Source organism: Vipera berus (genome assembly GCF_964194415.1).
Source record: "Vipera berus genome assembly, chromosome: 1".
NCBI lineage: Eukaryota > Metazoa > Chordata > Lepidosauria > Squamata > Viperidae > Vipera > Vipera berus.
In genome coordinates, this window is record NC_138202.1 from 82,722,311 (window position 1) to 82,794,399 (window position 72,089).

Consider the following 72,089-nt stretch of genomic DNA (forward strand, 5'->3'; position numbering starts at 1 on the left):
TCCCAATCCCCTGTCCTTGCCAGTGAATCAAGCTGCCAAAAGCTTTCCCCATTTTTCATTTTTCAGAGTAATTTAATTCACCTTGAATCAGAACACATATTGAATGCCTATTAGCAAACCTGGACCAAGGACAGAATTTATAAGGAGGATTTTTTTTCTCCTAAAAAACCTCTGCCAGATATCTTAGAAATTTAAAGCCATCTGGTTTCAGAGTAAACTTACAGCTGATGAACTGGTTAAGAATAAATTAGATACACATGCTAACTGTTGTGTTGGTAGAACTGTTGACATTTATCTAGTAAAAATGAACAGAAAAGGGGAAAGCCACTATTCAAAATAAATACCAAGACACTGTGGTTATTGAAAATAAGTTGGGATGCTTTAGGATAGAAGTTCTTAACATTAAAGGTACCACTCGTACAGTTTCCCAAAATTGTAAAATATACATTAGTTATATTAGCTGTTATAAATATTCTTAGTAAGTCCCAATCCCACCAACATCATTCAAATCATGTCATCACAATTTTTTATAGGATAATAGACTTGGTACATATTTTTGTATTGGCCTCCAAAACCTAATTCTGTGCATGTTGGCTTTTGTCCAGCAAGTATTCACGCTGAAACTGCAGTTATCTGCAGGAGGCTAACATCATTTGAACAATGGCAGGGAATGTGCTTATCAGGAACAACTCTTGGGAGTACTGCCAATGCTGAAGCAGGACTATTTTTATTTCTTATGTCTAGTTCTTGTAAAATAGAAAATGTCTGAGGATGAAAAAAAGATGTGAAATACCACAGTATCATTAAGTATTCTTGACCAAGTACTTTTTCCCTTTTGTTGTCATTCATGCATATACTGGAACCTAGTAAAAAAGCCATTAAATATCTTACTGAATGGACAGATTTCTATAGATTCACCTGATCCCTGGTTGACATTTATATGAGATATTCAAAAGTGCAGTTGGCATGCAGCATATTAGAAAATTGGGAACAAATATTTTTTTGTAATATTTGTAATAGGTTGTCCACATCCAAGTTTGCAAACCATCCCCTCTGCACACACACATAATATTATTTTTTTAATAATTCTAACATCAAAAAAGAGAAAATCAGACATAAAGAATATATAACAGTTGAAATGGAATGCAAAAATTGCAAATAAAAGTTTGATATGCATCACAAAAGTGTATCTCTTTGTAAACATGGAGGGGTGTGAAAGTTAAACTGATAACTCTGGAGAAGGACAGGACAATCAATTGTCCTGATGACATTGTTCCAAATTAAGGGAAACAAATTTAAAGTTGTTTAGAATCTTTATATAGTCATCCAACTCACACAACACAAGGTGGGTAGCATAGAAGAAAATAAAATCAAAAGAAACCATATATACCAATAACCCAAGCAAAACAATGACATAACAATAAAAAAAAAACTAGAATAATGTGGCTGCATAAGTCTGCACACCTTTTTATAAATAGGGATGTGGCTGTGTTCAGAATTAATCAATCACATTCAGACTGATGATAAATAGTAGTATATTCCTGCTATCAATTAAAGTGATTCTGATCAAGCCCGTATAAAATTCAATTGTTCTAGTAGGATTTTTCTGACATTTATACAACTGTCTCTTACAAGAAAAGCCATGGTCTGCAGAGACCTTATAAAGTAGGCATGTCAAGCATCAGGGCCACGCGCCAGTTGCGTCATGCCGCAACTGCACCCACCCCATTGACAACAATAGGGGAAAAGTTGTGATACATCATGCAACATCACGTGACTTCACAGGTTTGACATGCCTGTTACAAAGCATCAAAGGGATCTCATTGTTGGAAGGTGTCAGCCAGGAGAAGGGTACAAAAATAAATAAATAAAAAATCCAATGCATTGGATATACCATGGAACACAGTGAAGAAAGTCATCCACAAGTGTGTGTGTGTGGGGGGGAAATGTCACCATAGTGACATTGCAAGGAACTGGATGTCCTTCCAAAATGGATGGGAAAAACAAGAAGAAAACTAATCCAAGAGGCTGTCAAGAGGCATACAGCAATATCAAAGCAGTTGCAGGGTTTTCTTGCAAGTACTGATTATGTACTACATGTGATAACAATCTCTTGTTTTCTTCATATGTCTGGACTGTGGGTGAGGTGGCAAGACAGAAGCTTTTTCTTACAAAGAAAAAGATCCAAGCCGGGCTACATTTTGCAAAGACCTACATCAAGTCTGAGAAAAGCTTGTGGGAAAATGTTTTATGGTCTGGTGAGATCAAGGGACATAATTCCAACACAGTTTGGTGCAAAAATAATACTGCACATCGCCAAAAGTACACCATACATGCAGTGAAGCATGGTGGTGGCAGTGTTATGCTCTGAGGCTGTTTTTGTTCAGGTGGGACTCGGGCTTTAGTCAAGGTGGAGGGAATTATGAACAGTTCTAAATATCAGTCAAGTTTGGCACAAAACCTTCAGGCCTCTGCTAAAATGCTGAATATAAATAGGAATTTCACTTTTCAGCATGACAACAACCCAAAGCAGACCTCCAAATCAACAATAGAATACCAAAATTTTGGAATGTCCCAGCCAGAGCCCAGACCTGAATCCAACTGAAAATCTGTGAGGTGACCTGAAGAAAGATGTGCATAGGACATGTCCTCATAATCTAACAATCTGGAGCACTTTTGCAAGGAAGATGTGTGTTTTATTGTTATTTTTCCCCTTCAGATTCAGATTTGTTTTTAAATTGAATTGTACAATTTATACTGTATGCTAAATTCACAAAAAAATCAAAACTGATTTATCTAACAGGGGTGTGTAGACTTTCTATATCCACTATATATGTGGAAATAATCTATAATACGCACCATATTTACCATGGCTATAGCTCTTTATCATAATCACATGTATCATTAATGTTTTGAATAAAAAATCAGAATGATCACATTTCACTAACACCTCTGAAGCATGAAGCAGATATTATATAATATGGCTTCCTCTGAGCAGTAGCTTTTACCAAATCATCCAGTTTTAAACTGTATGGTAAACAGAATTTCTTTCCTTTCAACAGTGATTACCCTTTCACCAATCTTGACTATTTTAGGAAAGTCTTATAATTATTGAAATTAATTAGTTAGCAAAGCAATCAATGTACAGCTCTGAAGAATAGAAATATGTTAAAAATCAAAGGCTGAAGGTTTTTGAATGGAGGAAATGATAGCTGAGAAATCATAGCACTTGTTAGAACAAGCAAAATATGGAATTTTTCTTATCATTAAGCATCTTTTGTGCAAGTATGAAAAAGGTAATTACTCTTCTTCATTAGAACATCTCTTTAACTTGGTTAAAAAAACCTTTAAGTGCTAATTAGATATGAACCCATCAAAACTAAATTAGGAACAATTAGCACTCATATTCATTACCAAAGGAAAGGAAAACGTATTTGTCGACATTAAGACATTATGTGGGGCGTTTTATTTGGGATGGAAAGTTGTATCAAAGCAATTGGTCTGTTTAGATCAGCAGTCACTAACAACCCCTTTGGGGAAAAAAAAACCCTATGATTTCCTTTCATGGTTAAGAACATCAAGGTTCAGATAAAAAGGAGATACACTGATAAACACTAGATTCTATGCACTTTCCTGAAAAAGTCATCTTGATACCACTTTGTATGTCATAACTGAAGAGTCAATTTGAGCAAATATTTTGGCTAAGATCAGAAACAGATAAATGCCAGAAGATGAATAGATGGATGGATTGATAGGATGATGAGAGAGAGAGGGAGAGAGAGGGAGAGGGAGAGGGAGAGGGAGAGGGAGAGAGAGAGGGAGAGGGAGAGGGAGGGAGGGAGGGAGGGAGAGAGAGAGAGAGAGAGAGAGAGAGAGAGAGAGAGAGAGAGAGAGAGAGAGAGAGAGAGAGAGAGAGAGAGATGATAGTTTCAAGTTAGATATTTGAGTTTTAAGAATATATTTCACAGAATAACCATAATTTCTCTACAGAGGAAATATTATTGATTTTTACTATTCTCAGTACTTAGAGAGTATAGAAATAATATGAACAGAGCAGGGCCTAACCTTATTGCCTGAGTAAAAGGACAGAATGCCAATGTTCCACTACTATCTTTGCAATATTATATTAAGAAGCTGAGTGGACTGGAAATTAAATCTGTTCAATGCTAAAGACAGAAGACTAAATGAACCTAAGGGAACAGGCAAACTGTATGACAAACTTCTTAATTTTGGTGTGATGGGAGGGTTGGGAGGGGGTTGATTTGAGCTACCAGTAGAGAGTATTTGAAATATTTTTAGCAACTATAGGAATATACAGATATAATGAACATTCAGATAATAAGCACTGGTACAATACAGAAAACAAGAATGTTTTTCCCTTTTAGCCTACACTTTTCTTACCCTTTTTCCCTTTTCTAATTTTCTCACTATTTTCATTTTCATTTGTATTGTTGAAAAGGTAGAAGATCCAACTGTTATTGATGTAGCTTTTAGCATCCATTTATCACAAATCATTCTTTGTTGATAAAGTTTGATTTACTTCCATCTGTAATCTGTGGTTTTTTTCAAATTAATCAGTTTGCATATCTTAAAATTACCTACTGCTTGTAAAGATTTTTTTTTAAAAGGTATTGTATTAGAGAATACTACACACTTGGGAATAGCACAGCATGTTCTGAGAACTATTGTCTGCCACTCATCCACTCACATTAAACATTTATCTAAATGTACATGATGGATTGGGTATCATTTAGACTGAAAGGAATTGAACATAAATGGCATTTATTTCACAGTCTTGGAAAATGTGATACTTCAGAAATGTTTATAAATATAAATAAAAACATTCTATACTTGTTATTCACTTTGCCATTTATCCAACTTCCACCCAGTCTTTGATCACAATGACTTTGAAGCAAGCTAGAAAAGCATGCAACAATTAAGAGAGCTTTAATCACTGTTATAAACCTCCTGAGAGTAGGTACTGTAATAAAATTGGCATATTAAGGATATGAAAAAAATAATTGCAGGTACAACTAAACATGATTAATGATCAGACAACAGCCTAAACATGAAAAGAATATTAAGCAGTCTAAGATACAGGTCAGAGCAAGATCATTTTTCTACTGGCTGATTTATCCAGTAATTCCAATTAATTCCATTAATGAAATACAGGGTTAGAACATAATGACGTAATACGGCTAGTGGATACTGACTTAACAGGGCAGATTAAAGGACCAATTGGCAAGAAGAAGACATTGTGCATTTATTATTATAATATCCAAATTGACCAAATATTTAGGCCACAGGCCAATACTTAGCGAAGTGTAATCTCATTTCCTTAATTCTGCTCTGTTGGGGTATAGATGGAACACAGAAAGAAATGATCATTTTAGGTGACGTGATATGTCGCTGCCACCTTGAAAAGATAGGGCATTTTTTTTCTTACCTTCAAATGATTTACAGTCCTCTCTGGTCATTCTATTTCTTGCTTTCTACTTCAACAGAGGAAGATATTTCTCCTCTCTGGTTTATGAATTGGTGGATGCAGAAAAAGCTGCATCTGGTTTGTGAGGTTGGCCAGATCAATGAAATTATGAAAAAAGTAGCAAAGAACAGGAAAATGCTTTCATAGTTCCTGTACTTTAGGCCAGCAGAGAGACACTGACATAGCAACCTGTTAGAGATGTCATTATCTGCATCTGATGACATCATTAACTATGTGCCAAACAGTGTTATTATTAGTCTGTGGAGATTCTTAGTCATCCAGATCATGATTGTTCCAAAGGTGCTTTTTCAGGAGGCGACTGGACTTTCTTGGTTTTTTTGAAGACATTTTGCTTCTTATCCAAGAAGTTTCTTCAACTCTGACTGGATGGTGGGATCCTTCCATTCTAGTCAGAGCTGAAGAAGCTTCTTGGATGAAGAAGATAAATGTCTTCAAAGAAAAAAAAAGAAAGTCCAGATGCCTCCTAAAAAAGCACCTCTGGGAGTGTCATTATTATCACTCTGGCATGACTTTGCCACCAATTATGTCATCTTCTTTAATTGGTATCAGGGAGGGGACATTGTTCTTTCTAATATTATCTTTCAATTAAATCTGCTTTTCTGTTGGCCAAAAATTGGTTTGGGTGTACTTCTTACCCTACACATTTAGCCAAGCTCCTACAAAAGGAAATTGTATATTGAAATTGTCAGAAATTTCAATCGAGTGTGTTAAGAACACAAAAGACTGGTGCCACTTTGTGCAGTTAACTTTCCTCTGGTTGTTTCAGGATGACAGAAGGCGATGTGATAGAAGTGATGTGAAAAGATGTCACTGGAACCATAATATACTGTATTTTAATTTCTTTTGCTGATTGAAAGATTTGGCATGTACCTTCTGTCAGAAACTTCTTTGCAGATAACCTCATCTGTTACTTTCAGATTATGGATGATGTTTTATACTTGTCATTTTCAGACAGGACTGTTCAACTGATAACTATTCAGAAAAAGGTTTTATTTTATAGGACCGGAATTAGAAGAGCAGGGAAGGGAAAAGTTTTCTTTCTTGCTGTAAGAAACTTCTTTAGACCTACTTCACTTAAAACTTGATTGTAAGGGAGATTATGAATTACATTTGAAATTAGTACACTTTTTTTAAAAAAAAATCTATATAAAATATCAAATGTTTATTTCCTAGAATGAATTCCTTATTTTTCTCAGGTCAAATATTCATTCTAAATTTAATGTACATTCTGCTCACAGTGGTGATCTTTAAAAGGCATCTGTGTTTGCTGTTTCTAGAGGGTTGCATGATCTATTCATTATATGGCTGTATCAGAACTGTCAAGAATCCAATCAGGAAACAGGAACTGAAATATACACATGTTGACAGTAAAGGTAAAAGTAAAGTTTCCCTCGCAAATGCGTGCTAGTCGTTTCCAACTCTACGGACCGGAGCTCTTCCCCGTTTCAAAGCCGAAGAGCCAGCGTTTGTCCGAGGACGTCTCTGTGGTCATGTGGCCGGCATGACTAGATGCCAAAGGCGCATGGAACGCTCTTACCTTCCCACTGGAGTGGTCCCTATTTTTCTACTTGCATTTTATGTGCTTTCAAACTGCTAGGTTGGCAGAAGCTGGGACGAGTAACAGGCACTCACTCTGTTATGCGGCACTCAGGATTCGACCCGCCAAACTGCCAACCTTCTGATCGACAAGCTCAGCATCCTAACCCACTGAGCCACCGCATCCCTTATATTAACAGTACTGTGGGGTTTTTTTTTTAAAAAAGGAAAATGCATTCTATAAGAAAGAAATTGCAATTAGTACTTAGGCCTATATAATGTGATATGGATTTGCCTCTATGAAATGAATTGGGAAATGTTTCCTGCCAACATTATGAACCACATACATCTAATCTACAGATGTGCTAAAGATGATGCATGGTTTGGAGGAGGCAAATGGCATCTTCTTTGTATCAGTGGCCGAGATATTTGGTGAATAGTCTATTGATAGTTCAGGCTGGACATCTTCAGCTAGAGCAGTGGTGCTATCACAGCAATATCAAAGCTGATCAGTCTGAATGTACAGGTAAAAGTCTCCTTTCAGACTTCTGTCACAGTACAAACTCTGTGTGGAAAACTCTGAGAAAGGTTCTAAAGCAATGTAAGGTATAATAACAAGATTGTTTTGCTCTGTAATGCTTCAAAAGGGACCTTCATTTGAAATTTCACCAAAGCAGGACACTTCTCTGAACAGCCCTAATAGCAGAATTGGAGCCCAATGCATCAGAAGATCTCAGTTTCTATAGCTGCTAATAGAATCTTCTTCTCTGTTTATGTAGTCTTTTCTCCCCATTCTCTCCAAACCATTCCAATTTGCCCTTTCTAAGTCCAGACCCTTTGTGCATAAATTAAATAGCAAATATTTTGGGAGTTCAGAGAAGAGGTGTTCAATAACATCTTGGACTTGGAGTCAGATGAATTTCAAATGATTCTTGAGTAACTTTACAGTTCAGCATTCCCTTATATGCCTTTCCAATCTTATGAGTATTGTGCAGACTGAAAAGATGAACTATGCATCTTTGGAGCTTTTAGTTATATATCCTACTTGTAAAAACAGTTATTCTAGTGTGACCCGACAAATGGGTAAATATCAAGATCCTGCTATTTTTTCCCCCAATGAAAATCACACTTTGCTACTGTTCTAATATACTTCAAGAATATTAGGGCAGGCAAGCATTCATGAACCTTCACTATGAGAACCTTGAAAAACTACAGGGCTCTCTATAGCCATATGTTAAATTTAAATTTACTGACAAAGAATTAAGAGGAGACTAGTATAGCTATTTTGAGCTATTTAGCTCTGATCAGCTAGCCATAACTTTCTGAAATTCAAACCCAGGCCACTTTCATGTTAGGCAGATGTATTAACCTCTAGGCCATGGGCTGTCCTCACTTTGTTGGCTGTACCAGGGAGGAGATTAAGTGTTTTCCAGTGAGACCATCTATCAGGGCAAATATGGAGAGGGGAGGTAGACCAGGTGGCCCTGATAGATGAATCTCACTGGAAAACACTTAATCTCCCCCCGGTACATTGTTAACACATTTAAGTATTTTAATTAGTATTATTCACTTTGGTGTATTCCTAATCAAGGAGAGAACCAACCTAGAACTAAGGAGAAATTTCCTGACAGAACAATTAATCAGTGGAATGACTTGATTCCAGAAGCTGTAGAGGTTTTTAAGAAGAGTTTGAACAACCATGTAGCTGAAATTAGGTATTAGGGTTTCCTGTTTGAGCAGGAGGTTGGACTAGAAGAATCCCAAGGTCCCTTCCAACAGTTATTCTGTTGTTCAATCTGAGGTGTGTTAATTATTCTGTACTTTATAGGAACACTATCTCCTCAGATAACTTGTATAATCATATTTCAACTCAATACATAATTTCAATATAAAAAGTAGAAAATGCAGTTTTTATTTTGTCTGGTTAGAGTAGGCAGTGTGCTTACTTTAGCTAATGTGACACAATAAAGTAAGAAGCCTGCTTTATCCATTTTTCAATCATCCTCCAGAGATTTTGATTCAGGCCTTTGATTAGAAACCAGATGCTGCCCATCATTTCCTGCCAGAATCATTATCAGTGTTGAAATGTTTTTATGTCTTTCTTTAATTATTTGCTCAATCCTCGCTTTAAGGTATAATTTGACATGCCAGATTGTTCTAATCAAAAGCATCACCACTCACTGCCAAAATGAAAGGAGAAAGGGGGTGAAAGATGATAAGTGTAGAGAAAAGACACTCATTTGGAACTCCTAACACTTATGTAGATAGATTGTAGATATAATAATCAGCTGTTGAAGTGAAGGAGAAACAAATATTGTTCTAACAGAAATGGAAAAGTATGTGATTAACATGGCATGCTACCCCAGAGAAGAAAGAAGATAGAGGTCCTTATGTATACAATAACTTATAGGACATTCTTCCCAGAAAGGAGAGAAAAGAATATATATCAATCTAATGTGTTTCTTCATGTCAATCAAGATGGAGTATTATTTGATTTTCACTTCCTTTGAAAACCATTTAATCTCGTTAGAGGTTCAAGCTTCCTTTTTCTCATGAAGCAATGAAACAATACAATATACAGACTGAGGAAGACTGTGAATACATAGATGTGCCAGCCCAGTATTGGAATATGGTGTAAAATGTCCTTAAACCATGGAATGTTTATGTCATTGGACATATTAGTTCACTTTAATTTATCAGGACATAATATAATACTCATGGACAGTAAAAAATAAATTTAAAATTGGAGGAGGGTTGTATATTAGGCAGGCATCTGATTAAATGTTTTACATTTGGAGATAACATTTTTTGGGAAGGGGAAAGAGATGTAACTGGTCAATGTGGAACTTTCTGTGACAGAGTGTTTTTATTATCTCAGCTATAATAGAATGCTCTCCTTATTCCAATCCTATAGGTTTTGCATTAAAATAACAATTGGTGCTATCATAAATCATATTAAATTATACAAATACATATAATAAATATATAATTGCAAATTAATTTCATGCAACACGATGATAGTGTTTTAGTTTTAAGCTGAACGAGTACTTGATTATAGACCCACACTCTCCTTTCCTTCCTCCATCTCCCTCCTTCCCTCTCTTTCTCTTTCATTATTATTATTAGCCTCAATCAATCCCCGGAAGAGTGAAAGAAAATATGTATATCAAACTAACTTGCTAGCTTTTTCTTCTATTTCAATTCTCCTACCTTTAAATCCCAATATATAGAATTCTGCTTAGAAATTAAATAATATTTACCTATTCAAGAACTCTTCAGGTATTAAGCTGAGAAAAGTATTTAATTAGCACATGGTTGCACTTTCTTGAATTTGGCTGATCTCAAAAAAAAAACAAAAAACAAAACCTAAAAGCTTCCTGGAACAATAGAACAATAGAAAGTTCCTGGATGGACTGGGAAATTAAAAAAAGTATTTGTGCACATAGCATTGACAAATCAGTCCTGTATCTTTGGCATTGAGATTCATCTGGAATGTTTTTAAATCACAGGGATCTTTTTTTTAATAATAATGTATTACTAGTAGGATCTAAAAGTAGGATCTATGTATTTGCTTCAGTGTAAGTAAGCAGTTATGAAGTTGGATAAAATCTGATCTACCACAATGAGAATGACACAGAAGAATGTAACTTTCACCGAAAAGAGAAAACATAATCACCAGCACACAACAAGCCCCTATAAACTTTGATGCTCAAGAAAAAATATGTTTTATAAAAGTTTATATATCTTGATCAGGCCTAATATTTGGGAACAACTTACCGGTACTCATAAGTGCTTCTAGCACTACATTAATGTTATACTACATACTGTGGATCTACTGTATGTAGGCTGATACTTTGAAGTCCAGTTTTTCATGATTAAATATGTTATCAACTATATTACAGAAAATAAAGTGGAAAGTAGTCACAGGCAGTTAGTTACTTATTTTCTAATGAAAAACAACTAAAAGTGAATGTCTAAAACAGACATGTTAAACTTGCGATGTCACGTGATGTTGCGCAACGTATCGGAGCTTTTTCTCCATTGCTGGCAATGGGGTGAGTGCGGTTTCCATGTGACACATCCGGCCTGTGGGCTGGCAGTTTGACACCCCTGGTCTAAAACCTCTCCTCATCTAGAATGTGACAGAGAGAGAGAGAGAGACAGAGAGAGAGAATTCACTTGTTGAGCTACTCTAAAAATCATGGCCTTAACTAGTTGATTAAACTCTTCCAGTTTCCTCAGATGGCTGTCTGAAAGTGAGCAGACGTTACTCAGTTTCTGAAGGTTTTTATTGTTAGATGCAAGACATTTGGTCAGAAAATGATTTTTTTTAAAATTATCATTTGGTCATTAACTGTGATAGTCAGTAAATGAGAAGTGGCAGAACAGATAATTTAAAATACATCATCGTTCTTGACAGATTATTGTTATGGTGTTAAATTGAAGGGAGATCTCCATGTAAGTCACCTTGAACTCCTAGAATGAGAAAGAGTATACAATGTTATTATTTCAGAGATGAAATTTCAAACATTTCACATACCTTGAATACAGGCCTTTGATTGACAGATGCAAAGATAGCAAATGTTTCTATAACTTTAACAGATGTGTCAGAGAAAATTTCAGTGGGTTAAATTGCCTTTCATGGATGAAAAGCACTGCATCTGCCAACATGCACAAAACAAAATGTTTTTTTTCTGCTAATAATTAAAAAAAAAGGTAGAACTGAAAAAATTCTTCCATTTAACACTTGCCGCACTGGCAAAATAAACACCCTCTATCAGTTGCTCTTAACAATATATTTTTTAAAAGTCATTTGTTTTACATTCCCATTCTTGCCTAATTGTTCTTCACCCATCCACCTGATGTCGACACAGAGGTAAATTTTATTTGTTATTTTATTGTAAAATGATGCTCATCTAATTGTCTGGAATCGCATGTAGATGGATGCTTCAGAAAAGAATGTTTTTATTTTCAATTAACTTTACTTTCAATGACATAGACATACTGACAAATCTGACCAAATACAAATAGTCCTCAACTAACTAATGCTTGTTTAACAACTAAAGCTATGGCAACCTCAGAAAGCATGCTTTACAGCCCACAAAAAACTTTTGGTCTCTGTAAAATATCATGCTGCCCCCCCCTCAATCACATGACTATCAACATCCAGCCAGAGAATCCAAATAAAACTCCAGGTTCATTCTGTTTCCAAAAATCTTACTGTTTATTGAATACACTGCACGGTTTTGTTGAAGCAAAACTAACTCTGAGGTCCCAACACCAGTTCATAGACTTAATCATAATCATAATCATAATAATAGTAAAGTTGGAAGGGATCTTGGGGGTCATCTAGTCCAACCCCCTGCTCAGGCAGGAAACCCTATACCATTTCAGACAAATGGCTGTCCAGTCTCTTCTTAAAAACTTCCAGTGTTGGAGCATTCACAGCTTCTGGAGGCAGGTTGTTCCACTGGTTAGTTTCTCCTTAGTTCTAGGTTGCTTCTCTCCTTGATTAGTTTCCATCTGTTGCTTCGGGACATTAATCACTAATTTTCCCAGCTAAACCCCCAAAGTCTTACATAATTCATATCAACAAGGTCACTTTGTTGTGGGAACTGTCTGCTTCAAATTCATACCTGTTCTGGTCTCCTTGACAAGGCTTCAGGCTCCTGCAGCCTTCAGCTGAATTGAAGAGGTTTTGTTTCTCCATTTAACCCACTTGAAAATAACATCTCTCTCTCCATACCTTAATCTAAAGGCAAGATGAAACACAGAGGCATGTAGCTGCCAAAGTTTCATCCTTGACAATGACTGTATTTTGGACACTTGGCAACTGGCTTTCATTTATGCCCATTTGCAGTGTCCTGTGATCATATAACTATAATTTGCAATGTTTTAACCAGGAGAATAGATTTGCTTGATGACCATGTAATTTGCTTAATAATTGTCATAATAATGATTGTAAAATCAGTCACTCACAGTCATGCATTGATCCATGACTGGGATAACTTAAGAACAAAATTCCAGTCCCAACAGTGGTCAAATCAAAATCTACCTGTACTACTACCTATAGTTTTGCAATATATTATTTCATCTTATTCTTTTCACCTATTCTTATCCTTTTGAAAGTCCTTGATCAACTGAATTCATTATGACTCTAATATGAAAGAAAGGCACTGTTAGAAAACAGAAGAAGCAAATATGCCAAAATAGTAGAGGGAAGATAGTAGAGCCTTGGTGGAGCAGTGGGCTAATGCCTCCTTAAGTAACACCAGCTGCCTGCAATTAGTGCAGGTTCGCATCCCACCAGGCTCAAGATTGATTCAGCCTTCCATCCTTCGGAGGTAGGTAAAATGAGGACCCAGATTGTTGGGGGCAATTAAGCTGACTTTGTAATAATGCCGCTTGGGGGGTGTATGAAAGCCCTAATAAGCAGGCATATACATAGAATGAAGGCTACTGCTAAGCTTGTAAGCCGCCCTGAGTCTTCGGAGAAGGGCGGGATATAAATGGAATAAAAATAAAAATAAAAATAAAATAAGAAAATAGTGTTACTCAGTGAAAAAATATTAATATCTTGTGCTAATTGAATTAAGAGGGAAAAAAGTATCCTTTTATATCCGGTCATTTTAGAAAGACACATTTCCTTTACATTTCTAATCTGTGATTGCTCAAGATATAAAGTGCTCTTTTCCATATGTTTAATTGGACATCACAATTACGGTACCGGTTTATTTTTTTGTGAGTATAACTCATCCAATTGCCCTTCTTTTTATGTATTTTAACTCTTTAACTGATGAACACGTAACATTAATTACATCTGAGTTTTATTTGTAGAATCACCTCATCTGACAAACTTCTTGTGGTCAAATGAAGAAAGTATTTTGGGGATAAAGATTTTAGAAAGGTAGGAACGGGCAATTTTTAGATAAAATGCTAAGAAAAGGTTAATAACATCTCATTTAAACAACACACTAAAAAATAAAAATGTCAGTATTGAAATCTGAAGAATAGTGTATATGCTTGCTTGCTTTTTATTATTTCTATCCTCTAACACATTCATGCAATGTATTAAAATGTTCTGTGTCAGTCGTAGGTAATTAGGACCTGATTAATCAAATTTGCAGCACCTCATTTTGATGATAATGTTCTGCTGAAATGGATCTTACCTTTGACTAATGGATGATAGAGTTGATAACTGGGGACATTTTAATCACAGAACTCCAGTGATGGATGGCTAGCCCAGCTAATTGAATTATTTGACTGTACATTGTGGTTTTTCTTTTTCTTTTTTTGGATTTGGACATTTTAGCTTCATAGGTAGGAGGCATATTACTGTTAAATAATACTGAAATAATGCTGAAATAGATTATTTGTTTGGACTGTAATGGAAATTATGCTGCTCCTTCCCACCTATACTCATCTTTGCCTATAATAATCCTGTATGGTCTCAATGGGGGAAAAAAGTGTACTATAATTTTTAAAGCTATACTTAAGCAATTGCTTAAGGACTTTTGATGAACAGCAGTTCATCATTCTTAATAGTAGCAGCAATCTTCTTATCTTTCTCATCTTGGTCATACCTTTTCTTTTTAGTGTTTCCCTTTTCCATTCACACAGAATTATCTGCCTCTAATTCACAGAAAGATCTCAGATTCAGCAGTCTTCCTTCAGTGTATTGGGAAGAAAGAACTGCTGTGCAATTTATTCCATTTCTTATGATTGACACAAAATCTGCTCCAGAATGTTGGAGTCTATAAAACACCACACAAGACTTCCTTCCTTCCTCCCTCCCTCCCTCCCTCTTACAGGAGCCTATACTGATTAAAATACAGCCAACAGAATTTCGTTTACATCCAACAGGCAATACTTTTTGCAATGGCTTTCAGACCTTCCTCAGAGATTTTGTGCATCTGATCTTAAATGTAATAAGGATCAAAAAGAGTATCATTGCCATCATCATCAATTCTTCATAAACATTATAATATTTTATCCCTGCTCTTTCACTCACATTATAAATTCCCCCTCTCTGCACCTCAAGAAGTTTGAAGATGTCATACTGGAAGTGAAGGACCTTAGGAGTTCCCCTCAGTACTTATTAAAGACTCTAAACATCACAGAACTATGGGGCAACTTGAAAGTGATTTTGTGTTGATTGCATTATTTTGCTTTCAAAAGAGTGGTAAGGAAATAGAATAAAATTATGGGAGGGGGGACAGAATAGACAAATATTTCTACTTCTTCATTTGCATATTATTATCTGAAGAATTGGCAGCACTTTTAGTATACTGGAGTATCCCATTAACATGGATTGCTCTATAAATTATGAGGTGTGTGTGGGGGGGGTTTCTTTGCTCTGATTTTGTTTTGCTAACGATTTAGAATGTCCTCAATAGATTTATTGATCATTCCTTTTTTAAAAATTAACAAATGGACAAATATAGTACACGGAACAGAGAAGGTTATATAGAAGAAAATACTAAGTTGTTTTATTTATGCATGTGTGCTTGGCTCAAATCCATAATTTCTTTTCTTTTTAAAAAACTAACATAAGTTAACTATAGATAGGTGTATAAAGGCTTGACAAAACTTTTATAAAAAAATCAGCAACTGCTATGTTTCTAATGCAAGCCCTAGTTATAGTGAAATAAAGATTAAATTTTTGTGCCTTTTTTATACTTGCATGATGTAAACTATTCGTTTTTGGGATGGGAAAGTGTCTTCTACAAGATCCAAACTCATGAATTGTCCAGTTTGGGGAAGATCCCTTTAAGAAGGATTTAGAAAACTGGAATAAGTGCGCCAAACAACAGTGAGAATTATTAGGGAATTTAAAGCAAAGTATTACAAGGAGAGATTGTGTTTGTATGTTCAACCTTGAAATGGGAAGTCTGGATTTGTATAAGGTGCGGATGAAGAATATAATAGCACTTCTGAAATAGGATATCTTTTAAAGTAGATATTCAGTAGGATATTTAAACGATATCCCACAGAAGAAGGTACAACTTCTTAAAGTCTGGCACAGAGAATAATGGATTTAAGTTATAAGAAGACAGATTCTTAATGAATGTTAGAGAATAAAAATTCTAATACTAAGAGCAGTTGAACAGTTCAACCAATTACCCAGAGAAACAGAAGACTCTCTTTTATTGAATGTTTTGAAGCACAAGTTAGTCATCTATTAGTTAAGGATATTTAATTTGGATTCCTGGACCCCCCCCAAAAAAGTTGGGGTCAATGACCTAAGCATTCTGTTATGATTCTATGATATGATTTCGCTACCACACTTCTATATTTTGATGATGATAGAAATAACATGTTCTGCAGAGACATTCTTTTAAAAGTATCTGTTCCTTCAAGAAAAATAGTTAGATCGGACCTTTAGGAAATTTAAATACTGAATAAGTAATAGTCATCTGTTTGAGAAACCACTAATAAAATAATCTTTTTTTCATTAATATTTCATCTTTCAAGCATGGTGTTGAAACAAAAATATTCTACATCAGGGTTCAGTCCAAACCGGGAATAAACAAAATGGAGACTGTTTTAGAAAGAAGGTTGTAGTTTATTGAAGAACAGAGCCAGGCAGAAGCATGGCTCTGGGAAAACTGACCACATGTAGCTGGGAGTGGTCGGTTTTTAAACCTTCTTGGGCTTTTGTGTTTGGAGTTGTTCCTGTGGCATGAACTTTGACCTGAGCTTTTGAGCATGTCCTTTTGGTATTCTTATGGTGGTGGGTTAATCCTATTATGTCCTAAATATCATGTCCTGCTTCTCTGTGGCTATGGCTGATGGCTTACTACCTGTAAGGAGGAGGAGAAGCCGACCATTTAACACTTCGGTGAGAGGATGCTGGTGGCTTCCTTGTGCCGAGCAGAGTGGAGCTGGACCGAGTGAATTTGAGCCGGAATCTGGGCTCTGCTCATGCTTGTTTGCTCTATTGTGAGCCCCGGGTTATGGCTGTGGGGAAGAGGGCTTCGATGTCGTGTTTCCACCCCCTCTGCCACTCAGCAAGTTTGGCTCTGTGAGCGCGGTGGACCTGGTGGTGCTGTGGTGGCTGTGGGGTCTGCCGCTGCTGCTGTTCCTTCTTCTTGCCACCGCGGAGGTCGCAGCTGTCCCTGTCGTCATGCTTGAACCTGTTGGCTTGGGTCCGTTGGCATTGTCATTGGGCTGTCCCCCCCTTCTGGACTTGTCATCTTTATTTCATTATGACTTTTGTGTTGCCACCGTTGATTATTTCATTATCATCATGATTGTAGCTTTGGGACCTGCCACTGGCCAACTGAACTTATCATCGATTCCATCTACTGCCACCCTCCATTGCCTGATGTCACTGTTACCGTTTCACTTTATATGCCATCATATACCTCTGGAGAACTTTACTCACTGTGAGATTCCCCCCTCTCACAGGAGCGTCCATCTGTTTTAAAGAAGATCTTTCTTGATGATGGGTTATGGGACCCTGAGAGATGGCATGCTGCAAAGAGGAGTTTGAGGGGTTTTTTATTGAGATTTTTAAACAAAAGTTTAAGGAGATCTGGGAGGGGGGAGGCCCAAAGGATCCAGAATGAACTTGGGGGAGTTCAATCCAGACAGAAGTCCAGACCATCAGATGGCCGCGGGGCAGGAGTAGGGGTTTGGGGGGGACTCAGCTCCGAGTGAAGAGGGTCTTCCCATCCCAATGGTGATTGGGAGGGGCAGAGAGTGTGGGAGCAGAGGGCTTTATCACAACTGGGGAACGGGCCACCGCTGTCTTCAAGCAGTTGCCTGTTCCCACCCTCATGGCTCTTCTTGCTCCCCCGGGGGCATAGGATTGCAGGACCCTAGGCTCAGGTTGGTTTATTTCAATGCCAGGTCTGTGGTGAACAAGGCTCCCCTCATACACGATCTTATTGAGGAGGAGAAGGCAGACCTGGCCTGCATCATGGAAACCTGGTTGGGCCAAGAGGGGGGTGTCCCCCTCTCAGAACTATGTCCAATGGGCTTCTGGGTGGTTCACCAGCCGGGGGCCCAGGGCAGGGGTGGGAGGGTGGCAGTTATTATTAGGGAGAGTCTTTGTCCACAAGTGGCCACTGTCCCTCAGATAGGTGGGTGTGAGTCTCTCCTTTTGAAGTTGGGTCCTAGAGTTCAGTTGTGCCTATTAATTACGTAACTGTCTCCCAGCTGCGTGTCATCGGCCCTGCCCAAGCTCCTCTACATCTTGCCCAGGTTGGTGATTGAGTTCCCCAGGCTTATAGTTCTGGGGGATTTCAATCTGCCTTCCATGGGTGAGGCACCTGAGTTGGCTCGGGAGTTCATGGCTTCCATGACAGCCATGGACCTGACTCAAATAATTCAGGACCTGACCCATAATGGAGGGCACACACTTGACCTGGTTTTTATCTCTGGGCAGTGGATTAATGATCTGGGTAGGGGGGATTTAACTATCCATCCCCTGTCATGGTCCGATCATTTCCTTCTCCGGCTAGACTTTCAGTATGCCACCCCCCCGCCGCTGCGAGGTGGAACTGACCAGGTGGTTCCACCCCAGGTGCTTGATGGACCCTGAGAGGTTCCAGACAGAGCTTGGGACATTTCCTGCTTCCCTTGCCCATGACTCTGCCGAGGCCCTAGTGGTAGCCTGGGAGAGGGCTGCTGCTAGGGCCTTGGATCAAGTTGTGCCTTTGCAGCCTCTGACCCAGCGCAGATCCCAGGTGGCCCCCTGGTATACCGACGGACTCCGAGAGATGAAGCACCGGAAAAGATGCCTAGAGAGCTATTGGAGGTCCAGCAGATCCGAATCTGACCAAACACAGCTAAGAACTTGTCTTAAGTCTTACCTAGTGGCGATGGAAGTGGCAAATCGTGTTTACTTTTCTGCTCTCATTGCATCCACAGATAATCGTCCAGCCACCCTGTTTAGAATGACCCGCTCACTGCTTAACCAGCGACCGAGGGATGACCCCTTGCAGGGTAGGGCTGAATAATTTGTTCAGTATCTGTAGGACAAAATCGCTCAGATCTGGACTGGTTGTACTCCGACTGGGCAGAATCCGACGCAGTGGAGAGGGCAGGTCTTGGTCATACTATTTGGGGTGAGTTTGACCCTGTGACTTTGGATGATGTGGACAGGATTATGCATAGGCTGAGCACTGCGACTTATTTATTGGACCCATGTCCCTCCTAAGTGGTTTCGGCCACCGGGGAGGTGACAGGGGACTGGCTCCAGGCAGTTGTCAATGCTTCATTGACAGAGGGTGTCTTTCCCTCCGCCTTAAAAGAAGCGGTGGTAAGGCCCCTCCTCAAGAAGCCTCCTCTGGACCCGGCCTCATTGAATAACTATCATCCTGTCTCCAACCTTCGCTTTGTAGCGAAGGTTGTCGAGAGTGTTGTGGTGCGTCAGCTTCTGCAATTCCTGGATGAAGTGGACTATCTGGACCCATACCAGTCCAGTTTCAGACCTGGTTACAGCATGGAAATGGCATTGGTCACACTGGTAGATGATCTCTGGTGGGCCCGGGACAGGGGTTGCTCCTCTGTCCTGGTCCTACTTGATCTCTCAGCGGCTTTTGATACCATCGACCATGTTATCCTGCTGCGATGGCTCAAGGGGTTGGGAGTGGGAGGCACTGTTTTATGGTGGTTCTCCTCCTACCTCTTGGGCCATTCACAGTTTGTAGTGGCAGGGGGGCAGAGATCTACCCCAAGGCCCCTTTCTTGTGGGGTACCTTAGGGGTCGGTTCTCTCCCCCCTCCTGTTCAACATCTATATGAAGCCGCTGGGTGAGATCATCCTTGGCTTTGGGGTGAGGTATCACCAATATGCTGATGATACCCAGTTGTTTATCTCCACCCCGAGCCAACCCAGTGATGCCCTTGACGTGATGTCCTGGTGCCTGGACGTGGTGCGGGTCTGGATGGGAAGGAACAGGCTCAGGCTGAACCCCTCCAAGACTGAGTGGCTGTGGATATTGGCATCTCGTACTGTCCAGCAGGTTCCATCTCTTCTTAAGGGGGGGAGTTATTGCCCCCCTCAGAAAGGGCCCGCAACCTGGGTGTCCTCCTGGATTCACAGCTTAATTTGGAAGATCATGTAACTGCTGTGACCACGGGCACTTTTGCACAGGTTCGCCTGGTACGTCAGTTGTGCCCCTTTTTGGACCGAGATGCCCTATGCACGGTCACCCATGCCCTTATCACCTCTCGCCTTGATTACTGCAATGCTCTCTTCATGGGGCTGCCCTTGAAGTGCACCCGGAGGCTTCAGCTGGTGCAAAATGCAGCCGCGCAGATGCTTAAGGGAGTATCTCGATACTCCCGTGTTATACCACTCCTGCGCGAGCTGCATTGGCTTCCGGTTGCCCTCCGGGTGCGATTCAAGGTGCTGATAATCACCTTTAAAGCCCTACATGGCTTAGGCCCAGGGTACTTGCGAGACCACCTGCTGCCAATGTCAACCTCCCATCACCCGGTTCACTCCCACAGAGTCGGCCTCCTCAGGGTGCCGTTGGCCAGGCAATACCGGCTGGCGACCCCCAGGGGGAGAGCCTTCTCTGTGGGTGCACCGACCCTCTGGAACGAACTGCCCCCGGAGCTGCGGATGGCCCCTGACCTTCGGTCCTTTCGCCGTGACCTAAAAACCTGCTTATTCCAACAAGCGGGCCTGGACTGATCATGGTTTTTAAATTTGGTTTTTTATTGGTTTAAATTGTTCTTATTTCTTATATTGTTTAATCCTCTTTTAATTTTTGTATCTATATCTTTTAACTTTTAATTGTTGTGAGCCGCCCTGAGTCCTCAGGGAGAAGGGCGGCATATAAATTTAATAAACCTTAACCTTAAACCTTAACCTGTGTTGGATTTTTTGGGTGAGGGGTTGTTGGTTCTAATTCCATCACTCTGCTATTGTCTATCAGTTTTGCTGCAAGGGATTTAAAAATATCCTGTCTTGAATGGATTTCTGCAGGCAGTATTTGTTCATGAATGGGGCCTCAGACCTTCTGAATGAGATTATCAAATCTGCATTTCTACAGACCTGTCCTCTGCCTAGTTTCTGCTTGAGGCTATTAAGAAATATTGGGCTTGCTTTTCTGCTTTTAAGATCCTTTGGGGAAATATAATATTCTGCCTTTTTAATATCCCCAAAATATTTCTTTCTCTGGGGGAGGGCTGACTTCCTACAATGGAAACACTGAAATTTATTTGGACACAAAATTATTTATTTTCCTGAATTTTTAACAAATGTTAACTGGATTCTACTGATAGATGCTAAGTAGGTTGTGGGAGTGGTGGGATTCAGCCAGTTTGCACCACTTCAGCAAAATTGGTAGCTAATTTTTTGTTGTCCAGGCCCAGGAAGCGGTATCCACACAGAGAACTGGTTGTTCACATATTTTAATCCATCACTGGGTTGTGGTCAATTGTCTGTTATCCAGTGACTTTTCCATCACTTTTTTACATAGATTAAATGAAAGATCTTGTCTTGTCTCATTGAACTTTCTATTTATTATATTAGAGTGAGAGCATAGAAAATGTTTTTACTGAAACCATTTCTGGTTTGTGACATAATGAAAAATCTCTAGAAAAAATTAATGTTCTAGAAAAGTCAGTTAAAGCTTATTCTTTTTAACCTTTCAACCAGTAATAACCAGTTCACAGTAATAAGGAGAAAGGAAAGACTTAGTAATTACTCTTCTTCTGTAGTATCAGGAAAGACAGATGGCAAGTATGTGTTTGTTTTTTGCCCTCTCATATCTGGATTAAAAGACCACTTCAAATCCACTGTTAGGGTGCACCATGTCCTTCACATTATTTATAAGAAATACAGTGAACATATCAGAGACGTTTGTAGTAATATATTTGCCAATCATATTTTTTAAAAAATAAGTGCAGTTGAGGAAGCAGCTAATGTAGGTTTCAGTTGAATACCTGCACATATATGTCAGGCATCCAGGAAAGGCAGATAAAATGCATAGCATTCAAGTAGCTAGAAGTTTAAAAGTCAACTTCAGTAGTGCAGGAGAATAGAAAGTAACCCCGTAGGCTTGATTCAGTATCAAAACCTTACATCAGATGATAGAAATAGATTGGAATTCTAATGTCACCGGATTTTATTATTTATTTATTTATTTATTATTTAGACTTATATACCGCCCTTCTCCCATAGGACCCAGGGCGGTTCACAAGGTAATTAAGACAATATAACAATACAAAAGTTAATAACAAATTAAAATAAATTAAATTATCCTTGATTAAATCTAAAACCCTTAACTCTAATTAAAAACCCTAATTACAATAAATTAAAAATTAAAAGTTCTCAGTCCTGGCCGGAAAGCTCAAAGAGCCAGGTCTTCAGGTCCTGGCAGAACGAGCAAAAATCTGGGGCAGTCCTGGGCTCTATGGGTAACTGGTTCCAAAGGGCAGGCACACCCACAGAGAAGGCCCTCCCCCTGGGTGTCGCCCTCCGGCAATCCTTTGCCGACGGCACCCTGAGAAGGCCCTCCCTGTGGGAGCACACAGGCCGAAGGGAGCTTGATACCGGCAGCAGGTGTTCCCTCAAATATCCCGGACCCAAGCCATTTAGGGCTTTATAGGTCATCACCAGCACCTTGAATCTCACCCAGAGGGCAACCGGAAGCCAATGCAGCTCGCGGAGCAGAGGTGTTACGTGGGAGTATCGGGGAGCCCCCATCACAACTTGTGCGGCTGCATTCTGCACCAGTTGAAGCCTCCGAGTGGTCCTCAAGGGCAGCCCCATGTAGAGAGCATTACAGTAGTCTGCCTAAACTAAGAATTTTCTGGACTAATTTCCAAATGATAACAGGAACTATTTCTCAAGTTGTTGAGTTCAGTTCTGAGGCACTTGATATTGCAAACACCATGTTTCATGGCAAAGTAAATCTTTAATTTAGAGCAGTCTTTCTCAGCCTTTAAGATGAGTTGACATCAATTCCCAAAACATACCATGGTGGCTGGGGAATTCTGGAAGTTGAACTCCACATATCTTAAAGTTGCTGAGGTTGAGAAACACTGATCTACAGAGACAGAACCTATAGTTCTGGGAGTGGGGGTGGGAAATGGCCCATCAAAAGCTTGTATGGTTCCTAAACCCCTTCTACAAATTGCTTTGCTAAATTATAACTTTTTAAGAGGATGGTAGGAGAACTGTATAAAAAGTGGAATAACATGATTTCACTATTAAAACTAAACATATTCATTTTTTATCTTGGCCAACTTTTTTGGAAGTCTTTGGCTTGAAAATAAGTAGCATATTGTGCTCTTGTAATTCAAATTTAATCCAAACTGTCTCTGATATTAATACAGTGCAGTGAGGAATGCAAATGAATCACAACAATTTCCTGTTTTTCCAGAATTAAGTTTTATAGATGTCCTAAGTATGGCTTTATATACTAAACATTGCTTGGATCTATCCTATTTTTCATGCTCACTTTTAAGGAAAAGAAACTATAGGACAACCTGTGCTTGATAAAAATGCTTTTTACCTTCCTGAAAAATGTTCTAGTTATCAACAGTGTTCAATTTTGATGAGTACCTATACAAATAAAAATTTGAAGCTTGGATGAGGCATGATTGGACCCAAAAAGAGCCAGCTGGGTTGAGGCCATTAAAAGCAAATCCTGGCACATTTATGGCAGGGGACATCCTGTTGGCTTTCAAATTAGTAAATTGATGTGAAATTATAAGTAATTAGCTCCAGCATTTTAGCAGACCCAATGAAAATTATTAAAAAACATCTAACAGCTGCTGGCTAATCAAGAGAAATAGTCCAGCAACTGTGGAACATTTTAAATGCTCCTAATAAAAATGTTAGCATTTCATGAAGGGTAGATTCTGGGCTGTGGGCATAGTGGTTTATAGAAAGAAATAAGAAATACTGGTAAATAGCATATGGGATATTAAAAAGACCAAGCAAAACTCAGGTTGATTATCCATAATCAAACAATATTATGTACATTTCTTGTCTGGAAAGAGAAAGATGATTGTTCCTCCATTATTTATGTGATCATATTTTGGTACAAAGCAACAAAAAATGGATGTTTGTAAACTGAGGATCTTAAACTATGTTTTTTTCCCATAGAACAATTTGTTTCAATCATCTACAACAGAAATGGAGAACATTCTGTGAACATAAAGTTATAAGGGATGCTAACATCCTTTTGAGGACTTCTGACTGAGTCCCCAAAACGTAAAAGGTTTCATAGGATTGCAGAAACACAAAGCACCAATTTCAACCATTAAATGCCCCTCAAATAAATTAGGCACATTTGGGGTGCTGGCTCTGCCCACTTGTGAGTGTAGTCCTCTTCATGCTATGAAAAGCTTAATGTGGGCTTAAGTCAGTGATTGTTGATTCCTGACCTATACAGTCCATACCTAAAGAGGATCTTGAAGATAATGATAATTGCAACCCATGTTTTGAAGCTTTCTCCTTGGCTTTTTCATGAATTATTCAAAGAATTCAGAGCCATCTCCAGTTCTTTCTCAGCAAATCTATTTCTTCAAAAGACTCAAGAAGAATGTAATATGTACACCACGATTATGGATTCATACAGAATTTTTTTATTACATTTCCCATATGAGTCCCAGTGAATTTTGTGTATACAAACTTACTGTGTAGACTGCAATATGTAAGCATAATTTTATGCCTCTTTCATTGTCTATTCTTCTCCAACTGAAATATTGAAGTGCATATGTGAAATGCAAAGAGATAAAGGTAAATAGAAGATAGATGGACACTTATGTAAGATCACATCAAAGATTTTCTGTATTTCCCTGTGATCTCCAGTGATTAAATACCCCCATAAGAAAACTTTAGTAGCTTATCGGCAAAATCAGCACAAAGGAATTGTTACATATGTTTCAAATTGTTTGTGATATATATGAAGGACTGAGTGTTTTCCATATAAGCTGCACAGTAGAAATTGTTGTTGTTGTTAGCTGCGAAGTCGTGTCCGACCCATCGCGACCCTATGGACAACATTCCTCCAGGCCTTCCTGTCCTCTACCATCTTCTGGAGTCCATTTAAGCTCACGCCTACTGCTTCAGTGACTCCATCCAGCCACCTCATTCTCTGTCGTCTCCTTCTTCTATTGCCCTCGATCTTTCCCAGCATTAGGCTCTTCTCCAGTGAGTCCTTCCTTCTCATTAGGTGGCCAAAGTACTTGAGTTTTAGCTTCAGAATCTGGCCTTCTAAAGAGCAGTCAGGATTGATCTCCTCTAGGACTGACCGGTTTGATCGCCTTGCAGTCCAAGGGACTCGCAGGAGTCTTCTCCAGCACCACAGTTCAAAGGCCTCAATTCTTTGGCGCTCAGCCTTTCTTATGGTCCAACTTTCACTGCCATACATTGCAACTGGGAAGACCATAGCCTTGACTATACGCACTTTTGTTGACAGGGTGATGTCTCTGCTTTTTAGTGTGCTGTCTAGATTTGCCATGGCTTTCCTCCCCAGGAGCAAGCGTCTTTTAATTTCTTGGCTACAGTCCCCGTCTGCAGTGATCTTGGAGCCCAGGAAAATAAAATCTGTCACTACCTCCATTTCTTCCCCATCTATTTGCCAGGAATTGAGAGGGCCAGATGCCATGATCTTGGTTTTCTTAATGTTAAGTTTCAACCCAAGTTTTGCACTCTCCTTCTTCACCTGCAACAAGAGGCTCTTTAGTTCTTCTTCACTTTCTGCCATTAGAGTGGTATCATCTGCGTATCTTAGGTTGTTGATATTTCTTCCGGCAATCTTAATTCCAACTTTTGATTCATCTAGCCCTGCCTTTCTCATGATGTGCTCTGCATATAAGTTAAATAGGCAGGGCGACAGTATACAGCCTTGCCGGACTCCTTTCCCAATTTTGAACCAATCAGTGGTTCCGTGTCCAGTTCTCACTGTTGCTTCTTGACCCGCATATAGGTTTCTCAAGAGACAAATAAGATGGTCTGGTACTCCCATCTCTTTAAGAACTTGCCACAGTTTGTTGTGATCCACACAATCAAAGGCTTTAGCATAGTCAATGAAGCAGAAGTAGATGTTTTTCTGGAACTCCCTAGCTTTCTCCATGATCCAGCGTATGTTGGCAATTTGATCTCTAGTTCCTCTGCCTCTTCGAAATCCTGCCTGTACTTCTGGTAGTTCTCGATCCACATACTGCTGAAGTCTAGCTTGTAGGATTTTAAGCATGACTTTACTAGCATGAGAAATGAGTGCAATGGTGCGATAGTTTGAACATTCTTTGGCACTGCCTTTCTTTGGAATTGGAATGTAAACTGATCTTTTCCAATCCTGTGGCCACTGTTGAGTTTTCCAAATTTGCTGGCAAATTGAGTGTAGCACTTTTACTGCATTGTCTTTTAAGATTTTGAATAGCTCAGCTGGAATACTGTCACTTCCACTAGCTTTGTTGTTGCTCAGTTTTTCTAAGGCCCACTTCACTTCACATTCTAGGATGTCTGGTTCGAGGTCAGTGACCACCTCATTGTGATTATCAGGGATGTTAAGCTCCTTCTTGTATAGTTCTTCTGTGTAATTTTGCCACCTCTTCTTAATCTCTTCTGCCTCTGTTAGGTCCCTGCCATTTTGGTCCTTTATCATGCCCATTTTTGCATTAAACGTTCCCTTCATTTCTCCAATTTTCTTGAAAAGATCTCTGGTCCTCCCTATTCTATTGTTTTCTTCTATTTCTTTGCACTGTTCATTTAAGAAGGCATTCTTATCTCTTCTAGCTATTCTCTGGAATTCTGCATTCAATTGGGCGTATCTTTCTTTTTCTCCCTTGCCTTTCGCTTCCCTCCTTTCCTCAGCTATTTGCAAAGCTTCCTCAGACAGCCATTTTGCTTTCTTGCATTTCTTTTTCTTTGGGATGGTTTTGGTTGCTACCTCTTGTACAATGTCGCGAACCTCTGTCCATAGTTCTTCAGGCACTCTGTCTATCAGATCTAATTCCTTAAATCTATTTGTCACCTCTACTGTATATTCAACAGGGATATGATTTAATTCATACCTGACTGGCCTAGTGCTTTTCCCTACTTTCTTCAGTTTAAGCCTAAACTTTGCAAGGAGAAGCTCATGGTCTGAGCCACAGTCAGCTCCTGGTCTTGTTTTTACTGACTGTATAGAGCTTCTCCATCTTTGGCTGCAGAGCATATAGTCAATCTGATTTCTGTGTTGACCATCTGGTGATGTCCATGTGTAGAGCCGTCTCTTGGGTTGTTGGAAAAGAGTGTTTGCTATGACCATCGCATTCTCTTGACAGAATTCTATCAGCCTGTGCCCTGCTTCATTTTGCACTCCAAGGCCAAACTTGCCTGTTATTCCAGTTATCTTTTGGCTTCCTACTTTAGCATTCCAATCCCCCATGATGATAAGAACATCATTTTTTGGTAGTAGAAATAAGATTGAGGTATAAAGGGCATGCAGAATATTGGAAATAATGTTTTGCTTCATTGGAGCTTTGATCAAAGTGTCTCTTCAAAGGAAGTTGGGAAGACAAGTAGTAACTTCCTTCTAATCATTGGAGCACAGAATATTAAAACTGGGTGGGTCAGCAGAGATAGATCAGCAACTTGTACTCTATGACAAAATTCTCTAAATGGAATATGGGAGACACACTAGTGTTTAACTACACAAGTCATTTGATATTCTCTATATATTTTGTGAGTAGAGAGAATAGGTGAATGGTTTCTTCAAATTTTTACAGGAATATGTATGTATATATGTATGTATCTCTATGTGTGCTCGTGTGTGTGTGTGTGTGTGTGTGTGTGTGTGTATAAAGTTGTAAAGGACCAAATACCCATTTAATTTTGAAAAATAGAATTTCTGAGTTTGCTTAGGATTTAACTAGAGAGTAAAAGCCTGAGAGGTTACAGACTGTTAGAGAGATGATTGTACAATGAAGTACAAAAGTGTACATACCTTTAAGACGTTTTGCAAGCCAGAATATCATCTTCCACCCATGAGAATCTTTTTGAAGCTCTTTTCTCCTTTCACCTTTAAAATTGAGAGAGGTAGAGAGAGAAGGAAGGAGAGACAGAGACAACAAAGAATAGACAATAATAGATAATATATAGTAGATGCAGTGCTTTTTTGTAAAAGAAAAAGGTGCCGGAACTCACACATGTCATACAACCCGCCTTGCCTATCCTACAAGGTTCCATCCAAAAAAGGTGCCGGAACTCGGTTCTGAGCGTTCTATGAGAAACAAAGCCCTGAGTAGATGATAATAAATGATAGATAATAATTGATTGACTTCTTTGAAAAAAATTTCCAAAGGAACCAATTAACCAATTCTTCATGACAGATCATTAGTGGTATGTTATGCATATTGTTACCTTCTTTGATCCATTCCGGCTTCAGCACTTATTCAAGCTGATCACTCATTCTGTTTTGCCTTGATTGGCTGTTTGGTGCCCTTTCTGTCCTAAAGGGATAGGGCATTGTTATTACCATTAATTAACATGGCATTAATATCAATGGGTTGTCATGCTCCTGGTATATGTTTGACACCCATAGTCAATGTTACATGCAGAAGTGAGAGGCATTTTTGAGTATTTTTCATTACACCCATATATCATTATTGCTACATGAGCTGGATTGCCTCACTGTTGGCTTCCTTGTGCAATTCCAGATGCTGGTCTTTATTTATAAGGATCTTTATGATGTACAATAGGGTTATCTGAAGGACTGGCTTTCTCTAATCATTTCTACCCACCTGATATGTTTAGGCAGAGTAAGAGCACTCCAAGTTGCCTCAATATTATCATTTCATGGAATCAAGCTAGTTTACCTTCTCTGTCACAGCCTCTGCCCTTGGAACAGCAATCTACCCCTGCCACACACACACACACACACACACACTCCTATTATGTATGGTCCTAACTCTTTTAAGTTCTAGAAAGCCCTGTTCTCAGACCTGGGATTAGTATGTTAATTTTATGGGTTTGTTGTTTGAATTGTTATAGGTGTTTTTGTGTAGATGATGGAACAATGTGATTTTCTCTGCATAGGATTCAGGTACTAAAAACAAAAAATACAAAGGCCTGACTCCATCTGAAGCTCTAGAACAGGCATTCCCAAACTTGGTAACTTTAAGATTTGTGGACTTCAACTTCCAGAATTCCACAACCAGCATGGCTGGTTGAGAAATTCTGGGAGTTCAAGTCCACATGTCTTAAAGTTGCCAAAGTTGGATACCACTGTCCTAGAGATTGCAAAACAAAGATTGACAGCACTGGCTACCAGGCTAAGGAGATACATTAGAGAAGCAGAGACTGAGAAGATAAATGTCCTGTTCTTCAAATAATCATTTCAATTTTATTGAAAGTTTTTAAAAACAAAGGTAAAAACTAATACAAATTAATATAGAGCAAGAAGAAAAAAAGAAAGAAATCAAAGTTATAGGTAGAAGTGCAAGAAAGAAAACAAAAACACAAAAATAGGAATGAAAGACATAAAGAAGTGCTTCCAATCTTCTTTATAACAAGTATATGTATAATTAAAAATTTACTTTTTTTCTATAGAGTGACTCTAGAGAATTGCCTTCTTTCTATAATCTATCCTCTAATCATCAAAACCATAAATTGTAAGTTTATTTTTTCAGTTTTATGCAAAAAGTGGATAAGGAGTTTTCAGTCAGCAATAAATACAGATATTGCCTTTTCTCTAATTAAACAAGTCAATTATTTTTAGTTATATATTAAATGTTATAAGCTGCACAGAGTCCTTTGGAGTAGGGTGATTATAACAAATGGAAATATTATTATTACTATTACTATTAATAATAATTACAGCAACCACTGTTCATATGATATTTGGTACACATGTATTTTTTTTTCTAAAATCTATATAGATATAACTATGCCCCTCCATGGGTTACTGCCTTGTCGTGGTGAAGTGGCTTGCATAATTCAATGAAACTATGAGCTATGTCATGCAGGGCCACCCAAGATGGACAGGTCATAGCAGAGAATTCTGACAAAATGTGATCCAGTGGAAAAGGAAATGGCAACCCACTCCAGTATCTTTGCCATGAAAACCATATGGACAGTACCAAAAGGCAAAACAATTTGACGCTGGAAGATGAGCCCCTCAGGTCAGAAGGTGTCCAATATGCTACTGGGGAAGAGCAGAGGGCTAGTACTAGTAGCGCCAGAAAGAATGAAGCGACTGGGCCAAAGCCAAGAGGATGCTCAGCTGTGGATGTATCTGGTGGTGAAAGGAAAGTCCGATGCTGTAAAGATTTTTTTTTCTATAGGAACCTGGAATGTAAGAACCATAAATCAAGGAAAGCTGGACGTGGTCAAACAAGAGATGACAAGACTGAACATCGACATCAGCAAACTAAAATGGACAGGAATGGGTGAATTTAATTTAGATGATCATCAGGTATACTACTGGGGGCAAGAATCCCTCAGAAGAAATGGAGTAGCCTTCATAGTCAATAAAAGAGTAGGAAAAGCAATACTGGGATACAATCCCCAAAATGACAGAATGATCTCCGTTCGAATCCAAGGCAAACCATTCAATATCACAGTAGTCCAAGTCTATGCCCCAACCACCAGTGCTGAAGACGATGAAATTGACCGGTTCTATGAAGCCCTACAGCACCTTATAGAACTAACACCAAAAAATGATGTCCTTATCTTCATGGGGGATTGGAATGCTAAAGTAGGAAGCCAAAAGATAACTGGAATAACAGGCAAGTTTGGCCTTGGAGTACAAAATTAAGCAGGGCACAGGCTGATAGAATTTTGTCAAGAGAATACGATGGTCATAGCAAACACTCTTTTCCAACAACCCAAGAGACGGCTCTACACATGGACATCACCAGACGGTCAACACAGAAATCAGATTGACTATGTGCTCTGCAACAAAAGATGGAGAAGCTCTATACAGTCAGTAAAAACAAGACCAGGGGCTGAACTGTGGCTCAGACCATGACCTTCTCATTGCAAAGTTTAGGCTTAAACTGAAGAAAGTAGGGAAAAACACTAGGACACTCAGCTATGAATTAAATAATATCCCTGTTGAATATACAGTAGAAGTGAAAAATAGATTTAAGGAATTAGATCTGATAGACAGAGTGTCTGAAGAACTATGGACGGAGGTTTGCAACATTGTACAAGAGGTAGCAACTAAAACCATCCCAAAGAAAAAGAAATGCAAGAAAGCAAAATGGCTGGCTGAGGAAGCTTTGCAAATAGCTGAGGAAAGGAGGGAAGTGAAAAGCAAGGGAGAAAAAGAAAGATACGCCCAATTGAATGCAGAATTCCAGAGAATAGCTAGAAGAGATAAGAATGCCTTCTTAAATGAACAGTGCAAAGAAATAAAAGAAAACAATAGAATAGGGAGGACTAGAGATCTATTCAATAAAATTGGAGAGATGAAGGGAACGTTTTATGCAAAAATGGGCATGATAAAGGACCAAAATGGCAGGGACCTAACAGAGGCAGAAGAGATTAAGAAGAGGTGGCAAAATTACACAGGAGAACTATACAAGAACTAGCTTAACATCCCTGATAACCACGATGAGGTGGTCACAGACCTCGAGCCAGACATCCTAGAATGTGAAGTGAAGTGGGCCTTAGAAAAACTAAGCAACAACAAAGCTAGTGGAGGTGACAGTATTCCAGCTGAGCTATTCAAAATCTTAAAAGATGATGCAGTAGAAGTGCTACACTCAATTTGCCAGCAAATTTGGAAAACTCAACAGTGGCCACAGGATTGGAAAAGATCAGTTTACATTCCAATTCCAAAGAAAGGCAGTGCCAAAGAATGTTCAAATTATTGCACCATTGCACTCATTTCTCATGCTAGTAAAGTTACGCTTAAAATCCTACAAGCTAGACTCCAGCAGTATGTGGATTGAGAACTACCAGAAGTAGAGGAAGGATTTCGAAGGGGCAGAGGAACTGGAGATCAAATTGCCAACATACGCTGGATCATGGAGAAAGCTGGGGATTTCCAGAAAAACATCTACTTCTGCTTCATTGACTATGCTAAAGCCTTTGATTGTGTGGATCACAACAAACTGTGGCAAGTTCTTAAAGAGATGGGAGTACCAGACCATCTTACTTGTCTCTTGAGAAACCTATATGTGGGCCAAGAAGCAACAGTGAGAACTGGACACGGAACCACTGATTGGTTCAAAATTGGAAAAGGAGTCCACCAAGGCTGTATACTCTCGCTCTGCCTATTTAACTTATATGCAGAGCACATCATGAGAAAGACAGGGCTAGATGAATCAAAAGTTGGAATTAAGATTGCTGGGAGAAATATCAACAGCCTAAGATATGCAGATGATACCACTCTAATGGCAGAAAGTGAAGAGGAACTAAAGAGCCTCTTGTTGTGGTTGAAGAAGGAAAGTGCAAAACTTGGGTTGAAACTTAACATTAAGAAAACCAAGATCATGGCATCCTGCCCTTTCAATTCCTGGCAAATACAGTAGATGGGGAAGAAATGGAGGTGACAGATTTTATTTTCCTGGGCTCCAAGATAACTGCAGATGGGGACTGTAGCCAAGAAGTTAAAAGACGCTTGCTCCTTGGGAGGAAAGCCATGGCAAATCTAGACAGCACACTAAAAAACAGAGACATCACCCTGTCAACAAAAGTGTGTATTGTCAAGTCTATGGTTTTCCCAGTTGCAATGTATGGTAGTGAAAGTTGGACCATAAGAAAGGCTGAGCGCCAAAGAATTAAGGCCTTTGAACTATGGTGTTGGAGAAAATTCCTGTGAGTCCCTTGGACTGCAAGGCAATCAAACCAGTCAGTCGTAGAGGAGATCAACCCTGACTGCTCTTTAGAAGACCAGATCCTGAAGTTGAAACTCAAATACTTTGGCCATCTAATGAGAAGGAAGGACTCACTGGAGAAGAGCCTAATGCTGGGAAAGATTGAGGGCAATAGAAGAAAGGGACGACAGAGAATGAGGTAGCTGGATGGAATCACTGAAGCAGTAGGCGTGAGCTTAAATGGACTCCAGAAGACAGTAGAGGACAGGAAGGCCTGGAGGAATGTTGTCCACGGGATGGCGATGGGTCAGACATGACTTTGCAGCTAACATCAACAACAACAAAATATGCTTATCATATTTGTCCACTATTGCCACTTAAATATGGCCACTTTAGTGTGTATTACTTCCTCAGAGACTCATTTTTGCACATTTTAATAATATATCCCAATAGTCAAAGAGGCATGAGAGCAAGAAGAATAACAGGCCATCAGTTTGTATATTGGAACTAAAAATGCAGACTTGGCAGGTTCACACATTGTTCTTACTATGTATTATACTTTGTATATATAACATATTTTCTCCTGTTTGCAGATCCATCTCTCAATGAAGTCATAAATGTATAGAGTGGATAATGGGGCACAAACATTCCCCCAGGAGCTTTTTCTTATAACTTGTTTAATTCAATCTGAAATCGCATTATTACTCTGTGCATGACTAAATCCTCACTTGCGGAGTGCCAATCAAAAGGTGCAAATGCTGTGATTGTATGTACTCTACTTCTGTCTAATTAAACGGGTAACTCAGGAGAAACTTGCTCCTGCAAAATGAGAGCCCAGCTTTTTTCATCCTGAACAGATGAAACTTCATTTCGCTTCAGAACAAGTGTTCTGATGAGAATTTAGAGAATTAAACTACTGATGTACAAATGGCTTCTTCCGTTGGCTTCTTTCGTTCTTTAGCATTTCTCCTTTCTGTTTCAGTGCTTTTGCCTTATAGCTTTCACAATGTCACTGAGTTTCCTGAAGATAAAACTGGAGCATGCATAGGGATGATGTATCTAAGTGGACTTCTTTGATTTCTTATTGCTAAAACAAAACATGGGTCTGCTGACTTAAAGCAAACTGTTCTGAAAGCTGTAGTAGGCTTTCAGCTTTGTCTAAGGGTTATAGTTACAATCTGATCATTTCCAAACACAGCAGGGTCCTGTTGATTTGTGTATGAGAATGAAGTATAAAGTTAAAACCTGTTAATAGGCAAAAAAAAGGATCCATAAGTGTAACTTTGCAAGGATTTTACCTATTATCAAGGCTTCTTTTTCCTCTGAAGCCCAAGGTAGGATTTTGCATCCATGCCTAGTATCCGTTGATAATCCTATCTTCCACACATTTGTCCAACCATTTTTGATGTCAGGTGTCCCTAACTTCACATTTTATAATAGTGAATATATATATATATATATGTTTTCTGAGGTTTTCGCGGGTGTTTGAATGTGGATCTGTGGTCATTCGGGTTTTTTCCCACATAGAATTGAAGGTGTAGGAGCAACGTTTTGACGAAATCCCATCCGTCATCCTCAGGCTGGTGGCTTCAGCTTCCTTCTTCATCTTCCTTCTTCTGCCACAACCACATGCTTCTCCCAGAAGAATGGTACATATATACATACATACATACATACATACATACATACATACATACATATGTTTTCTGAGGTTTTCGCGGGTTTTTCCCCCCCCCTTTGTCTGTCCTAAATCTCCATCTTTCATGCTTTGTTTGAATCCTTAACTACGGAGTATGCTAAAATGGGCAGTATGCAAATTTCTCCCTACTTCTATGGATTGGTTTAGTGTTACTAAAATAGAATAATTTTCCTACATAATTATTCACTGATGTTGTTTTGACTATTGCATATCAAGCAACTGAAAGGTATTTTTAACTGTCGCATCATTTTCAACATTAAAGTATATTCTTTACTGTTATTGCACAGCATCTCACCCTGGACCACTTATCTGTCTGTCTGTCTGTCTGTCTGTCTGTCTGCCTGCCTGCCTTCCTGCCTTCCTGCCTTCCTGCCTGCCTGCCTGCCTGCCTATCTATCTATCTATCTATCTATCTATCTATCTATCTATCTATCTATCTATCTATCTATCTATCTATCTATCTATCTATCTATCTATCTATCTATCTATCGATGTCCTATGCCAAAATTAATGATAGTGCCTTGTTTCTTGTGTCTTCAATTCCTCTACTCTATCTGTGCCATGCAGACAAATCCAACATAGTACTATCTTCACTGAAAAATCTATTCCTATGCCAAATCATCCTTGGTGGTCTTGAATTTCCATTTACTGGCACATGACTTTTGCATACTTGTTTCATATTTCCTTGGCTTTCTTTATATACATTTGAGATCTTTGTGGGAATGTTAGTTTATTTTACATTCAGCTTGTTACCCCCTAGGAACGAGTAATGCATAACGTAAAGTAAATACACAACTAAAAGTAAATTAATGCTCAAAATAAATAAAAAAAATGCATTTTTAGGCAGTCAGAGTGCTGACACAAATTAATCTGGAAACAAAGACTTGTGAATGAGAAAGCCTATATTTAACATCACCTGAAAGAAGGAATCTGAACTATATTCAAAAACTGATGCTGTTATTTAGACTGCAGGATTGGCTTTTGCTCAAACTTTAGTTAATACAGCAAGCTTCTGCTTTCATGGGAAGTGTATTAACATACCATCCATATTATTTAAAACATATAACAAGTTATATATCATTTATTCATAATAACCTGAAAGAAGTTGAAGCCCCAAGCAGCAATCTTATTAGAACAACAAAAGATTGGATAATTGTAGCCCATCCCACCTCTTCCATTGGGCTTATATATATTAGAATTTATAGATAAATGCCATTAAGACTGTTCCATCCCAATGCAAAAATCTGATAGTAAATGACAGAAAAAAATTAGTAAGGGTATTTTCCAATCGAACTCTAGTAACAAAAATAACAATAATATCAAACTCCAACAGTGTTAATTAGGCAGCTTCAAATATTAACTTCAATGAAATATCTTTTAATTAAAGCAGAGTTCAGAAGATATGATCCCTTTACTAGTGAATAGCTGATGCATTTTCATTTTATCATTTTTTTAGAGTTCCAAGTTCAAGTTTTTTTTTATAGAAAGAGACTATCTTAAACAATAAACAATGATTTCACCAACTGAAACCATTAAATTAATATCTAGATGGTGAAAATTATATCCAATTAAAAGTGTACTCTGATCAAAACAGATTGCTTTATTTATTTGAAGCAAATGTCCTATTACAGCATCTTAGAACTTTTCTCACAGGATTCTACTATGTTTTTTTTTATTCTATACATATGTTTAATGTTGGATGTAATGTGCATGTGGCAGAAGGATACAAAACCAACCTAAGTTTCATATCATGCAGATATTTGTTTGAAATGGAAATCAGGGATGACGTTTTAATTATTACTGCAAAGGTGGGGACAGTAAAGAAATGAAAATGAAGAGAAATACTGGACAGTGATTTCACTGGCTAATCCTTTCAGCCTGGAAGCTTCTTGGTGCTTCTGGCACAAGTATGACGCAATGAAAGAATTAGTAAATTGATTTATATGCTTAAAGTTCACACACACACACACACAAACACACACACACAAACACACAGAGACACCATTATTGTTATCTCTGCTAGCTCTTAATGGACCTGCTGATTAAGATTGAAAGATGTAGTTTTATTATTTGCAATAAACAAGATATTGAATGAAGAGAGTTTTGTTGAATTTATTAGAGAAACTATTGAAGATGTTTATACTTGTGTTGATGACTGTGGAATTTCTTTCTCTGTAGCTGTTGTTACATATATATATATATATTCATAGATTTTCACGGGTATAGGTATGTAGGTCTTGGCATATTCGGGTCTTTTCCCATGTAAGATTGATAGTGTCTTGGAAACGTTTCGATGAGGTCCCACTCGTTATCTTCAGGCTGGTGTCTTCGGCTTCGTGCTTGTGCAAGCAAAGCGTGATCGGAGCTGCCGTATCTCTATAAATATTGGTGTGTGTGTGTGGGGGGTGCTGGCTTTGTTGCTGTAAGCAGGTTGGTTGGCTGTGTTGTTACATGTTGATTGGTTGATGGGGTTATTGTTTGTGGTTTAGTCGACTGTTTTGTAACATCCTGTGTGGCTGAGGTGTTGGCTGTGTGACCATTAGTCTTTTGTGTTGTAACGATCTGGATAATGGGCTGTGTGATGATATCCTGAGCTCTAGTTTAGTGATATCCTGAGTTCTGTGCTGCAACATCCTGGGTGTTGGCTGTGTTGTGACATCCTGAGCTTTGGCATTGTAACCTCCTGAGTTCTGTGATGTAATGTCCTGAGCAGAAGGCTGTGGTGTAACGTTCTGGGCTTTGGTTTGGCTCCGAGTTTGTGGTCTGGCCTTGTGTTCATGGCATGTATCAGTTTGCTTTGTGTGGGGGTCAGGGGGGTAGTGCAGCAGCTAGAGATGCTGCTTTGTTTTGGCTTCTGGATGGTGGTTGCATTTTGTCTATGAGGTGGGTTTGGGTTTGAGTCTGGTGAGGATGAATGGTGGTGGCGTCCTGTGTTGTTGTGGGTCTGGTGTCGGTTTTCGTGGCTGGGACTCGTTTGTTGACTAGGGCCAGTTTCCAGATGTCTGGTACGCGGGAGGTATCATCACGTTTATTCATGTTGAGGGGGTGTTTCTCTATTTTGATGGCTTCCATAATTATTCTCTTGTTGTAGTGTGCAGTTTTGGAGATTAATTTCGTTCCTTCAAAGTCAATTTCATGTCCTGTTGCTTTAAGGTGCTGGAAAAGGGAGGAAGTTTTTTCTTCTTTTCTGACTGTGTTCTTGTGTTCTACGATGCGTGCATTTATTCTCCTATTAGTTTGTCCAATGTATGTGGCTGGGCAGATTTTGCATGGTATTTCATAGACTCCTTGGTTTTCAAGCTGGATCTTGTCTTTGGGGTTTCTTATGATGTTGGCTATTTTTTGGTCAGTGCCGAAGGCTGTCTTGATATTGTGTTTGTGGAGAATTTTGCTGATTTTATCTGTGGTGCCTTTAATGTAGGGGAGGAGGGCGATGACGTTGTCCTGTTCTGTGTCTTGGTTCTTGGGGGGTGTCTCCCTTTGGATTAGGTAGGTAATTGTGTATCTTTGGAATCCGTTGGAAATTAATACGTTTGTGAGAGTGTGTAATTCAGTTTTCAGGTGGTCTTCGTCGGCTAGGTGTTTGGTTCTGGAGATGAGGGTCTTGGCTACGGAGTTGATCTACGCGACCAAAGATCCATGTATATATATATATATATATATATATATACAGTGTATATATATATATATATATATATATATATATATATATATATATATATATATATATATATATATATATATATATATATATATATATATATATACAGTATATATATATATATATATATATATACAGTATATATATATATATATATATATATATATATATATATATATATGTGTGTGTGTGTGTGTGTGTATACAGTATATACATATACATATGTATTAGTTTTAGTTTTTTAGTATTAGTTTTTTATTTTTGTTTTTTATTTTTGTAATTTTAAACTTCAATAACATTATTATTAAAAAGAGAGATAGACATGTTCCGGCTTTAAATGATCTCAAGGCAATGGTTAAGATGATCAGTTAGTGTCATGAACTGTGCATTAAAGTAACCATATAAAATGGCTTAGCCATAATCCTCCTTTCAATGACTTACAATTGGACAAGCTGTTTTCTTGTATCAAGAAAAAATGGAAATTCATTCTTTTCCCTTCCTGCCAACTTTATTTGTTGTAGACAGCAGTGTCTACTGCTGAAGATTGGATTTCATAGACAATCTGCCGATCTGTTAAGACTATTATTATGTTCTTAAGGAACAAGTTTTCATTTTGGGAATTATTTACCAACCTTGATTAATAAAAGTTTGACTTTCTCTTTCTCAGAGGAAATTGACAGCAATTCTCTCATGTGTGAGAGATGCAGGAATCATGTCCTTGAATACCTTTCTTCATCATTTTGAAGAATTAATAAAAATTCTGCCCTTTTCAGATAAAATGAAATGAAATGAAATGAAATGACATAGCCCCCAAGGCATAGATATGTTTGCAAGTCTCAGCTGAGCTTTTACACACCATCAGTGCCAAATTAACTTTTCTAATATATTGAAATGCCACATAGCACAGGAAAACAATGTTGAAATAGAGATGAGGCTCTAAAGGGGATTGTATCTTTCATCTGGTTTGATAAAGAAATGGGAATTAGCTCTATATTTCCTCTAATGAACAACTTGAGATACAACTAAATACTGGCCCTCAGTGATTGCAAGGAGGACATATTCTTTGACCGCTGGCAGAGTGGAAAGACAGCTGGGTCATTTGAGATTATCACAAGTGCCACTTTCTTAGTGCAACATTCCTCTATTGCAGGGGTGTCAAACTGCTGGCCCATGGGCCGGATGCGTCATCAGGAAACCATGCCCACTCCATTGCTGGCAATGGCAAAAAAGCTCTGATACATTGCACGATGTCACGTGACATCATGAATTTGACATGTCTGCTCTATTGGCTCAAGACATTCAAGAATTGTAGGACAAGCTTAAAAAATAAATCAAAGAAATAAACCAGCAGCTATATGTTGAGTTTCTCTCTTCTCCATGGTAACTAGTTTAACATACTTGTTCTTGGGTGGAAAAAGCATTGGTTGGGAAGGGAAGGGCTTTCAGCATTCAAGGTGGGACTCTCCAAAGAAACCCCTCTGTCCTCCAAACTTCAGGCAAGCAGTCTATGGAGATTCTCAGTCATTCAGGTTATGGTTGTCCCATGGTTGAGACATCCAGGCAAGGAGAAACTAAGCAAAGGACATTAGAGAATATATGTAAAAGGCAGTCTAGCCAGAGGGAGATGATTACAGGGCATAATCAGCCCCTGAGGGCATAGGGCAATTTTTTTCATGGAGGTTATAACATGTTTCTACTGATAAATTGAATGAAATACTATTGAGACAGCAGTGACTTTACAAAGTACAGTAAAGAGTTTCTGCTCAAAAGAGTACAATTCAGTTAGAGGCAACCAATGTGCCTAAAAATGTGGCAGGGCTTCAGTTGTGCAGTTCCAAGATCCATTTTGACTTTTTGACTACCTGTCCAAACAACCTTGTTCTTCACCACCACCTTCCTGTCCTGTGTGTCTTTCTCCTCAGGAAAAAACTAGGCCTGATTATCTTTGCTACAGCTCTGAAACTGTCTTTGCAGAAGGCTTCTACATTAGACTAAGGGGTTACTAAAGATACATAAGGGGTCAACTTTGTGGCTCTAGATTTAAACAAAACAAGTTATTGTTGTTTTTTCTAGATATAACAAAGATATAAAAATGTTCAAATGATAACAGTACTTGTTCCTGAAGGAATAGTCATTAGCTAATTGTTTTCCTTTCCATTCTCCACATTGTGTTTTATATTATCTTTTAAAAAATAGAAAAATGAAGATTCCAGAATTAAACTTGAGATCTATATGCAAAGCACTGAGCTTTGTTCTTTAGCTAAAGGAATGGAGCTTAAATAAACACTTACCTGTAGAAGGATGAACAAATGAAATAATGATATATATAACTTCTAAAGTGAATGCAAGGAAGACTAAGAAACAAAATAACATCCTTTTCAAAGTTCTTATCATAGCATAGAAAAAGAATATGTAGATATAGCTTTTTGAATCAGCTGGACAGAGAGATATGAAAGAACAAACATGACAGGAAGTTAAATGAAATAACTAGAATATGGATATACAGTAAGTCAAAAGGGCTTATTGCCCTTTTGACTTACTGTATATGGGCATTTTATTCTGCTGATAGTTAGAGGCATCACATTCTTGCCTTCCTAAAGCCAATCTGAGATATGATTGTCACTGCATTTTTTCTGTTTTGTCAGCTCAGCACGTCTCACTCTGTTTTTCTGCCAGCTGCATTGTAATCTTATCATTGTAACCAAGGTGATTGTCACAAGTCCAGCTATGTTTTGGTTTCATGTCTGGATCTACTATGATGTGCGCATGTCCAGACAAAAGTTTACTTTTTATTACTTCTCTTTTCTTTGCGCTGTCTGGTGAGAGAGAGCATGTAGTCAGTTATGAGTCTTTCTTTCATTTTCTGATTAAAGTTTTTTTTACAGTAGAATATATGCTTCGGGGTTTCTTTATTTTTACCTGATGTTCATCATGCATCAAATGAACCACGGTTCATCGCCCTAGGTAGGGCGATAGGGAGGTTTTGATTTATCTCCCTGACAATGATTCTAGTCTATTCTAAGTTAAACAACTCAGCAATTTCTATAGAAACCACAATAGCTTCAAAAAGAATAGCACAGTTGCTTTAGGAGCTGTAGTTGTTTCCTATTGGTAGAAGCCCAGAATTGAAACAAACCATGAATTATCTGAGATTGCATGATGTTTTACCCATAATGGAATTACTTTCTCTAGGCTTTGTGTTCCAAATGTTTTACTGACAATGACATTTAAAATTAAGTGTTTGATTCTTTTAAAGCCATTTTATTTTCAGGAGTGCATATTAATGTGAAAGATAATATGTACATACTGTTATTTCTTTCCTAAAAAGCAGCTCTACTCTGAATGTGCAGACAGACAAAACAAGTTTAAAAGAAAATAGAACAAACTAATAATTTAAAGAGATTATGGGCTTCTTGATGCTTTTGAGCTTGGTTATTTTTTTGCAGATATTTCATTAGCAAACTAGGTAACATTATCAATGCTAGAAGGGAGTGGGGTTTGCTTTCATTTTATATATTAGTGGCACATACTAACTGAAGAGACAAACATATACATACATACATACATACATACATGAACACACTAAAGATTATTTTTATGCATTACTTATGAAGGGCTCATATGTGATGATTCAAAAAGGATGAAAATTAAAATCTGATTTTATCAATGGATCATTAGGTTTTCCAAAATTTCCTTTCTTGACCTATGAATTACATTTTATTTCCTCTTCTTCATCAATAAGTTTTTTTCCCTCAATATGACCTGTGACTTTTTGATTATGGGAATGTTCCAGATTTCTTCCTCTGAGTTGAAATAATAGAAAGTTCAACTTTGCTTAGAACAAGTCACTTAAGTCCACCTTGGTAAGCCAAAACATGAAAGGTAAAAAAAAAATTATATAAGTTGACACTAATAATGGAATCTGTGATTCTCTAGACCTTGTTCAACCAAAGTTCCCAGCAACCCATGATAGAAATAATCAATAGTGAAATATACAGACAGATGGATATGTGTATGATCTGGAATGGCATAGTTCCATAGCTCTTTTTATCAAACATTAAAATCTAAAAATTCCAACTTGTCTTCTCATGTATTCATCTACTATTTAGAGCTGAGTATTGGGTTTCATATCTCTAAGTTCTCAGATTCTGTCACATGTGACGTCTAAACTCAATCTCAAAATGAAGTATGTAGTGGGGTGCCCCAGTGCTCTATTCTGTGCCCAGTGCTCTTCAACATCTTCATCAACGATTTGGACGAAGGGATAATTGGGGAACTCATCAAATTTGCAGATGACACCAAGCTGGCAGGGATAGACAACACTCCAGAAGACCAGCTTAAGATACAGGAGGATCTGGACAGACTTGAACACTGGGCACTATCTAACAAAATGAACTTCAATGGTGAAAAAACTAAGGTTCTACATTTAGGCAAGAAAAACCAAATGTACAGGTATAGTATAGGGAGTACCTCGCTCAATAGTAGTAACCGTGAGAGGGATCTCGGAGTCCTAGTGGACAATCACTTAAATATGAGCCAGTAGTGTGCTGCACCTGCCAAAAAAGCCAACACAGTGCTAGGCTGCATTAACAGAGGAATAGAATCAAGATCACGTGAAGTATTAATACCACTTTACAATGCCTTGGTAAGGCCACACTTGGAATACTGCATCCAGTTTTGGTCACCACGATGTAAAAAAGATGTTGAGACTCTAGAAAGAGTACAGAGAAGAGCAAAAAGGATGATTAGGGGACTGGAGACTAAAACATATAAGGAATGGTTGCTGGGATTGGGTATGTCTAGTTTAATGAAGAGAAGGATGAGGGGGGACATGATAGCAGTGTTCCAATATCTCAGGGGATGCCACAAAGAGGAGGGACTCAAGCTATTCTCCAAAGTGCCCAAAGGCAGGACAAGAAGTAATGGATGGAAACTAATCAAGGAGAGAAGCAACCTAGAACTAAGGAGAAACTTCCTGACAGTTAGAACAATTAATCAGTGGAACAACCTGCCTCCAGAAGCTGTGAATGCTCCAACACTGGAAGTTTTTAAGAAGAGACTGGCCAGCCATTTGTCTGAAATGGTTATTATTATTATTATTATTATTATTATTATTATTATTATTATTATTGTTGTTGTTGTTGTTGTTGTTGTTGTTGTTGTTATTATTATTATTATTATTATTATTATTATTATTATTATTATTATTATTATTATTATTATTATTATTTGCCAGGAGAAACATCCAGGAAAGCCTAGCTTCAAAGCAAGTCCATGTAATTTCAATAAACAGAAATATTTCTCAGTTGAGTATTCTACATACTCCTGAAACGATTTCACTTAAAAAAATGGATGGATAGATAGATGAGAGCTAGAGAGAGAGAGAGAGAGAGAGAGAGAGAGAGAGAGAGAGAGAGAGAGAGAGAGAGAGAGAGAGAGAGAGAGAGAGAGAGAGAGAGAGAGAGAGAGAGAGAGATCATCTCAAAACTGTTTCTTTACCCAGGTAGAAAAAAGGAAGGATTCAAATCATATTTGAAATCATAAGCACTTTTTTTTAAAAAAAAAAGATCTTGGGCCATCTACACAGCCTACAATTCCCCAATGCTGTCAGCAGTGCAGTACAGCTTGAACAGATAGAGTTGTTTCATGAACACTTAATGCTTGATTAATATTATTTTGTAAAGCTAAGTATTTCGTGTAATGGTTCTGTACAGTATGTTTAATTTCTCCGATTCTGTTATTCAGCTAAATCTTTTCAAAGCTCATTAGCACATTGCCACCAATATAATTACAATTTCAGTCTGCACAGCATTTTACTACTGATTGTGGGGCAGAAAATAGTTCCCTTTGGTGCCTTGCTCTCTCAACTGGAGCAGAGAACCTAACTGCTGTGACCACTTATGTGACAAAATTGGCAAACAGAGGACCCCAGATGGAAAACTCTCCAATCTGTATTTCTAAGAGGAGCATCTGGGCCTTTGATTGGCTTCCTGGCTTGATCCTCCTTAGAAGAACTCTTGCCTCCATATTAATTTAAACCTCATACAGAATTAGCACAGGGAATGAAATAAAATAGGGTAACCTGGAGAATATTTTAATGAGAGAAATATTAATTACGATGCCTTTGTTTCATTTTAAATAAAGGAGGTCTTATGCAATGCCATAGTTAGTGAGTTATGCTATATATCCTTACATCATTACAAAAGGACACAATTTTGCTAAGCATATTGATTTGTGCTTTAGATTGTAAGCCGCCCTGAGTCTTTGGAGAAGGGTGGGATATAAATGGGATTAAAAAAATATGATTTCCAAAAAAGCAGTGCTGTAGTACAATCCTTAAATCTTATTTATTCCCCATTTAGGTCCTGCTGTGCTGCCTGACTGTGGTGTTATGATACTCCCAGCAGTGTCATTGAAGGTATGCAGATCATAGGACTGAGAAAGGGCTGAGCACCTTTTAGAGTACTAATTATATTTATGACATGCTTAGATGAAACCCTTTGGAGTGAGTAGTTGCTGATGTTGCCAATGATACTGTTTTACAGTGGGATCCTAACATATAAACAACATGAATATAGTAATTTCAAGTGGTGAACAATGAAATAAATCAACTACAATTGACATCTTAGGCACCAGCAAATTGAAATGGATTGGAATTGGACACTTTCATTCCAAACATCATACTGTTTAATGCTCTGAAACAAACCAACAAAAACACGCAGCAGCATTTCTTTCATGGTCAGAAAGGATAGTAAAGATGGTACAGTTCAATGAAAACCCTTTAATATAACAATTACCAAGGTTACAGTTCAACCACAAAACCAAAAAAAAAATTGAAGGTTGACAATTTTTATGGTCAAGTTCAGCATAGGTTTTTCCTCCTTCCTAACACAGTTTTCAAATAAACAAGACAACACAGACTCAAACATATATTTATATCAATTACATACATACCTACAGTATATCCATGCACTGTTAAAATATGGCAAGAGGGTGGACTCTGGATAGATCATGAACTTTTCGTGTACAAGTTCTAAGTCAAGCTAAAACAAGAGAAGAAACCCAACCATTTTCCATGGTATGATTTTGAACATGTACCTACCTTTTTTCAAGGAGAACATAGGAATTGCTTTGAAGTCCTGAATCTGACCAGAAGAATTATGGAATGAAGTCAATAAAGTTATTAAGATGAATGTGAAAGGAGACTGTCGAAGACAAAGGAACTAAAGAAACCCAACTGGATTTCAGAATAGATAGTAAATATTGCTAAAAAAGAGAAGTCAAAGCCAAGAAAGACAAAGCTCTCAGGAAAGCACTTAAAGAATTTCAGAGAGCTTATAGAAGAGGTAAGAGATAAGAAGTACTATTACATCTGTAAAGCCATCAAAGATGGAAACAGACATGGAAGAACAAAGAATATCTTCCAAAAGATATCTGAGCTCAGAAAGTGATTCCAACTTCAAAGTGGTATATTAAAGGATGCCAACTGACAGAGAGTGTGTGCCTGATATTTCTTAGAAATAAAAGGTTTGCACAGTGTTTGATGATGTTGTTATGGGCTTACCTCATTGGTATCAAAACATCTAATAATGTAGCTTTATAAAGTATCAGTTACTGAATACCTTCTGTTTTGTTTGTTTTTTCTTGCAAGGATTTAAAAAGGGAAAACATAATTCAAACTCTAGGGATAGGACCAAATGATGAAAAAGGGGTGTTTGTTTATTTCCTTGTCAAATTTCTATAGCTGGTCCAGCTCTACAATAATTCTGGTCAGCAGAGACTATATTAAAAAAAACATTGAAAGCCTTATAACCAGAAGGAAAAACAACAACAACAACAACAATGAGAGATACCCAGGGAGAGCAATAAAGTGGTACCTCTCAACCTTTCATAGTCTTAAAGGGCCAGACGTCAATCCCTAACCCAGAACCTGGAAAGAGCAAAAGAACTAGATCTTCAAGACTTGCATAAACAAAGCTGGTTTAGGGCAATCTGGAAAACCCACTAGACATTAAAGGTAACATAAAGATTAACTATAAACTTAAAGATGCCTGCAACATAAGAAGGTTTAGAATGTGAACACATCTGTTGGGTTTTTTGGCAGTAAAGTGGAAGTGTAATATGGAACATTCTCACCCGAAGTCAGATTAATTCTATCCCTGTTATCATTCTGGAAATCCCTCTAGGCTTGAGTTGTACATACAAATGTAGTTTGTATATTTTAAATTTATATATTGTTTATAATATATAATCCACATTTTTAGTGATTGCTTTTATATATTTGTTGTACCATTGTTGTGTGCTGCTCACTCTTGTGGGAATATCAATGTGATTAATAAATGCATATAAATAAATATTTTCTCCTAATTGTTCAGTCTGGAATTCCTTCACAGAATTCTTGTGACCCATCCAACAGTAACACGTTCCGTTCTGTTTAGTTCCAGAACCCAGAACAAATTCACAATACTGAAATACTAAGTACCTTAAATTAGTTGATTGTAGAACTTGGAATAATTTGCAATTTTCTAAATAAGCTACATTTCTTAATTATGATGACATTGTTATAGAGAAATATTGTCCAGTATACGTACTAATTTACAAATGAGATGCTTTGCCTAAAGATTCATTTTCATAATTTTCATTGTATAGAATCAATGTTACTGAATTGACACAAGTAAAAGAAAAGCACAATGACTGCTGTTCACAATTTCAGGCAGAAGAATTGAAAACAGTGCCAGCCACATTGCCTAATTTTTATGGGAGTCTTTTCCTTTTACTATTACTTTGAAGTCATAGTAAATACCTACTAGTAAATCCCTTTGAGGATATAGAAATTCTTTAAAGCAGGGGTCTTCAAACTTGGCCCTTTTATACCGTAACTTGTGGACTTCAACTCCCAGAATTCCTCAGCAAGGCATACTGGCTGAGGAATTCTGGAAGTTGAAGTCCAAAAGTCATAAAAGGGCCAAGTTTGAAGACCCCTGCTTTAAAGTAATGCAAGATAATGTAACTAGAAGGAATGCAGGGAAGATAAAAAATAGCAAAGTTATCACAGGAGCAATTAATTTTAAAATGAATTTTAAAACAGTTTCACTTATTTCTACAACTTACCTATACCTCATCCATACTTGCTTTTATTTTAATGCACTACTACTTTTTAGAGGATTTATTATTGAAAACCTATGGAAACTTTGCTAGATACTAACATTTGTTCCATGCTGAACATAGCACAAAGTAAACCATTCATCTTAAGCCAAATAGTATATCAGTATATATTTTTGTCCTCTGTGGCTGATAGGATCTGATTTAGCTTAGGGAAAGGGCAAGGAAGAAAAGGATTGAAACTCTTGGACAGAAGCAATCATTTCCCCATGTCTTCAAAGCAGCAGATCCATACAATCTGTGGGAAAGCTTAATCATAGATATTTGATATCTTATCATTATTAGCTTAAGGCCCAAAGCTTGCTGAGTAACTTTGGAAAAAATCACTTTCTTTTAGGCTAACCAACTATAAGCTCAGCATGTGTGGGAGGAGTGGGGGCGGACAGGGAAAAAATGCACATCTTATCCCAAACTTCTTAAATATTGACTAGTGTGTGTATATAACTTAAACTGGGAAATGTATACTATTTCATAGAGTCTAAGCCTTTGACAACTTGCTTAGGTGAGTTCAGTGTAATTGTTTCATAAATGAGTATTTATGTCAATGACCAAGATAAATACACATACTTTAAAAATATTCCAGAGCTATTCTACACGGTTAGCATATATACTGTTCTAGGAAAACTATTTTGTCCAGTACTGTTCAACATGGGCTATATGGCCCTCAGGGGTCTATGCCATATTACAAGAGGCCACAATAAGTTCCTTAACTACCAGGTGTAGAATCAATTTGTCTTATCTCACTATCTGGGATAACTTTAGCAACATAGATATTCAAAATTACTATGGTTTAAAATAAACATCTATCGGCCAACAGTGATTCTGAGGTAGTCACAAAGATCAAAGAACTCTTGTTCTATACCATCGTGTGAAATCTGGTCAGGTTAATAGAATTATAAGGTCAGCATTCCAGTTACTTCACATTTGTTATTTTGTTGTGTGTGAATCCCTCTTCTTTTCTGTCTATTTCCACCTGTAAACAGTTGTTGCCAGAGTGTGCTATGATAGTAGTTAGCACATCAATACCCAGAAGTTTGGCTAGTAGCTCCTAGGCATACTCATATTTTACTGACAAAATGACCCTGGCAAAAAATAGAAGTTTATGGGGTACTAGAGAACTGTTCTCTATTTTTGTGGTGGTGGTGGTGGTGGTGAAATTATATGACTGTGCAAAGGAGAAAACTGCAGATGAGTAGAACCAACCAGAGGGTCAAAATTCAATAAAACTGTATCTAGAAAACTCAGTTCTAGATTTCAGCTCCAAATTTCTAGCAGACTAGGCAAATCCACCATGAAAAATTGAGTAATTAAGAGATATCTATATTGATAGTAGTTATATATTTTTCTTAAGGTGCTTCTGCTGACTCCTGGCAGAAATGCCAATGTTCATACTTCTTTCTTTACATACAGGTAGTTCTTGATTTACAAGTATTCATTTAGTGATTTACGACCAGTTTTCAAACTTATGACAGTTGCAGCATCCTCATGGTTACTTGATCAGAATCCAGGCACTTAGCAACTGACATGTATTTATGACAATTGCACTGTCCCAGGGTCATGTGATCACCATGTGTAAACCTCCAGCCAGCTTCTGACAAGCAAAGTCAATGGAGGAAGCCAGGTTTGCTTAATGAGCGTGTGATTCCCTTAACAACTACAGTGGCAAAAAAGGTCACAAAATGGGGGCAAAACTCACTTAACAACTGCCTTGCTCAGCAATGGAATTTTGGGGCTCTGTTACGGTGGTAAGTTGAGAACTACTTATATTTTGAGATTGTTTAAATGTAGCAAGAATCTAATATAAAGCACTTATCGTTTTTATATTTTTATTTGAGGGGGTGCCCTTGATTTATTATTAATATGTGCAGGTTTCCTGAGAACATTTTTAGAAGTGATTTGCCTTTTCTTTCTTCCTAGGGCTGAAAGAGAGTGATTGGCCCAAAGTCACCCACATGCTTTCATGCCTAAGGCAGGACTAAAATTCTATATGTCCCATTTTCAAGCCCTGTGTCTTAAATCACTGCTCCAAATTGGCTCTCAGCACTAAAAATACTAATATTTATTTATTAGGAAATATAGTAAATTAAATCAAATTTGATAATAAAGCATGTAAAATCCATTGGTAAATAAGACTGATGCTCTGCAAAGGTCAACATTCATAATGTAGCATTGTTTGTATGCAGATTAATTAAACATTGGCTAATTAATGTATTGCAATAGAAGCTGTAGCTGTAGGCAAGAATATTCTGTCAAAGAAATTGTTTCCAAAGTCAGCCTATTTTGTTTGTAATACATGAAGCAAAACAAGATAACCAATTAATATTTTTGAAATTAACAGAGAAGTGAAACAGCTCAGATTCTGATCACAGGTGTCATGCACAGTTGTTGTCATTGTTGCTGTTTTTCTCCAGAATATCAATATGTGAATATGTCTTTTACATTTGTAAGTAAAACAAAGGGGACAAATATATAAAAGAAATAAATGTAGTTGTTAAATAGCGGGTTCTTTGGCGCAGGAATGAAAATGTGGAACGGAGTACAGGGTAATTCATCGTTTATTTCATGCAATGACTGTACTGGGGAAAAGGCTGCAACCAGCCGCAATATATAGTCTAGCCCCTAGGCAGCAGCCAATAGGTTTGAATCAACCATTGCCACCTGGAGATAGCCAATTGCAGCACAGGAGACTTGTAGTCTGGGTTGCTGGAGAGACGTTAGCTGCTCCAGCAACCCACGTGGCATTCCCTCAAAAGCTCAGTACATAACAGTAGTTATTCTTGAACACAGAGTATATACCAATGTTTCTTTTCTTTTTTTGTCTCAGGAATTCTTCCCACTTTTAAAAATGAGTGAGGACCCCAAAGGAACTTTTTGTGTGGGTTATCAATATTTAATAAAAAATTAAAAATAATATACTTGCTACCATTCTCATAATTGTTTTATGGAATTTTAATATTGTATTATTTTTCCACATAGAGTACCAAATAATTTTTATTCCGTAGACTCCTGACCAATCTTGAGGATCCCTAACTGTCCCAGGACCACATATTAGGAAACAATGGCCTTGATTATTAAATAAAAGCATTATTTACTATAGCTGTTAATATAGAACAAATCCCTTTACTGACTGTGCTGATAGTTATTTCATAAACTGGTAAATAATAACAATAAAGAGAGAGTATTCACTGTTGTTCTATTAACAAGATCACAAATGATCTCACTGAAACGTTCCTTCCTGTAACAATTGTTTCTCCTTCAAAGTTTCATGAAGAGCAAATTTTCTTGACTCTATTTTGATTTTGGAAACTTTAATTTTAACTTTATAAGGGTTCTTGTTAAATAATGGATTGGACAGAGATAGTAATAGAAGTTTCATGGAGCAGGCCATGAACTACCTTTGATCTACCTTAATGCACAGGAAGATGTTGATCTGAAAAAGAGAAGTTTTCCATCTCTTCTCCTGTCAGGAATGTATATCACTTTGCTCAGATTTAGGATTGCTGGAACTATTCCCTTCTGCAGAGATAGAGATTTAATAAGAAGTTAATAGATTTCAGGAGGTCTGTACACAGTGACATTTAGGAAACAGCACTGCCCCTCATTTTAAAGAGGGAGAAAAATGATATAGGAAGAGAGAAGACAATATTTTTAAACAATTGATTATTGAAAATATTTCCAGCTTCTCAAAGAGGATGCAGTTTGACAACTGCTGGGAAAAATAAATGTAGTTTCTAATGTGATAGACAGATATATTCATACTTACTTGGAGAAGGCTGATTTTTCTGGATATATTTCAGCTAGAGGTTTTCTTTTCCCCTGGTTTTGATGCTTAAACTCTGAATTGGATGTCATATGATAAGAGAGAGAAAAAGAAATTTGTTAGCTTAATCTAGATCATTGCACCAATTATAGTGGTTGGACTAGAATTGGAAGAAGGCTTTACAATGACCCCATTGTGATGTCAAAACTTTTCAATAGCTGTTTGGAACTTTTTAAGATTAATCACCTGGAGATTAAAAATGAAATTTCGTCAGCATACTGTCGACACACCATACTCAGTATGCCAAGAATATGAGATGAACTAAATAAAATACTTATTTAGTTTAAAAAAACTGAGTCAGTTTAGATAAAATGGAGATCCTGCTGATAAGTAATGATCTTATTGACTGGTTATATGTCAGCATTGATTCTTAGTGTGTATACACACACACACACACACACACACAAACACACACACACACACACTTCCAGGATATATTTTTTTCAAACTTCTACATGAAGCCTCTGAGTGAGCTCATCTCTTGCCATGCCCCATGTCTCATTACTCTGCTGATAATATCCAATTGTACATTTCCATCCATGGTAAATTAAGTGATACCATGATCATCTTATCCTGATGCCTCAAGGCTGTGAGGGTCTGGATCGGGGACATCGGGCTTTAGATGAACCCTAACAAGACCAAGTCATTTTGGTTTTTGGTGCCCACTGATTGAAGGACCACATCATCTTTGGTGCCGGATAAGGTTACACTACCCAAGACAGACCCAGTGCGCAATCTGGGTGTTCTTCTAAACTCGAGGAGCTGATGGCAATCATGACTAGGAGGATCTTTGCACAGATTTGTATTGTGTATCAGTTGTGCCTGGATTGGCAGGTCTTGCTTACAGACACTCATGCCCTAGTCACTTACAGTTTGGACTACTGCATTACACTCTACATGGAGCTGTCCTTGAAGAATATCCAAACTTCACCTGATACAGAATGCAGAAACACAGAAAGTTTTTGAGCATCTAGGACAACACATATTATACTTCTGTTCTGCAAGTTGCCTTGATTGATTGCCAGTTTGCTTTCAGGTCCAATTCAAGATGGTTTTAACCTTTAAAGCCCTTTATGCCATGGGACCAGGCTATCTGAGGGACCAACCTTCCCCCTTTAAATCAGCCTGCCTCATCTGATCATACAGAAAAGGTATGCTGCAAGCACATATTTGGCTAGGGATCTACATGTAGTGGGTCCCAGAAGACATGCTTTCTCTGCTGTGGTACCCACCTTATGGAATTTTCTTCCCACCAAAATTAAATTGGCCCCATCCATTTTATATCCACATTCCCTTGTTTTATTAAAAAGGCTTACCATCTTAGATTGCAATAAAAATAAAAATCTCTTTTAAATAATATAAAAGTTAATATTCTATAACCAATTGCCATTTTAATTTAGAGACTCAAGGTCACTATAAGAAACAATTCTTGCAATGGTTCTAAAAGATGTTGAATCCTTTGTAAGGTTGTGTAAAGATATTGCAACAACAAGGAACATCTTTTTTGTATCTGTGCTAGTTTTCAAGCATTTATGAATAAACTGTTTAAGATTGTTTTTCATTCTGTCTTTGGACCTTTTATGTGCTGTGTATTTATGACTCCATTAAAAAGTCTGATTTCATTTTAAAACGTAGAAGCAAATTTTACAGGTATATGCTATATACATGCTTATATGATTTCTGTTGACTAATTTCAGTGAACTTGGAAGAAAATTCTGTTTTGCTTCTGCATAATGTGTGAAATTGAGATTAGTGATTTTGGTTTTTTGACTGTAATCCCACTAGGAATAATTGGAGTGTGGAAGAGGATATGTTGGAGAACTTCTCAGTCAGAACAAATATAATTAGATAAACAAACGTGGGCATAGCTATGAAGCTTTGCAGCAGTATAAAACAATTATGTTACATCAAAATGCAGATTGTGTTCTATACTTCAGAAAGTGAAATATGGACATGAAATGATAAAGGCATATCAATTTTCTGAACAATGCTAACATTGCATGGAGTTTTATACATTTTGGATTATTTGTTTATTTATTTATTTAGATGCCACTTGATTTTAGTTGACAGTGAAATTGTGAGATTTTGTGAGATGAATAGTCTTTTCAGAAATTTTACTACTGATGTAGGAAGTATTGTAGACATCGTATAATCTTCTTCTTCTTCTTCTTCTTCTTCTTCTTCTTCTTCTTCTTCTTCTTCTTCTTCTTCTTCTTCTTTCTACTATCTATCTTATTTAAGAACCACCCATCTCTATCACAGAGGGAATTATAATTCTTCTTACATAAACTATGCATCTTGAAGTATATGTGTCTAATTTAGAATGGATTCAAGTCACTTGATTCATTGGATGTCCAGTGTATTCCGCACAATGGCCCAGTAAATATTCTTGCAGCCTTTGCCTACCTAGCAAGGAAGAAGTCACTATATACACTTTAATATGGAACTCTTATCATTTCATCTCTCAGACAATTTTTTTTAGAAATCAGTGCAGCCACTGGAATTAAAGATAAGGAAGAGTTTGTATAGGAACAACATGAGCTAAGGCTGTCATCGCCTATTCATTGCAGATGAGATGAAAGCCTCACTGGAGTCATCTAGCAGATACCCAGAAAAAGTCCCAAGCTCCCTGGAAAACCTGTCAGCATCTGTTAGCCACCTGGGGCAAAACAATCTTATTAGACAATCTAACCTCTCTGCAAGAAAGTAGGCAGAACCTGCAAGTCAAGAAGCAACCAGAGAGTGAGCTGACCATGGCAAAGAACTCATGATAATCTCCTCCCACTTCAGATCACCTTACACTGTCCTGTGATTTTTTTTTTTTAAAAAGCAGCTCTAGACTCAACCATTGGGTCAGGTCCATAACTGCCATTATGACAAGGAACTCCTAAGCCACATCAGGTTCCACATTAAATTACATCCAACCTAGCAACAGAGTGAAGAGGTTTAGGTAGCCAACTTCAATCGCAAGGTTTCATATCCAGTAATCTGTGAGATATTGACTGTGAAACCTGTTAATATTTCCTGGGTAATAGCTGATACCCCACTTCTGTTCTGCAGTTGTAACTGTTATTGCACTTAAAACTAATAGCAGACACTATCCACCCAAACTGCTTTTGCCTTGCTGCACTGACCCATGTCAGGTGCATATTAACCTAGCTGGGTTATATTTATCAGGCAGCTAGAGGGCATGGACAAGACTAATACTTGGAATTTGGCACACTTGGAACATTCCCATCTCAAAACCTCAAATTGTCTGCCAAGTAACTAGTAAGCTCCAATATTCCTGCATCTATGAATCATCCACTTCAGCAACTCATTTGTAAAGCACCTAACAAAACTCCTACTCAAAAATTCATACCCTCATTGCTAGAAGGCTACTGGCTCATTCTCAATTATTCCCCAACTATTTCAGTTCATCACAGCACCATTCCATTTCAGTCCTGTTCCAGTTCACTGTTCCCAATTCAACTGCACTCCATCACCACAGCTACCTCAAAGAGTCTGTCCATCAAAGCAACCTGCCAACCCAAAGCACGCAAAACCTATATTCTGCCAACCAGCACCATAATTTAACTTCCCCCAATATATGGGACAGGAGGATTCCCATGTTCAATTAAATATTGGAAGAGTTAGACCATTCATTTGCATCCATTCTCTGCTCTGGACCCTTGCCCTGGGAGATTTATTTATTTTATTTATTTATTTTAATTCCATTTATATCCCACCCTTCTCCGAAGACTCAGGGCGGCTTACAAGCTTAGCATAAGATAATCAGTTGGACCACACAGCTTTTGAAAGTAGAGCTTTCAGGAAGGACAAAGGCCAAAAATAGAGTCCTTGCTTGATGTTCAGCATCCCTCTGATTTTAACTGACACATAACATGCAGACCTATAAGACATATAGTTCTGTTCTTTGGGCATGAGCAACAGTGCTACAATGTTTTGAATGCATTGATTCTTTAGATGAATCAAAATAAGTGCATGGGACACTAAGAGCAATTTGACAGCAATGTGCTATAGGCAAATTCAAACAGAAGGAGAAATGAAGTCTTTTTTATCTGACTCAAAACCATGGGATGATGTGAGGTCCCTTCTTTTCTTTAATAAAGAAAACTATTATATTTCCAGAGAGCAAACCTCCAGAATGAGTAATAAGAATTTAAAATAAAAATGTAAGTGCTATTCTTTTTTGTTGTCATTGTCACTGTTGCAAAAATCTAAAGCACACCCACACTCACAAAAACAATGAACAAAATGGCTTCAATTATTGAATGAATTCAGTCATTCAAATCTTGTCATTGTTTTGAAGTAGCTAACATCAAAAGTTCATTACCAGATGAATAACGGTGTTAGAGGTCAAAGCCTCAGTTTGTGGAATCGAAGACTAATTCTTGGGCATGTTTACTCAGAACTTTAACACTGCCCACATTGTTGGCATCTGATTTGTGAGACCACCATTCTGTAGTGCCAGAAAAGTAGTATTTCATACTGACCTTTAGTAGAGCAGTGTCAGCCTGAAAAATGGCTGCAGTAGAGAAAAACTTTCTCCAAACTGTCTTAAGTAATGTTGGTTTACAACTTTCATCAGCCCTAAACAGTTTATGTATCTTATAACCTTTTGCCTCAAAACATACCTTTTCAAGCAGCCTTACCCCCAAAAAAGCTGACAGGCTCCTATACTATTGATTCTCTGAAAAGTGTAAAGATACACTTTCCCTCCCTAAATTTTGGTATACTATGAAGCTGGAGCGCAGGGAAGCTCTACAGTTTGTATGGATATGTGGGAATCTGTTATCCTTGGCACCAAAAAGCATTTTTGGTTCAGATGCTTTTTACCATTTTTATAGTTTTATTGTTGAACCATCCAGAGTTATTAGAAATGTATTATTTAACAAACCAACAAACACCTAAAATAAAATGTTGCTGTAGAGAACAGGGATAGCCATTTTTTTTTCCAGCCGGGGGCACCCACGTTGTGTTTGTAGGCTGCCTGAATTGGAGCTACATGGTGTGTAGTTGGGGACCCTTTTAATCACTTGGAGTGAGCGAGGCTGTTTTAGTTGTTTAATATTTAGAGTGAGAGAATTTGATGTAGTAGTTAAGATATCAAGTGAGAAAGCAGGAGACTGTGAGTTCTGGTCCTGCCTTAGGCACAAAGCCATCTTGTGACCTCAGGCTAGTTCACTCTTAGCCTTAGAAAGCAGGCAAAAGCAAACCACTGCTGAGAAACATTAGAAAGAAAACTGCAGGGATTGGTCCAGGTAGTTGCCAGGAATTAAAACTGATTCAAAGGTACCTAAGGGGGTAAAATGCAAAGAAGATAAGATAAGATAAGATAAGATAAGATAAGATAAGATAAGATAAGATAAGATAAGATAAGATAAGATAAGATAAGATAAGATAAGATAAGATAAGATAAGATAAGATAAGATAAGATAAGATAAGATAAGATGATAAGATAAGATAAGATAAGATAAGATAAGATAAGATAAGATAAGATGATAAGATAAGATAAGATAAGATAAGATAAGATAAGATAAGATAACCTTTATTGCCATTTTTTGAAAAGTTTTGTTATTAGTTTTCATAAGGTTAAAGAAGAGGTAAGGGAGTGGGGGTTTGGGATAGGGTGGAGGAAAGGTTGGGGGAGAAGGTTGGGTTTTCCCCCAATAACATTCAATATTTGGCAAACAGCATATTGTCTGGGTAAATATACATAAGTAAAGGTAATAAAGCTAGTAATAACAATGATAGGTATAATAGATTATCAAAAACAATGCTAAATTTTCAATGTATGGAATCATTCTTACTCAAATAAATTCAAAATTGCATATCACATTCCTTTCTCTCTAACTTGCTTATCTAGCCATTGAAAGAATTTATTCCAAGTTCTATAGTAAACTGAATGTTTTTTCTCTTTAATCTCTAAAGTTAATCTATCTATTTCTGCACAATCCAATATTTTCTTAATTAATACTTCTTCAGTCGATAACTTTTCATTTTTCCAATATTGGCCATACATAATTCGTGTTGCTGTCAATACATGTAACATTAAGTATCCGCTCTCCTTGTCATAGTTGGGGCCTATCATTCCTAAGAGAAACAATTCTGGTTTAAATTCTATTTGTTTTTTTAATCATCTTCTCCAACCATAAATGTATCTTAAGCCAAAACCTTTTTTCTTTAGAACATGACCACCAGATATGGTAATAAGTACCTGGTCTTTGATTACATGTCCAACAAACATTTGAAGTATTTTTAAACATTTTAGCTAGTCTCACTGGTGTCATGTGCCATCTATAAAACATTTTATACAAATTTTCTTTATATAGCTTTGGTTAATCTAATATTTCTGTCCCATAGTTTTTCTCATTCTTCAAGCTCTATGGTATGTCCAACATTTTTTGCCCATATTATCATTGTTTCTTTAACTTGTTCCTCCTCCATCTTTAAGTTAAGCAGTAATCTATAGAGTTTTTTAATCACCTTTTCATCTGTTTTTAGCAATGTAAGATCAAGTTCTGTCTGTTCCTTATAGAGCCCTGTTGTTTTCACGTCTTTTTCATACCTTGATTGGATTTGTAAATATGGCCAACATGATAGGTCAATACCTTGTTGTTGTAATTCTTGTCTAGATTTCAATCTTCCTTCATTGTCCAATAAGTCTTTATATGTTAAAAGTTTATCATAGTTAATTAAGTTTGGGTAAGCACCTTTATTGCCATTTTTTACTGTGGGCACATTGGCACACATCAAAAATGAGGTTCTGTAGCCTGCTCTCAAAAGTGTACACACACATAACATACATATAAAAATGTTATATACAACATATGTTTATACCTACATGCTTACATATAAATACATATAAATATTAACAACTGTCCATCTTGAATACATAGTGGAAAGTTCACAACCCTGACTGTTCACAAGGTTAATACTATATTGGAACAAAACTTGACTGAATCTGGATGTTCTGCTTCAGAAACTATGAAGCCTCCTCCCAGAAGGTAACAAGGAAAATGGGTTGTGAAGAGGTGTCTTAGACAATCCTGCAGACCCTGCTTAAGCAATGCTTATATGCTATGTTGCTATGTCTACCTTATAGGAGGTAAAGTGGATGATTTAAACCTTGTAGATAGAAATAAAAGTCTGTTTCATTCCTTTTAAAAGGTGCATTTTCCCCCCTGAAATCTCTGCAAGCTTTGAAGCTCCTACTTAGGTGACTAAAGTCCAACAAAATCTAAGACAAATCTGAAACTTCACTCTTGATCGCTCTGGGTGCTCTCAGGGATTCAACTCAATGCTGTGCATTGCACATATTCTACAAGTCATCTCTTGTTCATCCATGATATAGGGAGAAGATTTTTTTCCCTTGATGGTCAGACAGGTATAAGATTGCTTAAGTCATTATCTTTGTTTCTCGTTTCTTCCTTCTATAATGTTTCTCCCTCAGCCTTTGGTCTTTCCAGTTTAGGATTGGAAGCAAAGCACTAATAGAGGTTCTTTTAAACAATTACTGTGGTTGAATAATGGCCAGGCATGATTATTTGCACACCAGCCATGGCAAGGAGACCTTGGAGAATCTCTTACAGTGAAGCACTTCACACTTACTAAGATCACAAGATGAGAAATATGTTTCTGTTATCTTTGGAAGATTATTTGATACATTAAGCTGGAGTAGAAACAGCAGATCAGTGATATAAAAGAGTTGCAAATATTTGGCAATAATTTACCAATTGAAACGTCACTTTTGGGTCAAATGCTTTTCTTCTTATTGCTTATTTATATAACATCTATCAGTGTCACAGGACTGATATCTCATATGTAGCTTTGGAAGAACAATATCTGCTTGTAAAATATAGTATTATGAATAATTTATTGAACTAAAGTGAGTTTATGCAAATGCCCAAATGTATCTCACCTCTGGAAAGAAGAAAGAAAAAAAATAGTGACAATTAATAATAAAAAACCTCCAATTCTGACTTGTATGGGAGTGATCTAGGGGGTCCCTTTGCTCAACTTCAATTCATGCTTCAGTTGAGCCCTGTATGAAACCTTAGGACTTCACACTAAACCAGACCATTACTAGACCAATGTACTGTTCAATATACATGACTTTTGAAGATCATCAAGAACTTTCCATTGGCTCTGAAAGTAGTGGCCAACTGAAAATAATTTTAGATCTCAAAACCTGGACATGGAAGAAAGCAAAATTTGACACAGAAGCATCCAGAATGCTTCAAAGCTCTTAATAGTCTGTTTCTCCCCCCCCCAATGTTTTTGATACCTCAGTAAGGTTTATTCTTTTATCCAGGAGCTAACCATGTTCTGTAATCTAGGAATTGCTATATCCAATGAATTTGGCCAGAAAACATGGGTGGAAATTCCTTAATTGTTTCTTTTAATGCAAACTTATCATAATTGGTGACATTCTTTGTGAACAGAGAAATTGAAAATTGTATCCTATATGGAAGAGAGTGAAAGCTAATATTTGTCAATCCCCAATTTTAATTAGCTTCTTCAATGCCATACTTGGACACCTACATCCTTGTGTATGGTTATAACAGGAAGATATATTATTGACTCTATAACCACAGCTTGTTTTCCCTTCATTTTATGCTGAAAATGTTGATTCCTACATCAGAAGTTTCAAAGTAATTGTTCCAGAAATGATCTTGGTTTTATGCTGTTATATAACATGTCAAGAACATTTGAGCAAACTATGATAATTATTATTTCATATACATTTTACTTTAGTATGTGATTTATATGATGCATTGTTTAGCATTCTGAAAACAGAACTATTTTAAACAGTGGGGAGTGTATCAGAGCCTCTTTATTATTGGTATCTTCACATGTCTACGGAGATTCTCAGTCATCCAGGTCATGGTTGTCCCAAAGGTGCTTTTTTTCACGAGGTAACTGGACTATCTTGTGTTGTTTTTTTTTCTTGAGGATGTTTCACTTCTCATCCAAGAAGTTTCTTCAGCTCTGACTGGATGGTGGGGAATGGCATCCATCAGAACAAGATTAAGCAGTCCATCTGCACTTAATAATCCGGCATGGGTCTGGATTATTTACGGGAGCACCTTCTGCCGGTGTCAACTTCCCATCGTCCTGTGCACTCCCACAGAGAGGGCCTCCTCAGGGTGCCATTGGCCAGGGAATGCTGACTGGCAGCCCCCAGGGGGAGAGCATTCTCTGTGGGCGCGCCTGCCCTCTGGAACCAGCTCCCTGTTGAGCTTAGGATGGCTCCCGACCTTCGCTCCTTTCACCGCGACCTGAAAACTTGGTTATTTGAGCTTGCTGGCCTGGACTGAGGGATTGGGATTTTAAAATTTTAAATTTTAAATTTTAAATTGTTAGAATGTGTTTTCTTGTTAGGGATATTTAATTTAATTTATTTTTAACTTTGTATATTGTATATTGTGTTTTAATTGCCCTGTACACTGCCCCAAGTCCTTCGGGAGAAGGGCGGTATATAAATCTAATAAAAAAAAAGACAAAGGCCACTCTTTCAAAGGTAGTAAAGTCAACATTCTAGACAGAGAGGACCTCTGGTTTGAAAGATGGGTCAAAGAGGCCATCTATGTCAAAATTGAATGGCCCTCTCTCAACAGAGGGGGAGAGATCTGACATCATCTATCTCCAGTCTACAACACAGTCCTTTCAGCAGTTCCAATAGGCTCCACACCCATTTGCACTACTCAGGCGACCCTAATGATACAGATAAGCCTCCAGGGGCTTCAACGACTCACTAAAATAATACAAATGAACAGCTGTCTGCAGGGAGTATAAATCTTTCCATTTCCCACCATCCAATCAGAGCTGAAGAAGCTTCCTGGATAAGAAGCAAAACGTCTTCAAGAAAAAGAGCAACAAGAAAGTCCAGTTGCCTCATAAAAAAGGACCTTTGTATCTTCACACTCAAGAGCGGTGATTACTAGTTTAAATCTAAATGCTTCAAATAAAGGGGGTATCATATCAAATTTGGTTCTTAAGGACAGCCACAGGCAGACAGCACTAATCAGAGCTTACTTTTAGACAGTCTGAAGGATTCACAAAGTATTTGAAATTGATCTGGAACTCCTTGGAGATTTTTGAGGCAAGAAAGCCATCTTCTACCTTCTGTTAGTAGTTGCTTCAGCCATTTTGAAAACCTTGAACTACATGATTTGCCTAAAGCCAATCTAAACTAGCCAGCTTTCAGTATTTAATTAAAACTGATAATTACTTCTTTTTCTCAAGCCAGCCTTGTGTCAGTCCTCATTGTTATGCTGAATCTCAAGTTAGCTTGGTTACTTGCCAAAAAATCAAGCAACTGTGACTTCTTCAGAGACTTTTACTCACTGGTCTGGAAAATACAGTACAGCTAGTATTTAAGCAAGTCAGTGATTTTTGCACATATAAGGACTGATTCTGCCTTATAAATTTAATACAAGCTTTCTTGCTGGCTTCCAACAAATAAAGAAAACTCTCCCCCCATATTGCTTGATTTTGGAAAAAGAGACATTTATTGTTTAAACAATAAGGGTAGATTCCCAATAGAAGAGATACATCAGCCAAATCTTCTGTACATTGATCATACCCACAGAACCCTACAGGTGAAACTCGAAAAATTAGAATATCATGCAAAAGTTCATTTATTTCAGTAATGCAACTTAAAAGGGGAAACTAATATATGAGATATGACAGTTGTGCAGAAAACCATCATTGACACCCTCCATAAGGAGGGAAAGCCTCAAAAGGTAATTGCAAAAGAAGTTGGATGTTCCCAAAGTGCTGTATCAAAGCACATTAATAGAAAGTTATGTGGAAGGGAAAAGTGTGGAAGAAAAAGGTGCACAAGCAGCAGGGATGACCGCAGCCTGGATTGTCAGGAAAAGGCCATTCAAAAGTGTTGGGGACTTTCACAGGGAGTGGACTGAGGCTGGAGTCAGTGCATCAAGAGCCACCACACACAGACGGATCCTACACATGGGCTTCAAATGTCGTATTCCTCTTGTCAAGCTGCTCCTGAACAACAAACAACGTCAGAAGCCTCTTACCTGGGCTAAAGAAAAACAGACCTGGTCTGTTGCTCAGTGGTCCAAAGTCCTCTTTTCTGATGAGAGCAACTTTTGCATCTCATTTGGAAACCAAGGACCCAGAGTCTGGAGGAAGAATGGAGAGGCACACACTGCAAGATGCTTGAAGTCCAGTGTGAAGTTTCCACAGTCTGTGTTGATTTGGGGAGCCATGTCATCTGCTGGTGTTGGTCCACAGTGCTTCATTAAGTCCAGGGTCAATGCAGCCATCTACCAGGAGATTTTGGAGCACTTCATGCTTCCTTCTGCAGACAAGCTTTATGGGGATGCTGATTTCATTTTCGAGCAGGACTTGGCACCTGCCCACACTGCCAAAAGCACCAAAACCTGGTTCAATGACCGTGGGATTACTGTGCTTGATTGGCCAGCAAACTCACCTGACCTGAACCCCATAGAGAATCTATGGGGCATTGCCAAGAGAAAGATGAGAGACATGAGACCGAAAAATGCAGAATAGCTGAAGGCCGCTATTGAAGCATCCTGGTCTTCTATAACACCTCAGCAGTGCCACAGGCTGATAGCTTCCATGCCACGCCACATTGAGGCAGTAATTGCTGCAAAAGGGGCCCAAACCAAGTACTGAGTACATATGTATGCTTATACTTTTCAAAGGTCCGATATTGTTCTATGTACACTCCTTGTTTTATTGATTGCATGTAATATTCTAACTTTCTGAGATTGTAGATTTGGGGTTTTCATGAGCTGTATGCCATAATCATCACAATTATGACAAATCACGGCTTGCACTATCTTGCTTTGCATGTAATGAGTCTATCTCATATATTAGTTTCCCCTTTTAAGTTGCATTACTGAAATAAATGAACTTTTGCACGATATTCTAATTTTTCGAGTTTTACCTGTAAAGTCTCAGCAGACTATTGGCTTAGACCTAGTCTAATAGTTATTGTTCTTTCTTCCTCTCTCTCTTTCTCAAGTTTTTGAGTAGAATCTTGGGATTTTTGCACAACAGAAAGTGACAAAGGTACTCCTGGATTACAAAAATAACAAGGATCACACAGTGTTGACATCTAAATTCTGAACAATTTCTGATCAAGTTTTTAAGAATGCAGTGAGTAATGGCTTACCTCATTGCATGGAAGGTTACACCAATGGAAGGCTACACCAATGGAAACTCACAAAATGCAAAAGCTATTTAGCAAAAGAGTGAATTATTTGCTGTGACATCAAAATCTTCTATATCAATAACAATATTCTCAAGCAATATTCTCAAGCGGTCATTTGATATTGGTTCTGCTTGATCATGCCAAGAACCCAATATCCTTTATCACAACTTACTGAAATAGATACTTTTAAAAAACAAACAACCATCCTGAGAAATATTGTCTTAGATGCTAAAAGTTCTATCTAGCCATCATGACAAATTACTGGTCATATAAACAAGAATTCTTAACAGAAATTAGTTTTCAGATTGTGAATTCTACTGAATGATATAAATACATTCATGAATTATTCTAATATCTTGCCATGACACCTACAGTACATTAGTAGCCATTCAACATCATTTGAAGCAACGAATTAAGTTACTAAGTTCATTTATTTGCACACAAGACATTTTTCCCCCCAGAATATTAGGACAACTTTGTTAAATTGTGAGCTCTGGACCGCATGGCCAAGATGGACGACGCAGGACAACAGGGTTCAGCATAACATTCTTTATTGATGAAGCACAGACTTGGCAAACAAAGGGGCAACTGCCCCTCTTATATACCTAGCCAGGTATACTTGGAACCAATCCCATTGTCCGGATTTCCCGCCAAAGACTGCCCTGCCAATCCTGACAAGGCACCCTGCCACCTGGTGCTGTCAGTGGCTATCTCTGTGTAACATCCCCTATATACATATATACATAACAAACTTAGCTTTAGAGGTAGAAAAAAAAATAATTTCAACATGTTGAACAGGAGAATACAAGAAATGTCAAATAAGATTGTAGATACCGGTATCCTGGCGAAAGCCAAAAAGTATGAAGTATCATTCTAGCATGTTTTTTTTTGTTCCTTTCCTAAGGTATGGATGCTATTTTAAATCTTATTAAATAGAGATAAAGATTTGGCATGCATTTAGAGCTGACCTCTAATGGAAGACTTCAGCCAGGTACTGCTCAGTTGAAACCATACAATAGCTAAGTAATAGCCAATCAATGGCCAGGTTTTTGCTTCAAATTTGACAGTTATTGAGTGTCCTCCCCCTCAATCTCATGTGCTTCCAGCATTGTATGAAATGAAAAGAGAACAAAGAGGGGGGGGGGAAACACAGTCATTTCCCATGGTACTATTCTGTCAGTCCATCTGAAAAGTATCATTCTAGCAATCCTTCTAGTATAAAACATGGCAAAAGTCTATCTGAGATTTTTTCCTGAGCTGGGCAAAATAGAAGAAGAAGAAAGGGGACATGCCAAATAGTATCCAATGGGGATATGTATCTGTGAGGAGAAATGCCCAGAAATATAGGATATCTACTAGAATGCAAAGTTTGCCTTTAGTAGAAGCTCAAAATAATGAGAGGATTAGGTTTAGGGTTAATGTTTTTTTTTTAAATGTGGTTTTTGTTTTGTTTTCTAGTTTTCAAAAACAAAATGCTGAAGAAGTAGTCTTCTAAGCCTTTTGCTGGAGCCAATTAACAAATTTAGCATTGAATTCTGTGATAAACTGTTGGTTGAGATAAACATGTTGGTAAGATTTTTTTTATCAAAGATGAGCTATTTGAATAAGTAAGGTCAAGGAAGAGATTAAATCAGAAATATGTAACATAGAATCAGAAAGCACATTCAATATTGTTGACTGATGTTAACTTTAGAAACAGTTTAACTACTTTTTTAGAATTTGAACACTTAATGTAACCTTAGAATTAAATCACTGCTACTTTCTTTTAATTATGATATCCTCAGAACACATATATGATACTAAAGCATGCAACTTTTGTTGTTTAGTACAGTATCAGCATTCTCACTGTTTATCGCCACTCTAATATTTACAGCCAGATGTTCCTTTCTCTGTTCTTTCCCCCAAGCAATGCATTTGTTATTCATCAATGAACTACATTTCATACTACAGTGAGGCTGCCTGCTAAAACATCATGAAACAGTGGTGAGGGGATAGTAATGGCAGAATCACACTCTGCTTTACTATGTCGTGACAAAGATAGAAGCAGGGACAGTCTGCTGAACTGAAAGTAATTAACAAATGAACAAAAGAAAAGAAAAGTATACCAAATTCAGCAACATTTGGAGAGTCAGAGGTTCCTTATCTTGACATAATCCTGTTTCATGGTAAATAAAAAGGCTATGGAAACCAACTCAGTAATACAAATCTTCAGGATTCTTTTGCAGGAAAAAATTGATTTCTCTTATAGTTTGCTATGGCAAAACACATATGGATAACTTATACTATCATGAGCTACAGGCAGCCCATAGCAACCTGCCAGAACCTCAACATTCAAGCTCACATCTACTGTTAATCCCCAGTTGAGGATTAACAACCAGATAGACAGAGAGAACTACTGTATATTACAATATTTCCACCGGTAATAAAAGCAAAGGATCAGCAAATCTTGTTAAAATTGAGGAAGAAAGGAAGGTCTGCTGCCAACAGGCTATCTTAATGGGTACTGTAGAAGTAATCAGTAGATATCAGATAGTCTTTGGAGGATGCAGCCCAACATTTTTGCTTGGCTCTCATTGTCTGGGTTTCTCAGAATCCAGTGTGTTGTTATCCCAAAAGGGTGCTCATTCCTATAATATTGGAATCAGATTATATCAGATCATACAACTCTCCTTTTGAAAACTGTATTTAAACTAGTTTCCCATAAGGTGTTATTTTAATGATGTAAATCATAGTATATAGGTGTAGCTTCTGGTGGAAGAATATTACCCTTAAAATTTTCAACATGGGGATGAACAGAAAGAAAATCTTTTTTCCAATAATGTCACTGTTGAGGATTGTTTTTCCCACCCTTCCATCCTCTGTTCTGTCAAATGGTATAAAAAGATTACAGTTGCCTGTTGATTGGGATTTTATGAAAGCTTGTGAGGGAGCTGGGCATTGGTCCAACTTGAAATAAGGGGAATATCCTTATTGCTCATAAGAGCTGATGGAGAAATACAGGAGGCTATATTAAAACTGGAGATAGGAAGAAATTATTGAGATAGCATACACTGAGGACAGGAGAAATAATTCATCTAGCATAAAGCAAAGGGAGTTTTTAATCTGACTGTTAAAAAGCTTCCTAAAATAGAAACAGAAATTGGAAGGTTGACATTTCTGTGCAGGAGCTACCTGTGGCACCACAAATAGATCATGATTAGACTTTATGTTTCAGAGCCAGAGAAAGAAGCAATGATAGAGAAAGCTGTCTCTTTTTAAAACAACAACAACAACAACAACAACAACAACAACAAAACCTAAAACCAAACTAAACCAATGCATTTCTAGTGGAGAAACCCCCCCCCCCACAGAGAAACATTCCTAGAAACAGGGGCTGCAGTTCCTCCAGCTGCTTTAAGTAATAGAATAATGCCATTTCTCTTCAGTTGAGGTCTGCAAAATAATAATCCCCCAAGTTTTTCCCCGCGTAGAACTAAAGGTGTAGGGGCGACAACCTTCCTTCAAAAGAGATTCAAAGTTTCCAAGGAGAGGAAGAATTGTCAACAATCCCTCCTTCCCTTTTTGACTGACAAATCTGTTTAGTGGGGAAGAACCCAGGAGGAAGTGAATCTTTGATTAGGTGTTGTTGGAAATGTCAGTTTTTATTAAACATTTCATATTATACTCCACAATCCCATCCCCTAAAACACCTCAATTCTCAATCAAAATAGAGACCTTGAAGATCTTCTAGTGCAACCTCCTGCTCAAGCAAGAGATCCTATACCATTTCAGACAAATGATTGTCCAGTCTCTTCTTAAAAACCTCCAGTGATGAAGCACCCACGACTTCTGAAGGCATGCTGTTCCACTGGTTAATTGTCCTCACTGTTAGGAAGTTTCTCCTTAATTCCAGGTTGCTTCTCTCCTTGATTAGTTTCCATCCATTATTTTTTACCCTTTCCTCTGGTGCTTGGCAAATTAGTTAACCCTCTCCTCATTGTGGCAACCTCTCAAACACTGAAATACTGCTTGTCACCCCTAGTCCCTCTTTTCTTTAGACTAGCCAAATCCAAATCCTGCAACCGTTCTTCATATGTTTTAGTCCCTAGGCCTTTAATCATATTGTTGTTGTTGTACTTGTTATTATTATTATTTATTTGCAATATATCAAGTATACTTATAACTAAGTGCACTCTTTCCACTGAATTATACTTGATAATAATAATAATAGTAATATTTCCCAAGCATATTTTGCAAAGATTTTATCTCACAATACAATTTTCAAGATAACGCTAAAGTCAAAATATGCTATCTAACTAAATTTGTGACCAAATCAAATTTAGCTCCTTCTCATAATTTCTTGATTTAAAAAGAAAGGTAATACTAAATATTCTCAGATGCCTTTATCATATTATAGTTTCAGTATTTAAAAGGAACAAAACAGGACCTTGTAGATCTGATGGGGAAAATTTAGAAACATCTTTCCAACCTTGATTGCAGTATATACTGGTTCTACAAAATCCATATCATATTAGTTTTCATTCTAATATAACAGAATTCACATGATAGCAGGATTAGTCCAAGGAGGGGGAAGGAAGAGGGGAGATACACAAGATGTCACATTAGAAACAAGGTGTGTATTTTATCTACTCTGATACCATATCTGCAACTGTCAGGTTTGCCTGAGCTGACTTGAAAGTTTGGATCCTGTTGTTAATTTCAAGAGATGAAATATTTTTATTCTGTATGTACTATTTATTGCTTCCTGCTACACTACTTCCCTCAAATACAGGTGCTTATATTTACCATACAATGTTTTTCTTTGGCCAATGGATGCATATGTTATCTGTATATGATAAGCATATGGAGTTCCTTCCACACCCATGCTGAGAAAAGAAATGGGAATTGAGGGAAAGAGAAGGAAAGAAGCACTTCATTGAAGGACTATTCTAGCTGACTTTCTTAATGACAGACCAGATGCCTATGGTGGAATTTAGAATAACAAAGGTGTTAAATTAGCAATGATGTTTTGCATTCCTGTGCGTAAATTTAAACTTAGATGCTTATTCAGCCGGTTTCTTCCATGCAAACAGCCAAGTCTAGCTTCATTTACAATATTTAAAAGAGAATAAAACAGCAGGGCAATGAATTTTCTTTTGAGTTAATGTTAGGTAAATGTAATAATCTCTCTTTCTTCTCTCCTTCCCCCCATATACATATAGAAACACATATATGCATATTTCAAATAAATCAATAAATAATGTATGTTGGTGCTTTTTCCCAAGTGAAAAGCCATTTATCCAATCTGTCGTCTAACCCAATACTTTGAGCAGCTATGTAGCAATCAGAATTTCTGTTGGTGACACCGATCTCAGTTCAGGCTGAATGAATGAATGAATGAATGAATGAATGAATGAATGAATGAATATGAATGAACGAATGAACGAATGCCATGGGGTTTTAATTTCCCATGCCTTCAAGTCTGTATGATTGAGCAATTGCAAGCTTACATAGAAGGTCTGCCATTCTACATAGCTCACAATAACCAACAGTAAACATGGAGTTTCTGTGCCTCTTTTTATTTTTTTTTACATATGTAGGAATGTACTGGCTATCCTGTGTTGCTTGGTTCCAGTTTTAAAATCCTGACTTCTCACTCCTATCCAAGCTTAGTACAAAGGTGCTTTTTCAAAAGCCTCTGAAAATCCTTTTGAAAAAGCATCTTTGGGACAACCATGATCTGGATGACTGAGAATTTCCATAAATATCCAAGCTTAGTTTTATTGTATTTTATTGTATTGAAAAAGATAACATATTGATTTACCTTTTTAGGGATCACTTTAAACCCTGGTAGTACAAAGCAAAACAAAAAAGTCACAAAAAGATTTATTGTATTTGCTATATTTTGCATTATTTTTAGCTTGCATGATATTTTAAAAAACAGGAAAATATATGGACACTTAAAGTCTATAATCGTTTATATGAAAATAATCACAATAATCAATAATTTTATTAACCTGAAACATGGATTACAGAGCTAGAGTCAAGAAACATAAAGATTAAAGTTGTAGACAGAAGAATAATTTCTATCTTGAAACCAAGAACCTTTCCATTAGTCAGCTGGTACAAAAGAATCTAAAATAATAATAATAATATTTTTTTTTAAAAAAAACACACATTAAGATGTTAACAGCAGATGGTCAGTTTTCACAGTGAAGAAATATAAATCAAGAGATTCTAGATTATTTATAGTCCATAAATAATCTAGAATTAGGAATAAACATTGAAATCATCACATTTACTAATGACACCAAATTAACCAGGGAAAACAGAAGACTAAATGGGGAGGAGGGGTCTAACAGAAGAAAACTTTTTGATCAAACTCCAACTTCACTTCATCTGTCTCTTCTATGTTTTGGATGCTAATATATTGTATACTTTCTCAAAAGAAGTTGGATACATCTTTAATTTAGATCAGACATGTCAAACACAAGGCCCGGGGGCTGGATCCGGCCCACAAAGTGGTTTCATGTGGCCCGCGAAGACATCCTGGAAACAGTGAGGGAACAGCCCCCACTGCCTTGGCCCTGGCCCAGAGACCCTCCTTCTGCCAGAGACCCTCAGATCTGTCTCACTCCTGCCCAGGCCCCCATACGCACCCTTGATGCGAACAATGTAGAGCTGGCCATGCCCACCCAGTAGGCCATACACACTCTAGCCACGCCCACCCAGTAGGCCACACCCACCCTGGCCATACCCACCTGGCCCTCTGAGGGCAACCGCAATGCTGATGCGGCCCTCAATGAAATTGAGTTTGACACGCCTGATTTAGATCTTCAACTGGACTGAATCTTTGTAATGGATTGTCAGCTATTGTTTTTTTTTTTAAAAAACAACAAACAGATGCCTTAGTTATATCTGGAAATACCATGCCTATTTTTCCCAAAGTTTCTTCCCTCTCATTCTAATTTGCTAATTGAAAGAAGACAGTAGATTTCATTTTCCTGGGCTCAAAGATCACCGGAGATGGGAACTGCAGCCAAGAAATTAAAAGACACTTGCTCCTGGGGAGGAAAGCTATGGCAAATTTAGACAGCATACTAAAAAGCAGAAACATCACCCTGCCAACAAAAGTGCATATAGTCAAGGCCATGGTTTTCCCATGGTTGCAATGTATGGCTGTGAAAGTTGGACCATAAGAAAGGCTGAGCGCCAAAGAATTGAGGCCTTTGAACTATGGTGTTGGAGAAGACTCCTGCGAGTCCCTTGGACTGTAAGGCGTTTAAACCGGTCATTCCTAGAGGAGATCAACCCTGACTGTTCCTTAGAAGGCCAGATCCTGAAGTTGAAACTCAAATATTTTGGCCACCTAATGAGAAGGAAGGACTCACTGGAGAACAGCCTAATGCTGGGAAAGATTGAGGGCAAGAGAAGAAGGGGACGACAGAGAATGAGGTGGCTGGATGGAGTCACTGAAGCAGTAGGCATGAGCTTAAATGGACTCCAGAAGATGGTAGAGGACAGAAAGCCCTGGAGGAACATTGTCCATGGGGTTGTGATGGGTCGGACAAGACTTCGCAACTAACAACAACTGTGTGGAGAAATGCACAAAACATACACAAAAGGTCTCAGTCACATAAAGAGACACACATAAGCTCTATTTCCATGACTTGAAGAATCTGTGAAGCTCAAGTGTACTTCATGTGTTCCTGTTTCATTGTTTTACTTCTTGACCTTTGAACAGAATTTGAACATAACTTTTTACATGCTCCAGCAACTATAATTCAAGCTCAGTTTAAGGAAAAATCCCATTAAACTGGATAAAATCATGGTCGGTGCTTTCCATACCTGGTTTATTAATAAAATGCCTAAGAGGACAGAAGCATCTATCTCAGGGACTGAAATGATTAGAATAGTGCAATGATCCAGATTTGAAGCAGAACAGCTGCTTCTTTAAAGAGATGTTGTTGGGTGCTACGTAAGTGCCCTTTTGTGCTCTAAATCACATTTTCTGCTTCAAATTCAGATCACTCTACAAATGACTACAATGTACCAATAGGTTATTTTCTTTGTGGAACCTATTCCACATCTGCTTGTCATTGTTGAAATAGTTTTCTCATAATAGCCAGTTATCTCACCTTATTTGGATGGATGAAAGTTTTGATAGAAAAGTTATTCGGTGACATAATTAATGTGAAACCAGTGTCATTGTAGTTTAGATCTCCAACAAGGATAAGAGCACATTCATTGTCAGTGTTTTTCAAATTTAATGAAGTCTCAAAAAGATGCTGCAGTGAGTACAAATCACTTTTTCAGTCATATTAATCTCTTCCTGTATTAAGCTCAGGAAGATTAATCTCATTTCATATCAATTCACATTTGCATAAACAGTTGGCTTGGTAGTGGTTTCACAAATGTTCTCCTAGTATTTGTTGAGTGGTTCTTGATCATCAAGTCAAGAACAGAAATTTCATCTGTGTAAAGGTAGGTCGATAGAATTATGGTTAGAGGACTTCCTGATAGGATGTAATCAACAGTATCAATTCTGAAATTTATTGCTTCAGTTTTGTAAGTAGGTGGAAGGAAGTACAATCCTGAAGAAAGCACAAGGGAAGGAGAAAAATGGCTGAGAGAAAAAGAAGAATTGAAACATTTATGAAGAGATGGCTGTTATAAAATTTATCAGTTGTAAGAATTGCTGAAACACTTTTGCATAGGCATTATGCTGTATTGTACCTTATTATATATCATGCACATGCAACAATAGCATTTGGTATTTGGGCAACAT